General features: G+C 38.8%; 2 protein-coding genes across 2 annotated transcripts; both read left to right on the top strand.

Moving 5' to 3' along the window:
• The first annotated feature begins 50,475 nt into the window (after positions 1 to 50,475).
• On the top strand, positions 50,476 to 51,645 carry LOC149171549 (uncharacterized). Its single transcript, XM_089426018.1, has one exon. The coding sequence runs from the start codon at positions 50,476 to 50,478 to the stop codon at positions 51,643 to 51,645; it is 1,170 nt and encodes a 389-aa protein (XP_089282144.1).
• A 2,507-nt stretch (positions 51,646 to 54,152) lies between these two features.
• On the top strand, positions 54,153 to 54,596 carry LOC149171550 (uncharacterized). The gene has a single exon (XM_089426019.1). The coding sequence runs from the start codon at positions 54,153 to 54,155 to the stop codon at positions 54,594 to 54,596; it is 444 nt and encodes a 147-aa protein (XP_089282145.1).
• Positions 54,597 to 72,089: the final 17,493 nt, after the last annotated feature.

Here is a 72,089-nt window from a genome sequence, read left to right on the forward strand (position 1 = left end):
TGGATGACCTATAACTATTCATGAATATTATTTTCTCCTGAATCATTAAATAGGGTTGTAAATGTGAAATAGAAACCTACTCCAATTCACTATGGGTACTTTTAGCCAAAAAAATACCATCTCTGATCTCCCATATAGAATTTTTTTATCCTCCTTTAGTTTTCTATCCTATGGAAAATTTTGGCGTTACTGTTCCCCAAGGAGACCCATTTTGCTCTGCTTTTGAGCCTCCATGATTCTTCTTCTAATCTTAGAATTTGTAATTTATGAAATTCTAATGAGCATAGGAATTTTTTAAAATCATTTAAGAAGTTTGAGTGGAGAAAAGACACTAAAACAAATGGTACTCCTGCTCAATGGTATACAACTCAACATTTAAGGATATTTTCTTTGATATTTCCCATTTGAAAAATTTCTTCTTTAGATCCTTCAACTCCAAAACCAAGGAATCCATTTATGAAGACATGGTTAGACTTGAGAACTCCTAAAGCTTCCTCTTGTTAATTAGTTAAGAGAAAAATCCCCAAGCCAAGTGTGATTGAAATTGAATGGATACATATTATTATGATCCCTAATATCCAACTTGAGGAAGATCAACATGTCATCTGATATGCCCTCTACACTCACCCAAAATATGTATCTCCCCACCATAGCGGCTGAGATATCAACTATTAGAAATTGGTCAAGTCTTATTTCCACACCCTCTAACCACACCCTCCCATTCCTCTAGGAAGGGACCAAAGGCATTGGAGCTATATCAAGAAGGTTTTCTTCTTGAACCAATTGATTAAAGTTAATAGACAGAGAATTGGTTTGGGCTCAACTACCCCAAATCTCCCTGCTCAATGTTGTAAAGTTTAGATTTCCCAACAAATATAAGGGACTGGTCTCTGAGCAAGCCATTACCTTTGATATTACCTCAAAACTCCTATCAATCTTCATAGGGAGCTTAACAATTAACTATCTTGATAGGATACACCCACCCCTCGAGGAAACCTTCAAGAATAATAATGGCTTTGGACTCAAAGGCCTAAAAAATTGCTACCCTAGGATCCCAATAAGTAAAGAGACCTCGAGAGAGACCCACACCATTATTGACAACAATATTCCACCCATTAATTATTTTGAGAAAATATCCCCTAGTCTTTATTCCTGAAACCATTGTTTCCTGAAGTAAGATGATTGAAGGAGTGGATTTTTGAATGAGTCTTCTGAGGGATTTAATATTGGAACCCCTCCCCCCAACTCCTCTTATATTTAGGATATAATAACCATGGGATTCCATAATTCATGGATATTTGTGCTCTAAGTGCCCCATTATTGGTGTTCTCCTTTGTTTCTCCTTTATGTACACCTTCCTTGGCCAAATCCTTCTTACTTTGCTTCTTCTTACACGTAGTCACATTTGAAAGGGGATTAACAAGAGTAAATTATTATGAAGCGTAACAACCCAATATTAAGTGAATATCTAGGGGAGTGACACAAAACATATCCTTGTATGAGGGGACTAGCATTTTAGTCAGTGATTGGGAGGGGTCAATTACAACTTACTATTCAAGAGAACTTTGGGGCTAAGAGATCTAATATTAAGTTTTTTAAATGGAGCAAAGGATTTAGTATTTAGTTCAACATTCATATATTCAACAAACAACATCAAATTTTATTTTTTATATGGTTTTCCAAAAATGGGATGGGATAACTTAGTCACTACATTTCCAAAGAATGAAGAGTGTGGTCTTCTATTATCTTTTAGGAAAGGGTTTATGCAACTGACTAAACCTAAAAATTCATTTAGAAAACTAGTCTTGTGGGTAATCTTCAAAAATTCCCAATGCCCTTGGGGCTAGAAGAAACTCCCATTCCAAAACCCACCAAACTTGAATTATTATGAAATTAAAATGACTATTATAAATCATCTAAAATTTGAGCCTCTTCATGAGTAATATAGGAAGTGAGGGCATAAAAAAAAAACTTGAACTTACTTACAAATCTATCTAGATCTTAGGCCATTTCTTTGCCAGTGAAAGTTCCTCTCCACTCCCTATGATGCACCTAGTTGTGTCATTTACTATTACAACAACTTCCATAGATAGATGTGTGGTTGTTTTGTCAAAAGGAGTTATCATGCCTCTCATCCCTACAGAGAGGAGAAAACCCTCAAGTCCTTCCTTTGAAACTGAACTTCCCCCGGCCAAATGGTGTTGGCCTCCTTATCACTCCTCAAACAACCACAACTCCAACTCAAATGATTTAGTGGGATGTGTTTCCAGAGTGAAGCGCAAGCATAACTTAGCTTAGAAGCACCATGCCAGGTCAGGATATCTATAAGTTTTCTAGTGAGCTCTCTTTCACCCAGTTGAGAGGTGGGGACCTTTATTTCACAAATCAAAGGTTCTAAAGACTAAGATTGTGTCAGCACATGAAAAACCTTCCGATAATCGCTCAAGTCATTGATAATATATGTATCCAAAATAGTATGCCATTTCATCATAACATATCTAATAAAATTATACTTAAAATCCACTACACAATTTGTCACAAACATATCTAATAATATTATGCTTAAAATCCAAAATCTATACTATGAGGGTTATTTCCTATAGATTTTTGGATTTATTAAGTTATTATTTTCATGCATCCAAAATATAAAATGCGGAAATAGAGAACAAAATAAAACACAATCATTCACAACCAAAATAATTCAAGATATAACTTAGGAAACCCTTTCAAGAGAAAACCTAGCTATAAAGTTAGTTTGCTCTCCTCTCTCTTTATCTAAATGGAAATGGATGCAAGTATAAATGACCTATACTTGTGGCCTATGGGATACTATGATGCACAAACCCTATTTTTCTCTCTCTCTCTCTCTCTCTCTCTATCCACTCTCATCTACTCTTCTCATCTAGGGGAAAAAATGCACTTGAATAGAATGGATCTTTTTTCTTTCTAGTGGCTTGGTTATAACACAACTTGATAGTTGACTAGGGGTTAAATTTGATCCATTCAACCCTAAGTGTGAGCTACATATTAAACCTTATATTCTTATTCATAGTGCCCACGTGGCTAGCCCCTTTTCCATGAGTAATGCGGTTTGACATGACATCCTTTCAAATTATGGTGGTCAATTTCAATAAGTCAACTTTCGAAAGGCATAACTTTCTCATACAAGCTCCGATTAAGGTGATTATTATGCCATTAGAAAGGTATTAGCGTTATATTATGGAATCAAGGTTCATGGTAAGGTCGAGACTACAAAAAGTGGTCATTTAAGGATTCAAAATGTCTCTTGAATTTTTTCACCCAAAATTTTCGAAATTGGGATTGCCAATAAAAATGACCTTGTAAGTTGATTCCTCCAATTTTTCCACACTAAAAACATTGAGATGGATGAAAAATAATATACTGATTTAGAGCTTTACTTAAACGCTCATTTTCATTTACAAATCAAACCCTATTGTTCTAATACATTTAAAGAAACTTACATTTAAGAATGAAATAATAACAATCTTTTATGGGTTGAACAACCATGATATCTCTAACCTAGTAGATTACTTTTATACACTCTAATTTAATTGTTGCATTGCTTTAGTTTACCTTTCCAAATTGTAGGTTATCAAAACAATATTTTTATGTCAATGAGGAAAAAACAAAATTAGGTACATCTTGGTAAAACCAATAAGATATTGCATAAGATTGAAATGTTGCATGGCCCTATATGATCATGGGAAGGAACTCCCTAAGAAAATACCATTTCTTTCTCCATGGTTATAAATGGGGTGCTAAAGGACATAGTGGGTGTATCCAGCTTCACACACATTGTTGAGCACTTCGTTTCTCTAATGGGAAATGCCTACATAATTCTCTTGGAACATTATTATCAATCCCTTGCCTATAAACTATGAACTCACTATCTAAAACCTTGTCCATATTTAAAAGAAATTGAAACCCTCAAGATTGTCTCTAATTATTAAATGTTCAAAGAAGGTTGAAAATCCTAATAATTTTATTCTTGGTATACTCCCTCCACAATCTAAATAATTATGCCTAATGTAGAGCTTGACACCAAACTTTTCCATCATTATTTTCTTTTGCTATAATTTTTGTTTTCCTAGGGTTCACTTTTTTGAGTTCCCTTCCTTTTTAGATGATGACTCTATTTTGAATCTTCATTCCAAGAACATGGCTAATGAAAAGCCTACAATTTCTTGATTACCCTATAGGGTTACAAGCATCTAAGTGCTAGATCCTAGAAATAGATATTTTGGGCCACATAGTAACACATTTTCTCTTTAATACATGCAACTGAGCAAAGCCTAAATGACTCATTAGTATTATGATCACAACACAACATATTTAACACTTAACACATCTCTATATTATATTGACCCCACTCTAATATGCATAATGTCATTCCTTAATGTGTCACAGTAATAATGATGCCAAATGCTTGCTCAAAAAATTAATTTACGTCGAGGATCAACATATACAATAATTAGAATGAACTTTATCACCTATCATCTCTCATAATATTAACCTATTCATGATGGATCTAAGGCTACCTTTACTCTATGCTAACATTCCTCTTTTGCGTCTATTTTAAATATGTAGAAAATAAACTCCATAAACAATTTATGCATATACAAGTCATCCTAGATGTACAACCTCAAAACCTGTTGACATAAAAATGCCTCTTGCAGAGAAAAGCGATCTCCCTAGGTCTAGCACCTAGACCTAGAACAAAACAAACAGGAATAGAAAACTTTCCCAAGGTCCAAAATGATCAAATAATAGATGAGCAACAATAAGATGAGTGCTTCGTACCTTGTTAATTGATATTTGTTTTCGGTAGTTGCTTGTAATCTTTAGCTTGTAGCTTTGTATTTTTCCTTTGTGAAGAAGAGACCTGCAAATAACACAAACAAACAAGATATCAAAGCACGTATATACAAATATGATTTTAAAAAGGAATGTACATATGATCAAGGAGATGTGTAATAAAAACCATCAAAATGCAGAGAATATTTATGGGAAAGAAATGCATAACTCTATTAATAAGAAAAGAAGTGGTTACAAACTAAGCCTTGATGTTGTAGGTCACCTTATAGTTTGTTCCTTCATTCCAATGCCTTTCCTTAAAAATTCTTGTGATTCAAAGGTTTGTATTAGAGAAAAGTTTTACAAACTTTCTTGAGATTTGCTACTAGCCATCTCAATGGGAGATTGTTGTACTTGTAGGTTTGGGAAAGGATAGGAGGAGTGATAAGGGATGAAGGTTGAGATCCAACAAGGTAGGGAAGCGAATCATATCCACACCACTCGTAGGAGATGCCATCCACGAGGATTCTAGAATAGAAGCTTCTTGAACTTTTTAATTTTACTTTGTTAAAACAATGTCACACCCTATGAATAGGAAAAGTTTGACAGTTTCGTAGTCCAATAGTTATACACAATGTGAAAACCTAGTATTGTCGTAGTTAGCCACAATCCAGCCTATGACATCCTTCAAAATTAGGGTTTTTTAAGGTATTTTCACAAGCATTTCCTTAGTAGTTTTTCTTCCATCTTCTTCAGAGATTGATGGAAATTATGCTTTCGATGGTGAAGGACATGGATATAGCATCAATTTCCATGTATGTGAAAAAATAATGTGTAATAGAATGGCTCCTAAAGTATGAAGTTAGAAAAGGAGTAATGATTGAAGTACTTCATCATGCAAAGGCATCGAAACAAGAGATTAATTGGTAGGAAACCGGCCAACAACAATAAAGGAATCACAATAAAATAATATTATATGATCATCTCTGAGGTACAAATTCCTATACTGATAATACAAATTAATCAAAGAATAGGTATGGATATGTAAAGATTCATGTCAAATAAGAAAGGTCATGGCCACCAACATACATTGTGGATCCATGCCTAGATGACTCAATATGAACATAGCCACCAAACATACATTGTGGATCTATGCAACAATTATAAATAATCAAATAAATTCATTACAACCTAGGAATAACAAAAAAGTCTAGGGTCTTCATCTATATCAATTCACTGTATGAATCTAACCATGTGAATAGATGTGTTGAGGTCAAACATGGTATAAACTGCTTGATTATTGGTCAATGATGAAAACCATTAACAAATGAAAAAGGAAACACCAATAATGAAAATGACCCTTAAGGTACTCAAGTACATTCTATGGATTGTAAATAAATGATTTGAAGATGAACATTCATAGAATCAATTATTCAATGGTCAATGATGTAAACCTATCATCGAAGACGAGGAAAGTTTCCATTGAGGAAATCAAGCTCCAAGGTACTGAATGGTTTCTAAATCAACTTCCCAAATAATAATCATAAGTCGATAGGAAGTCATTCATTGTAGGAGGGCCTTGATGTATCTCCCATCAACGACATGAAACAGGTACAGAAATGTGAAGTGGAACATAGCACAAAGTAATTGAGAATTTGACTAGGGGACGAATGACGTGATAGGAGTTGTAGAAATTTTGAATAATTTAACACATATTCAACAGAGATTATCCTGATCATGTACTATTTGTGGAATCATACACAATACATAAACTCCTCTATGTTGATCATCAATATAGCAGCATCAATAACAATAAAACATCAAGAGCATTCACACATTAACACAATATGTAACCCAGGGAAAGCATCTCGCTAAAAAACCCCAACTATCTGTATATTAATGATTGAGTCCATGTAACATTACAAAGTACAATACTCCTCACAAGTATCCAACACTATCTCCACCTGTTACACACAATACAACTCAGATCTGATTTCCAAATCTCCTCCACTGCTTGCCTACCTCCACAGCTCAATACCTGCTCAAGAATGAATGAGAATGGTTTACAAAACTCGTATTTCACCTCCAAAGAATCACTCACACTGTGTAAGACGTGAGCAGAGGCTATAATACTGGGCAAATACATGAGCAAACTCATTGGCATACTCAATCCCTTGATTGTGCAAGATCTGATGCACAACTATAGTCACAACTGATAGCAATATGATCCTCTAACACCTATCCCTGTTGAACTGAACATGCACTGACATGCAACTGAGTTAACTGATGTATTCTATAGTTGTATTATGAGTTAATAATTAGTTTAACAACTGATCATTAGTCTATTTGTAGTTAGACTAACTACAACTAGTTTAACCAAGTCAAACTGAACACAACACCATCAACTCCACAATCAACTCCACCAAACTCAACTGATTGAGTTCTAACTGAAGTCATGCATGCAACAACTCAACTGACTCATAATAAAAGTGTACTTCCTTCTGACAGCTGAATGGGCCATATCTGTAGCTCAAACTGAAGTGCTCCAAGAGAATAAGATCAAGTTTATAGTCCAAATATTATTATGAGACAATAATATTTGACTTTTCTATTTTGGATAGCCAGTCTAAAAATAGACTTTGATCACCCCTGCTGTGATCACTCCTACTGTGGTCACTCCTGCTGTGGTCACTCCTACTATGATCACTCCTGCTGTGGTCACTCCTACTGTGATCATCCCTGCTGTGGTCACTCTTGCTGTGATCTGAAAATATAACTTGCACCATAATTTGCCTGCGGGCCCACTTAGTGAAGGCGACTCTTTTCACTAAGCTCCATCATCTTGTTGCAATCTCAACACTCCCTCTCGACAACATATGGATTATCAGCAACCCCTATCCTGCCTCAGTGGTACTCAAATTTGCTCTTGGTGAGAGCCTTCGTCAGAATATCATCATCCTGATCCTCCGTTGGAATCTATGAAAGAAACACGATCCTCCGCTGCACACAATCTCTGATATGATGGTACCTGATGTCGTCCGTTGAGCTCCCTGCCCAATCTGCATCCTCCTGTCTGTACCAAGATCCATATCCCGATGTGCCTCTCAAATAGCGCAATACATGCTTGCCCACCTTCCAGAAGAGCTTGGTAGGCTTAACCATAGCTTGTGAAAGCTGGTTAACTGCATAGCATATATCGGGTCATGTATTAACCAAATAAATCAGCGACCCCACCAACTGTCGATAAATAGTGGCATCCTCCTTCCTCCAACCTCCAGGAAGAGGAGTATCAACAGGCTTGCAGCCATGCATGTTGAACTTCTCCAGTATCTCCTGAGCATACTTGCCCTGAGAAACAAACAGTCCACCACTGCGCTGTCATATTTCCAATCCTATGAAATAGTGAAGGAGGCCCAAGTCCTTCATCTCAAACTCTGTAGCAAGATCCTTCTTGCATGACAGTATCAATAGCTCATCACCCGTTAGAATCAAATCATCAACATACAATACAATGATAAGCAACTTACCCTCCACCACAATCTGGTATAGGTTAGGATCTGCCTCACTCTTGGAGAATCCAAGTCCTGTGAAATAGTTGTCTATCCATGTGTACCAAGCACATGGTGCTTGCTTCAACCCATACAGTGCTCCCTTGAGCCTGCACACATGCGACTCGCTTCTGAAGACCTCAAAGCCTTCGAGCTGCTCAATGTACACCTCCTCCTCAATGACTCTATTGAGGAACACAGTCTTCACATCCATCTGATGAATGTGCCATCCCATCTGCACTGAGAGAGCAAGAATCGTCCGTATGGAAGAATACCTTCCGACAAGTGCGAAGGTCTCCTCATAATCGATCCCCCCTATCTGTGAAAAGCCTCGGGCAACAAATATTGCCTTGTACTTCTCCACACTCCCGTCAGCTGCCTGCTTAACTTTGTAGATCCATCTCGAACCCACCACTGATTTCCCTTCTGGTCTAGGAAAAATCTCCCATGCACTGTTTCTGACAATAGAATCATACTCTTCCACCATGGCGTCTACCCATGCGGGATCCTCCACAGCTTCCTCGAAAGAGGATGGCTCAGTCACAACACACTTGCTCATAAGAGCCATGTATCCAGTGTATCAATCAGGTGACTGTCTCTACCTGCGTTGGGCTGTAGGTGGTCCTACAACTTTCTCTGCATCTTGAGCCAGTCGCTCAGCTTCTGTCAAGCACTTTCGCCCTTTGATGGTTGGCGTTGCATGAGTGGTCTCTTCCACTCCATGAACCTCGTCCTGTGGCTAATCCACATCCTGAAGCTCATCCTTAGGAACTAATAGCTCCTCCGCACACCTCCGTTACTCTTTAGGAGGCATCCTCCCAAGATAAACTAACCACCTTGCAGTGTCCCACCCTGAGAATCAATCTAGAGAAAGAAGCGGTTAGGCATCCTTAGACGAAAGAGTGGTATTCCAGGATTGATAGTTCCCCACCTCCCACCTATCCCACACATTCGTAAGAGGTTGTCACTGTGAAGCTCTGCATGCAAGTGTAGCTCCTTCTCAAGTGAACACTTCATGGCTTTCTCCTCCTAAAATTTTATATCCCGTCGCACAACAGTTTTACCACTGTCTGGCAAATACACACGATAGTTGTGGGGCGTATCAGTGTACCCCACAAATATCCCAACCTCTGTGGTCGGCTCCAACTTCTTCCTGGCATCCTTCATCACATGCATGTAAACGTTAGCACCAAAAATCCTCAAATGAGAAAGATCAGGCTTCTTACCAGAATAAGCCTCCTCGGGTGTACTCATGCCAAGTATCCTATGAGGACAACGGTTCTACACATAAACTGTTGTATTGCATGCTTCCGCCCACAAGTGAAGGGGTAGGCCCTGATCATGCAACATTGCCCGTGCAGCACCCACAATCGTTCTGTTCTTCCGCTCAGCTACCCCGTTCTGCTGTGGGTTATGGGGAGCTATGAGCTCTCTTCGAATCCCTTCTGCCTTGCAGAAATCCTTGAACTCGTCCGAGATGTATTCACCACCATTATCGCTCCTAAGAGCCTTCACCTTCTTCCCCGACTCCTTCTCGACTAGTGCTTTGAATTCACAGAACTTTGAATATGTCTCGCTCTTCTTCTGCATGAAGAAGATCCAACACTTACAAGAAAAATCATCAACAAAAATCACATAATACCTGTGTTTTGCTGTCGAAGCAACTGAGAAAGGTCCACACACGTATGTGTGAATTCTCTCAAGGATTGTCGTGGTGCGACTATCCTTCTCGTGAAAGGTGGCTTTCACAAACTTCCCTAAAGTACACCCCTTACACTAATCGGACTGCACAAGAGTGCCTTTAGGAAGCCCTGTAGTGATCTGCTGCAGTATCTTCAAGGCTCCATGGTGAAGGTGACCCAATCTCCTGTGCCACAACTCGCCATCATCCCGGCTCACCAATCCTTCTGCCTTGCCTGCCATTGTTCCGCATCCGTCTACATGCAATTGATAAAGGTTCCTCACTCGAACCCCTATCTTCCGGGTCTCACCAGTTGTCTTGCTACGCAGCAAAGCCTTTCCCTCGCTGCAAACAACATCATACCCCTTGTCTTCTAACATCGCCACTGAGATAAGATTCTTCTTCAATCTTGGAACATGCATGACTTCCTTCAATACGAAGGGTTTACCAGACTCCCTCTCAAAGGAAATGGTACCGATACCAGTCTCACTGTATCTACCATCATCACCCATCTCGATGTGCACTCCAAGATCTTTGTCCTCCGGTTCAGAGAACAAATCTCTATCTCCCGTCATGTGAAAAGACGCACCACTGTCCAAGAACCACACCGATCCCATCACACTTGAAACCAAGCATGCGATCAATGAAAAATCAAGCTCAGACTGTGAGGCTAGAGCCTCTCCTGCTGAAGATCCAGCAGCCTGCTTGTTCTTCTTCTTCTACGGACAATTAGTGGCATAGTGTCCGTGCTGGTGACAATGAAAACAATTCACCTTGGACATATCCTGCTTCTTGCCTTTCGCACTAGACTGAGAAGCTTTCTTGTTCTTCCCCTTCTTTGCTTTGGCAGCCAAAGCGCAATTCTCTTCATCAGATACCTTTGATGAAGATCCATTCCACCTTTATTGTTTCTGAGTTTATCCTTGAGCGCCAGGTCGCTCTTGCTTTGGAATAACATTTGCAATCCGTTGAAAGACATTTCAACAACACTGCTGCAAATTCGATTTCCACCAGCTCCCAACTCAACCGCTTCCGATCTAAAATTCGTGAGAACATAATATTTCTCGTACAGAGATTGACTGTATGGGCATTCACCGGATATCTCACCTTCCAAAGGAAGGATGAATCTAGAGGCTACCTGGCCCGATTACAGACTCTGCCTAAAGAAATAGAATGTAAACACTTCCTGAATAGTAGATCTGATGATCAACAGCTCCGATACCATGTAGAAATTTTGAATAATTTAACACATATTCAACATAGATTATCCTGATCATGTACTATTTGCGGAATCATACACAATACATAAGCTCCTCTACGTTGATCATCAATATAGCAGCATCAATAACAATAAAACATCAAGAGCATTCACACATTAACACAGTATGTAACCCGGGGAAAGCATCTCGCTAAAAAACCCCAACTATTTGTATATTAATGATTGAGACCATGTAACATTACAAAGTACAATACTCCTCACAAGTATCCAGCACTATCTCCACCTGTTACACACAATACATCTCAGATCTGATCTCCAAATCTCCTCCGCTGCTTGCCTGCCTCCACAGCTCAATACCTGCTCAAGAATGAATGAGAATGGTTTACCAAACTCTTATTTCACCTCCAAAGAATCACTCACACTGTGTAAGATGTGAGCAGAGGCTATAATACTGGGCAAATACATGAGCAAACTCATTGTCATACTCAATCCCTTGATTGTGCAAGATCTAATGCACAACTATAATCACAACTGATAGCAATATGATCCTCTAACACCTGTCCCTTTTGAACTGAACATGCATTGACATGAAACTGAGTTAACTGATGTATTCTATAGTTGTATTATGAGTTAATAATTAGTTTAACAACTCATCATTAGTCTATTTGCAGTTAGACTAACTACAACTAGTTTAACCAAGTCAAACTGAACACAACTCCTCAACTCCACAATCAACTCCACCAAACTCAACTGATTGAGTTCTAACTGAAGTCATGCAAGCAACAAATCAACTGACTCATAAGAAAAGCATAATTCCTTCTGACAGCTGCATGGGCCACATCTGTGGCTCAAACTGAAGTGCTCCAAGAGAATAAGATCAAGTTTATAGTCCAAATATTATTATGAGACAATAATATTTGACTTTTCTATTTTGGACAGCCAGTCTAAAAATAGACTTTGATCACTCCTGCTATGATCACTCCTGCTGTGGTCACTCTTGCTGTGGTCACTCCTACTGTGATCACTCCTGCCATGGTCACTCCTGCTATGATCATTCCTGCTGTGGTCACTCTTGTTGTGATCCAAAAATATAACTTGCGCCATAATTTGCCTGCGGGCCCACTTAGTGAAGGCGACTCTTTTCACTAAGATCCATCATCTTGTTGCAATCTCAACAGGAGTATTTAAGGACTGTAAACATTGGCTAACTTAGATATGGCCGACATGATAGATGATTTAGTAATTGAAATTAGGTTGAACTTCTCTTGAACATATTGACAACATAACGATTGTCTTGGCAGCACAAAATCAAAAAGCCAATCATAGATCGAAGTTTAATACTTTTCAAATGGGTATGATCAATGAGAGATTAGTGGATTTCCCAACCTTGACATGAGGAGTGAAAGGGTGTCATGTTCAAGAGCGACCTACTACCATACAGAGTATATACACATCACCTTCCCAAATTTCCCCCACCATTTCTAGTGAGTACCTCTTTATTTTTGTGCGAGCTTGAGGAGGATAACATATGCTCGAATTATAATTTCATCCTTTAGATGTCCTTCAAAGTATTTTTAATGAAGTCCAGGAAGGAGTGGTCCAATCCCAATCTACAGATGGGTCCTTCGTTGTTTAAGTTTTACGAGTCCAATGAAGGCATACCTCGATCTCTTTTCATATTTAGAGAGTTTGAAAAGAAATAAAAGGGAAACTCCATGATGGCCTTTCTCATATAGGTTTAAAAAGCTTGAAAAGAGAATAAAATATAAATTTTTCATTTATTTCAACATAAAAATTTAACAAGCTCAAAGAAAGTAAAGCTTGACGATTTATCATATTTAGAGAATTTGAAAAATAAACTAAAAAAACTCTAGGAAATGCCTTTTTCATAAATTTAATGAGTCCTAAAAAATGATAAGCATGCTCACATCGAAAATTTTCATATTTCAATATTTACCTAAAATATACACACACCTAGAGGATCAAAATAATCATACATGCCCAAAAAATATACTAAAAATAGCTAAATGGGGTATTTTAAATAAAATATATGAAATGGTAAAATAAAATAATAAAATATTTTAAATTCCTTTTGTTAAAAATGGGAAAAGTAATTTTTATTTTACCATTTGTTTTTACCAATTATTGGAGTGAAAAAACCTCCGTTTCATATTGATATTAGTGGACGATTTTCGAGATTGTTTTTTCTAGGCAAGATAGCTTGACCTCCTCTTCATTTTTATTTTTTATTTTTATTTCAGAGTGATTTTGATCAATTTTAATTTTTAAAATAAATGGAATTATTCACTTAGGGTGTCACACCTCTCCCTTATCGAGAACTATGAAACTGTATAGTTGTCAAAGTTGCATTGTCTATAAAAAACGAGTTGCGTCTGACACAAAAGAAAATAAATATTTCATTTTTTATGTGGAAAAAAAATAGGATTTTTCTTGCTGATGGACTGATATGTTTTCCCTTGATTTGTATAATCCTTTTTATTACAAGGATGTTGGAGTGGAGGGAAATAAAGAATGAGGTGAAATATCTAATCACAACCAATGATGCAAATACCTTGTCGGCACTTCATCAATGTGAGTTGTTGAATTTTTTCTTGATCTCGGGCATGAGGGCTCAGTGACAATTATTAGAACACTTAGTGAGAATTTTCATTTATAGGTTAATACCCATACTCTCACCACTGATGTAGAGGATATATACTTTTTAATTGGACTTTCAAAAACAGGGATTCAAGTTTCATTGGATGGTTCCCGAGCTAATGGTGAAACAACTAATGATTTCATTGTCCAATATTGTTCTATGGGAACAAAGAAGAGAGGTGGAAATATCTTGATGAAGAATGTGAGGGATGTTCGTCTTAGGACTGTGTTATTTACTATTACCCACATATTAGGGAGTGTAACTCTGCATATGGCCACTAATGCATAAATGTAATATGGCTCAGAGTGTATGAAGCCCGGATTTTTTAATTGGTGTCAAGGGCTCTTAATCAAAATGAAAGATCATTTGATCAAGTGCAAGATAAATTGACTTAAATAGTTTGTCTATTGATCGATTTTGGTGTCCTTTTTTTCATGAAAGGGTACCTATGATGCATCCACAAGTAGATGTGGATGACCCAACATCATGAGATCCTCATATAATGAGATGGGTCGAGTCAATGATGTGCCATGAGGGTGGTCAAGAATTCTCATTTTGTCCCACATGGTTCAGGCGGTTGGAGGGCCAGCTAATCATGATTAAGGATTTCCCTTATGTAGACATATATTTTTGAGGTGTTCCAGATCTAGGTCTTCTTACAGGATTTTAGTGAGATGGAATAGGTAAAAAGGACTATTTTCAAATATTTCGATCTTTATATATTTTTATTTTTAAATTCTTTTTGTTGTGTTAAGAGTAATATTATCATTTTTGCATGCAGATATGGGATTGATCTGTCCAATTGGAGTGTCACCAATCCACATGTGAAGTCAACAAGGTGGATTGTGTGACCATGACTGAAAGGTAGTAGAGGAGCTTCAGGAGGTATAGAAGAACCTTGAGGGTCTAACTCAGGATATTGCCGATATGTGGCTCCAGGAGGTGCCTCATCGCTATCAACGCCATATTGTCAGAGTATCTAAGTGAATGGGCCATTTTCTTTGGCTTATGGCTCAGATAGTAGTATTCTATCATGAGCATTGTGCCAAGGGATTAGACATTTCACAACTATGTTTCTTCTTTATTGGCATGTATTTTGATAAATAGAGGAAATGGTCTTTGTGTTGTATGAACACTTTTTGTGAAAACGTTTAGCAAAAACTATTGATGGAAACATTAAGTATTTGTAATAAACATTACTTAATTATAGAATTATGAGCTAAGAATCAATTATAAGAACCAAACAATGAATACCAAGAGAAATGGAATTTGATAATAACTTAATCATTGCACTATATTCCACAATGTTATTAGTTGTATGGCCCAGACATATCTCAATAACCTTACCAACTCAACAATGGGTTTATATGTTTCCCAAGCGGCAAACATAAGGTTATGAGTACTACAGCTAGCACCAAAAACAAAGACAAAATAAGGTAAAGGGCACAATGGCATCTGCAAACCAAGCACAAAGTAATATAAGTAGTGAAGGATAGAAACCATTTGCAGAAAGAAAACATTTCAACACTCCAAAACTATCTTACAACAATATACAAAGTACCTATGTAGAAAAAATTCTAAGCATAGTACTTTTTGAGGTAAATCCCATTTCAGGGATCTTCTAAGGGAATTCCATCATAATCAACTAACTCAGAGGAACCTTTTTCCAATACTCATTTAACAATGTAAGGGTCATGCCACATGACTTGAATTTACTAGCTCCTAGTTTATCGTGGTCTTGGTCATATAGGAGGACCAAGTCACCTTCAACAAAAACACAAGGTTTTACATTTTTGTCATTATGTTATTTAATAGGCTTCTTATGAGCCTCGTTAGACAATGTAGAATCACGACGAGTTTCATCTAAGCATTATAAATACAACAATTGTTCTTCCTTGGTGGAAGTAGCAGGGAGTAATTCGATGACTAGTTTCAAAGACAAAATCTTGCATTCAATGGGTAAGATGAGTTCCAGGCCATATAAAAGTTGAAAAGACGTGAATATGGTAGTTTTTTCCTGAGGTTCGATATGTCCATATTTCCAAAAAAAAATGAGGTGCCAATTCATTTTATTAATCCCTATCATCCATTGAAGCATCATTGTGAGAACTTTATTTATTACTTCTACCTAGACCTTGGCTTGTGGATAATAATGATTTGAGTTTTTGTGGCATAAACCCAACTTGGTAGATAATTCTAACATCATATAATTCTTAAAATGTGAGACATGATCTGTAATGATGGATTGAGGCACACTAAATCTAGTGATGATGTTATTTAATACGAACAATGCTACAGTTAACCTGTTATTAGCAAATGTAGGCATCACCTTGGCCCATTTAATGAAATATTGCATGACAACAATAATGTACCCATGCCCCCCCCCCACCAAGTGAGAGTTACATGTCATGAATTCAATTCCCATTTAGCAAAGGGACCAATGGTAACTATAGGGTAAAGTGGAACAGGGGGTGCGCACATCTTATGATTGTAAATTTGACACAAGTGACATTTTTAGATGGACATAATGCAATTTTTGAGAAATAGGGCCAAAAATATCCTACATGCAAATTTTTTTGGGAAGTGGCATACCTAAACATATTACCGCCACATGCTCCAACATGGATATCACTAATATCTCTTTCAACTTCCTCATGAGTTAAACATCATTGAAATACAATATTGACACCATGATGATAAAGTGTATTGCTGACAATAATGTATTGGCAGGGTCAGTATCAAATTCGATGATGTTCAACATGTGATAGATCAAGTCGAAAGTTTTGGGTTTGGAGATATTCAATGATATCTTCAATTTCTGTGTTAGTATAGGGAAGGTAACAAATTAATTAGGTAAAAACTAAATATTTCTTAGATTTATCTCTTTCGAATTCCAAATCAAACTCTTGGAGGATGAAAATCCACTTTGAGTATTTTCCCCCTAGCACTTTCCTATTAAGAATATGTTGCATAGGGTTGCAATTAGAAATAATAGTGGTTTTGTGTAATAAACTGTAGTGACAGAATCATTGAACTTCCACAACATCTAATCCCAATTTCTCCACATGTATACTTCATTTTGGTAATGGTGAGGTTCCTATTGAGATAATAACTAACATGTTCATTGTACGAATTTTCCTCTTGGATAAGTACAATAGCAATGGTATTGTCTGAAGCAACTAGGTATAACACGTAGTCTCAATGATAAATGAGGGCATGTAACAATGGTGTATGAGTCAACACATTCTTCAAACCATTGAATTATATTTTAGCGATGTCATCCCAAAGGAAGGGAACCCATTTTTTCAATAGATGAGTAAAATATTTCATAAGTTCAGCATAATTGGCGACAAAACCACATAAAAAGTTTTCCTTCCCCTGTAAACTTTGGAGTTGGTGTAAGGTGGAAGGAGGAGGTAAATTCAAAATAGCATCAACCTCCAAGGTATCAACCTAGATCCCTTACTTAGACATAATGATACCTAGGAGACATCCAATTCCACACATAAAACAAATTTATGTTGGTTCAAACAAATATTGTAGTGCCAACAATGAAGAAATATTGCTTGTAGATGTGTTAGATGATCTTGACGTAGCATGGAATATGTAGGTAAATGATCAATATATGGTTGTAAAATATGTTTTATGTCATGGAATGCATAATACATTTCTCTTTGAAAATTTTCTCCAACATTCTTAAGCCCGAAGGGAATATTTCTATAGGAAAAGGTCCCCTAAGGAAAAATAAAAGTAATTTTATGTTGATCTGATGCCAATATATTAATTTGATTATAGTCGAAAATCCCATCCATGAAGGAGAAGGGTTCACTTCTAGCATAGTCATCATTAATTTGGTCAATGAAAGGGGTCGAATAATTATCCATATGGAAATCCTTGTTGATGTCCATATAATTAAGACACACTTGAATTGTACCTTATTTCTTTGTAACTGGAAAAATGTTGGGAACCCAATCAGTTAACAATAAAAGATAAATAAAAATTTCTTTTAGAATTTTTTCAACTTGATATTTACTCACAACAAATTTTTATGGATGCACTAGATGAAGCTTTTTTCAAACAGCCTTAGTGTAAGGGTATACCTTAATCTCATGAATAACAATCTATGGGTCAATACTAGACATTTCCTTGTAAGACCAAGCAAAAACATCACAAAATTATTTGAATAGGGTCATATAAGTTTGAATTTCTTGAAAAGAACAAGATGAACATATATGAATGTTTTCCATGATTTAGGGTTTTATCAACATGTCAATAAGCATGATTTCCAATATTTTTCCCAAATTCCCTTCGGATAAAACATCATGGACTAGAAAGGGAGTTTGAGGGTCATTGAATATCTTAGGTAAAACTAAGGTTTCAAAATTATTATCAATAGTCTCTAGCTTAGGGAGAAAGGAGGAACGATGATGACTATCATCCCATGGTGTTTCTCCTAAATACATAATCTCCATGATACTTTCATCAGTAGGGAAAGTATCATCAAAAGGATTGGGACATGAGGTGGAAATAAGCCATGAAGATTGAGAATATTGATCTAAGACCATGTTCATTTGGTCATTTCACTAAATAATAGTGTCAAAGGAAAAATGTATTGCTTCATAAGCAGATTCAAATGGAATGAGTGGTATTTGGTTACCATAACTTTTGTATGGTAATGGACTAGGAACTACCCAAGGGCCATATGATTCAAGGGGTCCACTAATACCAATCAAAACCATATTAATCGCAATGAAAAGAGGAGAAACTTTAGATGCTAGGAGTGGAAAATTTCCCATTAATGATGAATTTTTTAAAATACCCAAAACAAAATTCTCGTAAAATGAAGTTTTACATATGAAACACACATTTCTAGTCGAACATGGATCAGAGGAATAATAGGAAAACTGGTTTACCATGACTATCTTCCCTTGATGAGGGAAAGAAAGCACGTGAAAATGACTAGATACTATTGCAAACATAGCATAAGTCCAACTACAACAAATTAAAAGGATATAGTTTAGAGTTCCTTCAATTACTTCTACCTCAATGGTTACCATTTTTCCTTCTAATTCAATGAGCAATGCATTTAATAATCCATAGGGTTTAAAACATCAATTGCCAACATATTTTAGTGTAGTAGGTGACTGGTTGATCGAAGGAGAACTAATAGCTTTCCAATAAGATATGGAAATTATACATGTTGAGGTTCCTTTGTCTCTGACAGCACGAAAAAAATTATTTTCACGCACAACAACTTCGATTTAGAAAGTTGTAACACCCTTCTCCCACGTCTACCCAAGAAACCATGGAAATCGGGGTAAACATGAGACGAGATGATACTATGATTAGATTCGACCTCCTAGGTCACCTTAAGGAAGTGAAATCGATGAAACATCGCACACAATCATCCAACATCATCCACAAAACCTCCAGGAGACAAGTCAGCCACTCAGACAACCTATCCATGGGTCCTACTATTGTTTGAGAAACTTAGGGCAGGGTAACTCTCCCCAGACATTTCCCAGGTGAGTTAGTCTCTAGACTAATGCTCCCAAAACACTAGCAAGGCATGTTATAACGCTCCCCGGACACTGCCCAAGTGAGTTAGTCTCTAAACTAATAGCCTGTTTTGCTAGCTTTTTGAGATTTGAGCCACCTTTTTTGGCCTAGCGCCCGGGACACCGCCCATAATGGAATCACTTGAAATTTTTGAGAATATAAGGAAACAAGGATGCAAAAGAAATAAGTTGAACAAGACCATAATGAGACCCCTATTAGCCATGAAAGGTGTTTCGTCAAACATATCATCGACATGTAATCTATAGGTGTAAATAATAGAATTAAGTGTAGGGATCTCCTACTTATCTGAGAATCGCCATGAACCATTGTTTCCTCATGTAATTTTCTTCCTTATCACTTATTAGATCATAGATATATTATCCATTCAAATACAAGTAAAAACATGTTGAGAGCTATACATAGTTTCTGTCACAAAATATACATATAACCTGCATAATAGGAACAAAAATACAATGGACATATCAACCATCAAAATCCATATATACATCAGTACATTTGCACATGAAAATCAAGGGAATAAATTTCGCATTAATAAATTCAATGGACCAACCGGTGATGGGACTACCACGTTCCACCCGACCATAGATTGGTTGAGCCAAGTCTCTCTTCAACCAATCAATGTGGATTCCACTGGAGTTCTTCACCTACACGATGAGGAATTTGAGTGCCTCCTAGTCTCTCAGGATTTACCGTGTATCCATAGTCTGATTCAGGGATCACTAGGCCCTACACCGAGACATACTCTCTAGGATTTACCATGCATTACATCCTAGAATCACTAGGCCCAACGGAGAGAAAATCCACATCTTGGCCTTACTTTATATCCCGCCATTCAATGGAAAGGATTCCTAGGCCCACCGAGGCACACAATCTAGCTTTACCGCAACCCACAGTCTGGTTCAGGGGTTACTAGGCTAGTGGCTTTGTGCATCCTCAGTCTGTTCCAGTGACCACTACCACCATTTGTTTGTCAATTCGGATATCCATGTTGAAATATGGCAACAAGAATATTGCAATTTAATTTGTCCTCGAATTAAAATCGAATTTAGTCTTAACAACTACTTGGAAATAATTAATTAATTAATTTTGAATTAATTAGTTGGAGAAATTCAAGTTAGAATTATTTCTGAAGTCATGCAAGAGTTATCCCTTAAATTAAGGAGATAAGATTGAGTTATATTTGATTTGTAATTAGGTAACTTAGTTTACTGAGTTAATTCCAGTTAAATTAGTTCCAAACTATTTGAGGAACTAATAGTGAGTTAACAGTCAGTTGATGCATTAATGCACTCAACTAGTGCTACTCCAATTAACTGAAGATTTCCTCATCAAAAACCCATGCATGTATATTCTGAGAAACACCTAGTTGAGATTAATGTTCAAGGACAGTGTACTATCATATGCATGTGTTTTATCATGGAGAAAACTTATGCATGTAGTCAAGGATTCATCCTTGAGGATTGCGCAGTTTTGAAGGATTGATATTCCACTTGGTAAAGTAAATCATCCACAAGGAACAACGCAAGGAAATAGGAGCTTGGAGGGTAGAAAGGAAGGCTGGAGAGAAGCCAAGATTGTCTGTGAGAATTTGTGAGGATTGTACTAAGAGCTGGCTAGTTGTGAGAGCTAAGGCTTTGTATAATTCCTATGTATTACCACCATGTATGATAATACAATAGTGTGGGGTTTTTAGCTGAGGCTTTCCCCAAAGTATTTTCATTTGTATTGTGCCATTGATTCTTCTTCTTCTAGTTATATTGTTCAGCTCGATCTTTAAGCTTCCACAAATTGATAGTAGAAGTAGGTTATAATATTCTTCTTTGATTTATATTACATTATCGGGTTAACCTACATCATATTTTCTACATGGTATTAGAGCTGTGAGCAATATACTGAGAAGAGAATTTGAATTTTGAAGTTCAGGTTTGCAAGTGCAAATTGAATTCATATCATACCTCAAGGTTGGCCAATGGCATTCTCTGGTTTGAGACTCGAGTATGCCTTGGAAGGTAGCTCGAATTACATAGCATGGAAAGATAGAATGGAGATTGTATTAGAAGACAATGGCTTGAAGGAACTATTTGATCAAGAAATCCCAAAGCTAGCTTCAACTAATGCACAAGAGTTGGTTGAGTGGAAGAAGTGTGTGGCGAAGGCGAAACTGATCATCCTTGAGGGAGTTCGAGACCATATTGTCTTGAGTCTCCATGGGAAGGATACTCCATTTTCAATGTGGAAGACATTGAAGGACCTCTACCAGAACAGTAGCAACCAAAGGAAATTGTCGCTCAAGGATAAGCTTCGAAGAATCAAGATGGAGAAGGGTGATACTATTTCCACATATTTAAAAAAGCTCACCACCTATAGAGATGAGCTTGGCAGTGTGGGAATAACTACTGTCGATGATGATATGATGATCCTTGCTCTCCTTGGCCTTCCAAAGAGTTGGAATATCTACCAGGACTCTGTGGATGGAAGGTAGAAACTGCTAGATTGGGAACGACTATGGTTAGATCTTATGCAGGAGAATATCAGGAGGAGCACATGAGATGGTTCTTCATTCAAGAATGATAATGAAGAAAATCTGGCCTTAGCAAGTAAGGCAAGGAAAGGGAAGGGGAAAGCTTCCCATTTCAAATCGAATTCTTCTCATGGAGGGAATAAGGGTGACATGTCTAAAGTAATATGCTTTAATTGTCACAATATGGGACATTATGCGACTAATTTCCCATCGAAGAAGTCCAAGAATGGATCCTCAGAAGGATCGGAAGGTGAGGCATTAACCTCTCAGTTTGAAATGGACTTTACCCTCATCACATGCATGGTGTCATCGATGATGGGTTGTGTTTGGTATCTTGACAGTGGAGCCTCATTCCACATGACCGGTGATAAAAATTTATTCAGTGCCTTGGAGGAGAAACACCTCAAGATGCGCATAGAGATGGGTGATGATGGAAGGTATAGTGTTTTAGGAGTGGGCACGATTGCTTTTCAAAGGGAGCATGGAGCTCCTCTCACCTTGACATATGTGATGTATGTGCCTAGACTGAAGAAGAACTTGGTATCGGTCACGATGTTGGAGGACAAAGGCTATGATGTTGTCTTCAGTAAAGGAAAGGTGTTCTTAAGACACATAGACATAGGTCAGACCAAGAGGATAGGGGTTCCAGTGAAGAATATCTATAAACTAGAGGTAGATGATTGTGCAGCATTGAGCACGAAAGCATAATTGGTGCAAAGCCAAGACATTGGCAAGTTGTGGCACATGCATTTGGGCCATTTGCATCATGGGGCTTTGAAGAAAATGCAATAGATATCTACAAGACTTCCCAAAGGTAAACTTGAGCAAGTTGACACATGCAAAGGTTGTACCTTGGGAAAGTACACCAAGTCTTCCTTTCATGATCGAGACAGTCGAGCAAAGGCTATCTTAGAGTGAGTTCATACTGATTTGTGTGGATCATTCTCAATGGTATCCACAACAAAGCAAAGGTATTATGTGATTTCATTGATGACTATTCTTGTAAATATTGGATTTATTTCATGCAGAAGAAGGACCAAACCATCACAAAGTTTTGTGAGTTCAAAGCTTTGGTCGAGAAAGAGTCAGGGAAGAAGATCAAGGACTTGAGAAGTGACAACAGTGGGGAATATGTCTCTCAAGATTTTAAGGATTTCTATGCAGTGGAAGGAATTAAATGAGATTTTACGACACCTCATAACCCACAACAGAATGGGGTGGCCGAGAGGAAGAACTGAACTATTGTAGGGGCAGCATGAGCAACGCTGCATGACCAAGGCATACCACTTCACTTGTGGGCTGAGGCATGTAACACAACGGTCTATTTATAGAATAGAAGCTCGCATCGTATACTTGGGATGAAGACACCAGAGGAAGCTTTCTTCAATAAAAGACCAAATTTGGGTCACTTCAGGATCTTTGGCTCATTGGTATATTTCCATGTGACAAAGGATGCACGGAAGAAGCTTGAGCCGATAGTAGAGTTGGGGATATTTGTGGGGTACACTAATACACCTCACAACTAACAGGTGTACTTTCCTACCAATCAGAGGACAGTGGTTCGCAGAGATCTCAAATTTGATGAGCAGAAGGCCATGCGAGTTTCCCTTGAGAGGGAGCTCCAACTAGAGGTTGTCAAGGAACTATTCATTCCTAAGGAGGAGGAGCCTCAGAGTGATGCGAAGTAGCCGCATGTAGAGGTTCCAGGAGTGGAGACATCCACTCAAGCAGAGTCTTCCAGAGATGGATGGAAGTGCATAAAAGAAGCTGACAAATTGTTGGAGGATGCGAGAGAGAATGTGGGAGCACCATCTTCTCATCACAGAGAGAGGAGGTCACCTGAGAGTTACACTGGATACATGTCCCTTGTTGGGGAATGTGATGATACTGAGCCATCTTCCTTTGAGGAAGCAGTGTAGTAGCTGATTTGGGTTGATGCTATGGTGGAGGAGTATGACTCCATAGTTCGTAACAGTGTTTGGTACGTGGTTCTGAGATTGGAGAACAAGTCAGTTGTGAGTTATCATTGGTTTTACAAGGTAACGCAAGCTGCTAATGGTAGGGTGGAGAAGCATAAGGAAAGATTTGTTGCCCGTGGCTTTTCACAAGTTGAGGGGATTGACTATTATGAGACTTTTTCTCCTGTTTCAAGGTACTCATCTATCAAATCTATGTGTGCACTATCAACACAGATGGGTTGGAAAATCCATCAAATGGATGTGAAGATTGCATTCCTCAATGGCCACATTGAGGAAGAGGTGTACATAGAGCAGCCGGAAGGTTTTGATACCTTCGATCATGAGTCACATGTGTGCCGATTCAAGAGAGCATTGTACGGGCTGAAGCAAGCACCTCATGCTTGGTACACTAGGATAGAAAATTGCTTCACCAGGTTGGGTTTCACAAAGAGTGAAGCAGATGCGAACCTGTACCACATCATGGTGAAAGGTAAGTTGTTGATAGTCATACTTTATGTTGATGATATCATATTGACTGGTGATGATCAGTTGATCATGTCTTGCGAGGAGGACCTTGCAAGAGAATTTGAGATGAAAGAAATGGGTCTCATGCATTACTTCCTTGGCATGGAAGTGTGGCAGAAAGATGGGGATTTTTTTGTGTCTCAGGGAAAGTATGCCAATGAGATACTCAAGAGATTACACATGGAGAAGTGTAAGCCCATGTAGACTCCTCTAGCAGGTAACTGGAGGAATGAGGTTGCTACTTCAAGAAAAGTGGTAGAGGCTACTATGTACAAGAATCTTGTGGGGTCATTGATGTACTTAGTGAACAAACAACTAGATTTGTGCTATGCGGTGAACCGGCTGAGTCAAGCGATCGTTCAACCGACCAAGATGTTTTGGAAGGTAGCAAAGCATGTATTGAGATACCTCAGAGGCACATCTCAGTATGGATTATGGTACATATGGACAAAGGGAGTGAAGCTACAGGGCTTCACTGATGTAGATTCGACAGGGAGTCCATCAGATCAAGAGCACATCAGGAGGGATTTTCAACCTTGGGTCAGTGGTAGTTTCTTAGTACAACAGGAAACAGACTTCGGTTGCACTCATCTCGGCAGAGGCAAAATACATGGTTGCAAGTCAGGTAGCATGTGAGGCCATTTGGATGCGAAAAATCCTAGTTGGTTTGTTTGATCAGAGGATGGATCCAACTGTGATCTATTGTGATAATCAGAGTTGTATCAAACTCTATGAGAATCCAATATTTCATGATATGTCCAAGCACATCGACATCTGGTATCATCATCTCAGAGACTATGTAGCGAGGAGGATCATGTTGCTGCAGTATATTTCGACAGAGGAGCAAGATGCTAACATTTTGACAAAGGCATTGTCAAAGTGTAAATTAGAGTTCCATAGAGATAGGATCGAGGTGGCAGATAATCCCTTTCTTGTCGAGAGGGAGTGTTGAAATATGGAAACAAGAATATTCTAGTTTAATTTTTCCTTGAGTTAAATTGTGAATTAAAATCGAATTTAGTCTTAACAGCTACTTGGAAATAATTTATTAATTTATTTTAAATTAATTAGTTGGATAAATTCAAGTTAGAAGTCTTTCTGAAGTCATGCAAGAATTATCCCTTAAATTAAGGAGATAAGATTGAGTTATATTTTAGTTGTAATTAGTTAGCTCAATTTACTAATTTAAGTCCAGTTAAATTAGTTCCAAACTGTTTGAGGAACTAATAGTGAGTTAACAATCAGTTGATGCATTAATGCACTCAACTAGTGCTACTCCAATTAACTGAAGATTCCCTCATCAGAAAATCATACATGTCTATTCTGAGAAAGACCCAGTTGAGATTAATGTTCAAGGATAGTGTACTATCAGTTGCATGTGTTTTCTCATGGAGAAAACTTATGCATGCAGTCAAGGATTCATCCTTGAGGATTGCGCAGTTTTGAAGGATTGATATTCCACTTGGTAAGGGAAATCATCCACAAGGAACAGCACAAGGAAATAGGAGCTTGGAGGGTAGAGAGGAAGGCTAGAGAGAAGCCAAGATTACCTGTGAGCATCTGTGAGGATTGTAGTGAGAGTTGGCTAGCTGTGACAGCTAAGGGTTTGTATGATTCCTATGTATTTCCACCATGTATGATAATACAATAGTGTGGGGTTTTAGCTGAGGCTTTCCCAAAAGTATTTTCATGTGTATTGTGCCATTGATTCTTCTTCTTTTGGTTATATTGTTCAGCTCTATCTTTAAGCTTCCGCAAATTGATAGTAGAAGTAGGTTATAGTATTCTTCTTTGATTTATATTACACTATCAGGTTAACCTACATCAAATTTTCTATAATCCATCCCACTCAACTTCGAATCCAATTCGGCCATCCCACACAAACCGCATGAGAGAACCCATATCATCAAAGCTATCAGGAAATGGCAAGTCTGGGCTAAAAATATTTTCACACTTGGAAAAACCCATGCCATGGTAGAAAAGAAACACATGAAATTCCATGCATGTCAAATCTAGAAAGGAAAATACACATGCAAGTTGATACCTGTAATGAAGCCTATTGTAGCTGCTTGATCTTGCTTTTCCCTACTTGATCTTTTCTTCCTCTTGCCTTCTCTGCCTTTCTTGCTCCAATGCCAAAGTGCTCCAAGAAAACTCTAAGCATCTAAGAGTATGAGAAAGAGAGAGAATAATGAGATAGATCCAAAGCTAAACTGAAAAAAGGTTACCAACTGATCCTCAGAAGCCTTTTTATGAATGAGGCCTCTATTTTCTTCATTTTCCATTATTTTCCTTCATTTTCCTCCTCAGATGCAACTTGTGACCTTTCACCTCCTTTTTCTCCTAATTTCCATTATTTTGATAAATAATTGTGCCAAAATGCCTTTTAATGCCTTAGCCATTTCCTTTGTCAATTTCCTTAGCCATAAACAACCAAATGAACACACACTAGGGTGTCCTACCCAACATTCAGCTTGGAATAAGTGTCCCAGTCATCCGTGGTTATTGTTTTTAACATTTATTACATGGAATTTTCACTAGGGTTGTTATAGAACCCTCCCCCTTGGGGGACATTCTCCTCAGTGTTCAATCACACATATACCTCAGCAAAATATTGAAAGAAGACATACTACTTATGGAGCTTTATAAGATTGCTCGATATAATATTTACAATGAAATACCTGCTCAAGACATAACATCATGACACTGGGACAACATACCGCATAGTGGATCTTTATAAACATCTCATTATCGTATTTACAATGAAATTCATCCTCAAGAAAACCTCTTATGAAATTCTAACATGTGGACTAAAAGATTACATATGAATAATGTTAGCACTTAGAATGAACCTCAAGGCTGAGAAGAGGCAATTCCGAGGTAACCACAGACCAAGCTTTTGATCTAGCATCTAGCCCTGCCATACCAGAGAGGGCTCTCTCTTTGCCAACAAGATTTGGCTGCAATAAATGAATTTTAGGCTAGCTATGGAGTGCAGGGATTTGTTAGAAAGGTTTTTGGGTCAAAAACAGCAAGAGAAAGGACCATTGGGCCATGGGGTTGATGCCATTTTTTGCCGGCAAACTTGGGTCAAAGTAAGTGCAATATTTAGCCAGATAAAAGATTGTAAATGAAAGAAGGAAAGAGGAGAAATCCCGCTTCCCTGCAGGCATCAAACAGGGGGTGGATCTAAAATGGAACCTTTAGAAGAAAAAGAATCACAGGGTTACTCAACAGAGCATCTAACAGAGGATGCATTCTGAAAAGATAACCACTACATCAAACAACATAATCATTGTGAAAGGAGCATCATGCATGGATGGATTCCTAACACTTCCCTTAGAGAATTTTGTAACCAAATTAGCAGAAAAAACAAAGCATGGAAATGAATTTACAAGAAAAACATGCTGCACATTAAACACCGTGATGAATCCCAAATTTAAAGAGTAGAAAAAGCTTCATTAAAATAATATTCAAGGAAAACTTTACACAGTCCAATGGAAGCCTCACTCTGCTACAAAAATCCAACCATTACACTCTAAAATTCATCAAATATATACAATTAGCTCATCCCTATACTAAGGGAGTTGAGCTCAACCATCTCTCTCAAGATAGAATCAGTTACATTAAATTTGGACCGAATTTCTGAAAATAGGGCTCAAAGATGAACTCGTATCTCTTGAACCATAACACCTGTTACAAAACTGAAAGAGGTTTTTGTAGATAAGATCATGTTTGATAAAAAATTCTCTGAAATTTGGGAAATTCGCTTCTAGTTGCTCGAAATCTGTGCCACAAAATAATCTCTAAACAAGAAATCACTAAATATTTAAATCTGTAAAAATAGGCTGTAAAGATCTAGTCAAATATTCCAATTCACAACACCTGTGAATAAAATGAAAGAGGTTTTTGTTATTTAGTATGTTATTGACAAAAACCTCTTTCAATTTTATAAAATTCATGTCCGTTACATCAGAAAATTATTTTGTATTAAACTTGTCCCTGTGTGCAGCAAATGACCTCAAAACATGCTTAACCAAGAATCAATCATTCATTTCGATCATATCTTTTTATTCAGGAGCCGGTTTTGGGAGTGTGATATACTGTTGGAAATATTTTTCTGAGATGCTTCTGATGAACATGCTTAGGATATGATTTTCATTGAAACCCATGTGCAAAACATCTCTGAAAACAGACATAGTAAGAGTCCATTTTGATCCCTGGTGACAAGCTACGAAGATTGGAACTAACATTGGCCTTATTTGGGATGGAAGCTCCTTGAAGGTGTCAATAACACCATATACCAAATGCCTCATCCATTGGGATATATGGTCACAAACAACTACAAACTTGAACAACTTATTCCAACAAGAAAAACAGACATACTGCAACTTGTACATTAGGAAACTAAAACAAATGCCGAAAACTAAAATTTTTCCTTGGGAAACTTATTTATGTACAACCGTACCCTACTTTGCTAAAAATTACTATATCAAGTGATGATGTAATGCCAAATTAACCAATCAAGCAACTGTAGCAATGATGATGTTTGGCAGTGCTTGAAACAGAACATAAATGTAAATGCTGACAACCATACATGCACAAAATGAGTGTGGTTGTGTAAAAGGAAATCTGGCTTGTTATTCAAACTAAATTTTTTTCCATATATGCCACAATAGGATCAAAGAAACCAGACTCTGTTTGTTGCCCAACTCCTCAATACATGCTTCCAGCTGCAAATTATTAATGCAAACATCCAAGGGCAGCCTTACCTTTCCTTCCTTCTACTGGAAAAGGTCCCCAAAGAATGGGACTTGACAGTCCAGATCCTGGGACTGTATTTGGGTCTCCAATTCAGTTAGATCTTCTTCAATTTTGATGGCAAACTCTTGCAAAAAATTGAGCTTAACTTCATGGCTACATCGACAAGACTTCAAATAAGAAGAAAGAGATGAAGCAAAGTTCTCATCTACCTCATCATCCGTGCACATATCTTCCCATTCTCTAAAGCCTTGAATAGAGGCCACCTCTATTTCAAATTCTTCCTCTTTCTCCATCCATGTTTCAAGAAAGATATGCCAAAAATTTGCAAATGACTTAATAGATCTGATAGGAAAACTTTTGATCCACTGTCTACATTTCCCTTTAAACAAATCATAGAACAATATGATAAAAATATCCTCTTTTTTTACTCTAAGAAATTCTATAAATGTTTTGAAATTTACTACATGTTCAAGAGTCAAAGTCAGATCATCCCCATTGAATTTAGGGCCATTGCTCAAAAAATATGCATCTTTCGGTAATTGATTAGGAAAACCAGGAAGATTAGAAAAATCGATACATGAATACCTTGAACAAATAGAAACAACATCTAAGTCCTTCATTTAGCCAGTGGAGCCACCATCAATACTTTGAAACTCGGGATTTCGAACAATGGAGTCGTCAGGTAGATGATTTCAGCCTTCATATGTGTTTAACTGTTGTCCACCATCAGCAATCAAATCTACAACTTGAACAATCTTTCCCGGAGAAGATCTGTCACCTCATCCCCAGCAATGGCACCAATATGTTAGCACTCAGAATGAACCTCAAGGCTGAGAAGAGGCAATTCTGAGGTAACCACAGACCAAGCTTTTGATCTGGCATCTAGCCCTGCTAGACCAGAGAGGGCTCTCTCTTTGCCAACAAGATGTGGCTGCAATAAATGAATTTAGGCTAGCTATGGAGCGCAGGGATTTGTTTGAAAGGTTTTGGGTCGAAAATAGCAAGAGAAAGGACCATTGGGCTATGGGGTTGATGCCCGTTTTTGTCAGCAAAATTGGGGCAAAGTATATGCAATGTTTAGCCAGATAAAAGATTACAAATGAAAGAAGGAAAGAGGAGAAATCCCACTACCCTGCAGGCATCAAACAGGGGATGGATCTACAATGGCAACTTTAGAAGAAAAAGAAGCACAAGGTTACTCAACAGAGCATCTAATAGAGGATGCATTCTGAAAAGATAACCACTACAGCAAACAACATAATCATTGTGAAAGGAGCATCGTGCATAGATGGATTCTTAACACTTCCCTTAGAGAATGTTGTAACCAAATTAGTAGGAAAAACAAAGCATGGAAATGGATTTACAAGAAAAACATGCTGCACATTAAACGCCGTGATGAATCCCAAATTTAAAGAGCAAAAAAAGCTTCATTAAAATATTATTCAAGGAAAACTTTACACAGTTCAATGGCAGCCTCACTTTACTACAAAAATCCAACCATTACACTCTAAAATTCATCAAATATATACAATTAGTTCATCCCTGTACTAAGGGAGTTGATCTCAACCATCTCTCTCAAGATAGAATCACTTACATTAAATTTGGACCGAATTTCTGAAAATAGGGCTCACAGATGAACTCGTATCTCTTCAACCATAACACCTGTTACAAAAATGAAAGAGGTTTTTGTATATAAAGTTACTTTTTATAACAACCTCTCTCAAATTTTGGAAATTCGTTTCCATATTCTCAAAATCCGTGCCACAAAATAATATCTAAACAGGAAATCACTAAATATTTAAATCTGTAAAAATAGGCTGTAAAGATCTAGTCAAATATTCCAATTTATGACACTTTTGAATAAACTAAAAGAGGTTTTTGTTACATGGATCATGGTTGACAAAAACCGCCTTGGGTTTTTCAAAATTACTTTCCATATGTTGTGAAATGGCTCCGAACTACAATGACTAAAACAGTAAAACAAATGCAAAATTTGTTTTATTTTAATGTAGGCTTCAAATATCACCACATATCTCCCACATAGTAACACCTGTGCATAAAATGAAGGAGATTTTTGTTATTTGATATGTTATTGACAAAAACCTCTTTCACTTTTATAAAATTCATGTCCATTACTTCAGAAACGTATTTTGTAGTAAACTTGTCCCTGTGTGCAACAAATGACCTCAAAACATGCATAACCAAGAATTAGTCATTCATTTCGATCATTTCTGATTTGGGAGCCGGTTTTGGGAGTGTGATATACCGTTGGAAATATTTTTCCGAGCTACTTCTGATGAACATGCTTAGGATATGATTTTCACTGAAACTCATGTGAAAAATATCTCTGAAAACCAGACATAGTAAGAGCCCATTTTGATCCCTAGTGACAAGCTGCGAAGACTGGAACTAACAAATAACATGCTTTGGAGTAGGTTTGATAATTATATCAAAACTTGGACTCTCAATCTATAGAGGAAAAGAACTAGGCGGAGTAGATGAGGAAGGCTTATTACATGCACTTCCAGTAGGAGGACTATAACATTTGGCTCATGTAGCCACCAAAATAATCTCTTGACACATCATCACTGAGGAAGAGTATTTTCATTTTGTGCAACCATTTGGGTTTCCTAAGGAGTAAAAATGTTCATTAAAATAATAAGTGTGTTTGAATTACCTTTGAGAAAATTATTTACATTGGCACAACACAAATTCTTTTTTGTAATGATCCTCATCACAAATAAGACAAGGAAATTTAGGTTTACACTTTTCCTCAGGAGGTTTAGTTTTGGGTTTTTCTTTTTGAGGGATATTTTGTTTAGACTTTATGTTGGCTTGAGGGGGACTGACCCAGGTTTAGCATTAGTTAGCCAAATAAATCCATACACTACTGGCCCTTTCGGCATCAGCCCGCAGAGCGCGAACTGAAGTCTCACCCAAACCAGTATGGGGGGATGTTGGAACCAAGTTTCTGCACCCTTGAGATGGTTGTGATGTCAGTTTATTCCAACTATACCTACCTTCGTGTAGGTGGATTTTATCTCTTCTCTCTCCTTCAGTACCTTCGCGAAGTGTTATAATCGGATTGCGTGCAGCCCTAGCTAGGGGTTGCAGTCCTTTCGCGTTGCTAGAGCAGCAATCTGTGTTGTCTCTCAAACTAGGTTAAGTATCTTACTTATCTTATTCGCAGATCTTAGTTAGCTTCGTGTAAACAAATCTTCTTACTTGCGTTCACTTAACTAATTAATTTATACACATTCACGCATCATATAAGCATTAGAAGTGAAATTCATACCCAATATAACAGATGCATAAACAGGAACTAAATACGCAGAATGATAGAAAACTTCTCTTTATTAATGATTCTCGACAGTTACAGACTCGACTCGCCCTGTGCACTCAGCTGCAAGGGTTCGCGCACCCAGCTGTGGACTACTAGGCCTCTGTGCACTCAGCTGCAGAGCCTCTACCTATGTTACGACCCAAAACTTAAACTTACACTTCAGAGCTATCTCGCATACATCTTCATTGCTTAGAAATTGTGTCTCTAACTACTTAGAGCTTAGCTCTATTTATACAATCCTATGGTCTGCGAACCATGGGTAGATCTTCTATAGCCGAAATTACAATATCAAAATAAGGGCGGACAACCCTATGACTCTTTAACAACTACATGCTCCATGCCCACAAAATGGGGAGTCTTTACATTGGAATTACAAAATTGGACCAAAATCTGGGCTTTAAGCCCCAAAACTGCCCTTGGGGGATCCTGCACCCAACAGGCCCCAAACAGAAACATTGTGACTCACCCTTGAGTCACTCTGTAGGTGCGGAGATCTTAGCGTGAAGACCTCCCAGATCTGTTTGAATCGCTGCAACTTCGGCAGCGCACTGAGCAGCTGCCACCTAGACTTCCTCCACGCGCTGTTCAATGACCGCTGCTGTTGAATTGTTGCCCTAAATCCTCTCCTAAGTTGCTTGCAGTTGTACGAGCTTTGCTTCAATGGAGGTTGTAATTGTATACACCTCATCAATCCATGGTTGTAGGCACGCTTTTAAGACCACTTCTTTGTGCCGAGCGACATCCACCTGTTCCTTGAGCGCCTTTGCCTACTGCATCCGTGCAAGCCTTTGTGTAAGGAAACCATCTGCATGGTCCCTTTTACCTCATCGTATTTATGTTGCAGCTCACGCGCCTCTGTCTCTAGGCACTCCACATTCAGGTCCTCCTGCAGGGTGGTTAGGACCTCGAATGACTATTCGAACAACTTCATGCAGTCTGTCACTACACTATCAATCGTCGCAATCGTTGTCATAACCACGGTGGTATGTTGTTACTTAACCTCCGGCGGGGTTGAAGGCTGAGCCTTCAACTATAGTTCTGTGATCTGCAGGTTCAGCTCCAGCTGAACCTTGGCCATTTTTGATCTTGCGTCGTGCACCCTTGTGGCTAACTTACTAACGCACGCCTCCACCGGTTCCTCTGCTTGAATGGCCAACTCCAAGACCATCCGATAGGCTTCCTCTACTACTTGCATTATCTGTTTGTTCTTGTCCACTACCTCATTGCGCTGCAGGCCCAACTGCTCAATGTTGATGCACTTCTCGCTCATGACTTGTAGAGCGCAACTCTCCTTGGCCCGAAGTTTTGCGGTGACTCCATCTTGTAAGAGGTAGAGTGTCTTTCGAGGGAGCACTGCTATGTTCAACCCAACCCCTTTCAAACTACTCACCATGGGTTTGTCGGCTTCCTTCTCTATAGTAAGGGCCCCATCTAGTAGCACGATTGTATTGGTCACCCTTGTGCACAAAATTTCCTTGATAGCTAAAGTGACGACTGCGAGGCTGGTGGACACTGCGCCAATGTGTGGAGCGCGAACCTACAACTCCTACAACTCTGTCCGAAGAGCCCCCAATACCAGTTGTTGTTGTTCTTCAAATTGTTGGAGGACCTCCTAGTGACATCCCTCACCATTTCTCTGATGTCATGCAAATCCCCCTCAATCAGGGTGATTGGGTCGAATGATGTCTTCGATGCCTTTGTTTTCTTTCATGGCATTGTCTGCTCTTGCGGTCATGGATGCTTGAGCTAGGTGGACATCATCTTCGGGTCTGAACCACCTTGTTCCGTGTCTGTCTCTAGTTCAAGTGAAGGTGACTTCTGTCCTTCGTGCTCTTCTCATCCTGTTCTCTGCTACTGTTATGCCAAATTCACAGCATCACGTGCTACCTGGGCCTTAGCTACTGCTTCTTCTTTCCTGCGCTTTTCTGTCAGCTACACCATTCGAAGCTTTGTCTCTTCCTTCTTCCACTGCATGGTGGACTTATCCATTTCCACCGCAGATTCAGCTGGAGTGCGCCACTCAGGTGGCCAAGACTTAAGGACTTCGAATATTACATCATCGGTCACCAGGTATGGTAAATCATGCCATGTCTTCGTAGGGTCCTTCCGCGCCCTGATGAAGATGTGGTGGAAATATGCTTTGAACTCTGCAAAGCTCTCCAAACTATTATAGACTGTGGGTGATAACCGCGGCTTGCGATTAATCCCCATCTGGATGTTCATCTCCATTAGCACCCAGAAGATCTTTCTTTCTATGATCCGTTGCACATCCTTGGTTGCCCACATCGAAGTGTACTTCACTACCTCTGGAAGGTTTCGTGCGATCAAAGGGAACTAGCTATCTTTAGGCAGCTCCCATGCCACCAATACGATCAACAACAGGAGCCATGCGTAATGAAATGTTTTTCCCTGCTCCTGTGCCTCGTGGGAGTTCGCAAGGAACTTGCCACATAGATAGTTCACCTAGTTGAACTAGACCCCTTTTGCGCATTGCGCCACTAGTGCAACCACTAGCACGGGAACCTCATTCGCACGACAATTCCACATCACCTTCCTTGCGAGTATTTGTGTCGCGACCTTAACTACAAGGTTGTTAATGCTGGAGATGCCATACCCTCACTTCTTCTTCTCCAACTTAAACTTCTTTTTCATTACCTCCGGGAGGGCCAACTCGCTACCTTTTCCCTCTGAAATGTTTTCTTGGTCCTCTCCTGAACAAGGTAGCTATGTAATACAGTGAATTAGATGGTTTGTGATGGGGATGGGCTCCTCCAGCCACAAGCACCCATCATGCACCAAGCAGAGGAGCTGCTTGATAATGAAGATGATCATTCGGGCGCAGTGGTAATGAGGCACCCAGAGTAGGTTTAGCAATCATGCTTTCTCTACACCTTTGAGCCATGTGCACACCTCTAATTGAATTATTCCAAAAGTCTCGTCAATCCTCTAGCGCATTAGCTTCGCAGTCGCTAAATGCAGGAACTTCTCGTGGTCTGGGAGGTCCCAATCTTCAAGTTTAAACACAGGAACCCGCCCCAAGTGCAGTCCCTCAAAGATAATATCATTTGGGAGTAGGGGAGTTTGTAGAGAGCTCTTGCTCTCATCTATATCCTTCGACACCTTGGATTTTCCCTTTCATGGAGGAACATATTTAGGTAACCGGGTAATAGGGTCTGCACCCTAGGTTTCAACTTCCATCTCTTCATACTCCTCCTCCACCAAGATTTCTTCAGATTCCTCCTCATCGGCCTCCAAATTAATGGCCTTCCCCTTTTCCTGCAATGTGAGCTTGGTTCTTAGTGGATTTCTAGGCGAGACACACACCAGGATCATGGCCTGCTTATCCTTCTTAGGTCTCGGTGTTCATGGTGATTTAGGGACCTCAACGATTATTCCGACACTCTCTCGAGCTTCCACTTCCACAATTTCCTACGTGGCTTCCTCGGCTATCACTACTCCTATGTCCATGGCTTCTTCGGGTGCTAACATAGTGCTACTCCATAGTTCCTTTAGTGTCTTGGGTAGTTGCTCAAACAACGAATTCACTTTCAGAGTCTCGAATAAGTCTCGGTTCATGAATACTTGAGCGCGCAACAACCCAGTTCTCAAATTTCCAAGTGTTGTTTGCTGGACAGACACTTGTAATTTATAGCACCTTTCGAATTTGAATTCGACCATTGCCCCCACATTCGGTCCATTAATGCTAGACTGGCAGCAGATTTCCAAGAGTCTAACCCATAAAGTTCACCTTAAATGCTTGCCGCCCACTCCATTTGGCCTCAAGCCAACTATCAAATCATGAATAGTGACTTTAACGATCACTTTCCGGCAGACCTACGTGCCAGCGAAGCTGTCTTCGCGCTGTCGCAGAACCTGTGACACTTTGTTACTGCGTGCAGTCCTACCATTGCGCAATTCCCGGGCAGAGTAGTTTATAGTCTCGTGCCTATTTTCAGCTGCTTGGAGTGCTAAGACTATGCCACTTTCATATAGTCACATCGCCGGATCACCAGTGTATGGCTTCAAGCGACTGCCATTCACCTTTCCTGGGAAGGGTTCTCCATTTAACTTGACCAGTTGTATCGCGCCTCCATCAGTAATCTCCTTAATAATATACAGCCCTAACCAATGCATCCTAAACTTTCCGAAGAATTTATCAAACTTACTATCATACAACAAAACTATATCGTTTACCTTGAATGTGTGTAGCTTGATGTGTCGATCGTGCCATGCCTTTTCACGCTGCTTTTGGACCTGCTGGTGAAATCCAACCAAAAGTCATTCTTCTTCAAGCTCATCCAACTGCATGAGCCTCTCCTCCAGGGCTTCGCGATCCGTCATACCTGTGAGTGCTACTATGTATAGACTAGGCACGATATTCCATAGGCATCATGGCTTCCACTCCATAGACAAGCCTAAAAGGTGTCTATCCCATGAATTTCTTACATGTCGTCTGATAAGCCCATAACACTCTAGGTATGCGTAGGTCCCAATCACTTTGCTGTGCATTGCATACCTTAGTCAGCATGTTTTCAAGAAATTTGTTTAACACCTCCACTGTCTTGTTAACCTGTGGGTGATAAGGTGTGCTCTTTTGATGATACACCTGAAATTCCTCCATTAATGCATTGATCGTCTTGTTCAGGATGAGTGTACTGTGATCACTCATCAAGATATTTGGACATCCAAATCGCATCAGTACGTGTTCAAATAGAAACTTCGTGGCAGTCATGCCCATGCAATCCTTCACCGGCTGCACTTCTGCCCAACAAGTCAAATATTCTGTCGTAGTGATAATATACCTCGCGCTTGTCTTTCCTTGAGGTTTAATAGGTCCTACAAAATCTATTGCCCACTTTTCGAAAGGTTGCAACGTCATTTTTGGATTCAAAGTCATTTCATCCCTCCGTGATGGCCTTCCTGTCCACTGACATACATCACATTCCTTGCAATATGCTTTTAAATCCTAATGAAGGGTTGGCCACCACAACCCGACGCATAGAATCTTTTGTGTGGTTGCTCTTCCTGCATAATTTCCTCCCGTGGCACCCCCATGAGCATCCGCGAGGATGCTTCTTTGTTCAAACTCAAGTACATACCTTCACAATATTTCATCGTTCCCGATATTATATGGATGCCTAGCAATGGCAGAGAAATCTGTTGTAGGTACCACTAATTCCTTCTTCTATTAGACATAGTATCCTTCTGGCGCAATTCCAGTTGTTAGAAAGTGTATTATATCTTCAAAATGTCCATCCTCTATGCACACAACAAAGAGCCGCGCTTCAAGTAATCTGTCCTCCAAACTAGTAGGTTCCTCCCCTGTCTCGATGCGTGATAGGTGGTCTGGTCCCGCGGTCAATTGTCTAGGCTTCACAACAACTTCACAGTCATACTCTTGGAACAATAAAATCCATATGCAAATTCACCCCCCCAAGTAATCCGTCCTCCAAACTAGTAGGTTCCTCCCCTGTCTCGATGCGTGATAGGTGGTCTGGTCCCGCGGTCAATTGTCTAGGCTTCACAACAACTTCACAGTCATACTCTTGGAACAATAAAATCCATATGCAAATTCACCCCCCCAACGCAAGCTTATTGACTAGGTACTTTAGCACGAAGTGAACTATATACATCTTAAAGTGGCCCCCTAGCAAGTAGTGTCAGTACTTCTCGAGCACATACACCATATCTAGCCCCTCACGCTCAGTGGTGGAATAATTATTCTTTTCCTTGGATAATGTATGGCTTGTGAACACGATAGGGTGATCCAAGCCTTCTCCGCCATCCTGCGTTAGTACTGCCCCCAGTGCTATACATAATGCATCGACATGTACATGGAACTCTTTCTTCCAGTTCGGGAAGACTAGAATCGGTGCAATAACCATCTTTTCTTTCAATAGATCCAAGCTTTTCTTGCGGTCATCATTCTAGTAGAATGTGACATCTTTCTTCAACAATTTTTCCATCGGCGCGGTGATTTGGCCATAGCCTTTGATAAACTTTCTGTAATATCCCATATGTCCCAGAGTAGCACATAGCTATTTCACACTTCTCGGCGCTTCAAAGTTCGGAATCACTGTGATCTTCACAGGGTCTACCATCAGCCATTGTTTGCAAAGCAGATGCCCCAATAGGTTCCCAAAAGGAATGAGAAACAAACACTTCTTGAGGTTGAGCGTGATTTGGTATCTTCGACAGGTATCTAGTATCAAGCACAAGCTCGCTACATGGTGCTTAACCAGCCCAAATACATTCTAGTCCCCAAAATAGACCTCCAAGAACTTATGAATATATTCCCTGAATTTCGCAACAACCACGCGCGAAAAGATAGCCGATGCATTCTTCAATCCAAATAGCATGACAATATATTGAAAGAAACCCCACTCAATCGCGAAGGTTGTCTTGTTCCTATCGTTCGGTGCGATTTTGATCTGGTGGTACCCCGAGAACCCATCAGTGAAAGAATAAGCTTCCTGAATGCCTAAATTTTCCAACACCTCATTCGTGAATGAAGTTGAGAAAGGATCATGCACACATGTGTCATTCAGTTTTCTGAGATCCACACATGTCCTTATCTCTTCCTTCTGTGTCTTCTCTTGCACCACCATCGGACTTACCCAATCATATTCCTCCACAGGCTCAATGATACCTGCTGCGAGCATTTTTTCTAGTCCTATGCGGACCTTCTCCTTGTATTTTGGATTTAAGCGGTAATGCCTCTACTTAACTAGATTCGCGTCGGGCATTAATGTGATCTTCATCACTCCTAGATCTCCGATTATTCCTTTCAAATTCATAAACTTGGTCAGGAATAAGTCCTGATATTTACCGGGTAATTCAACGACCTTATCCACCGTCGTGTCGTCCCAGTAGTCTCCGACATTCGAAAATTTGGGTTCTGCCTCTGTACCAATGTTCACCTGCTTAGTTTTCACTGGCGCGGTTATATCAAGGTTCTCAATTTGTGGTCCTTGAACCTCATGGTGGCCTTCTGTTTCTGGAATGTTAATATTCTGTGGATCCTCATTCTCCTCTTTAGTAGTTACATTATAACATCCCAACGCACGACTCAGTTGACTAGCCCATTCAGGTTGAATCAAGTCTAATGGCTCCTGTGGTATCCTAAAGATGCCTGCTTTCACCTCTTGTAGCGCTTCATCAATACTGTCCCACCCATCCTCAAAACTGAAGGTCATCATGAATCCTTCACACAGGATATCCCATTCACCTATCCCATGCTGGAGCTCTGTTTCTATATACCAGTTCATTGGTATAACATCTAGGGTATGACAGAACAGGTGCACCCACTCAAGTTGTGGATTTTCTCCATAGGCCTGCGTCCACTAGGCCAAATGCGCACGTGGATCATCCTTCCCATCATACTTGTCTGTCAGTCACACCTTAGCTTCCCAAATTGTGTTCACATCATTCTCCTACATTCGCACCAATCATCAAAGCTTCCTTTGTGCATACCCCGCCATCTTGCGGGCGTAGCGCGCAGTACCTAGTCCAGGCCTGGAAGCGTTTCTTTTTTGGGCCTCCTTTTTGAATGCATCTAAGAAGGTATCTACCTCATTTAGACCATCATAAGTAGGCATATTTCTTACTTCCATTGACACACAGTGCAATGACCGAGTCATCATGTTGCAATTCAGCGTAGTTACTTCATGTAACCGATTCTGCCATCATTCTACTTATTCATGAGAATCCAAAGTTCAGGAACTCTCGTGGTCCCATGTAATCCATCCATCCATGGTGGGATTCACTTAGTCTTGGTCTCATGCTGTTATCTTGTAGATGCAGTCTAGATCATCATCACTCTCATAGTTGCGGACCAGTTTTGTATAGCAGGATCCAAGGGTATTATTACGTGCAATGACTTGCTCTCAAAGATCATCTTCTACTTCTTTAGATTAATTACCCTGTTCATATCAGTAGCCCAATCAATTCCCAAGAGCACGGGGTATGAATTGCTATCATCAAAAATCTCTACTACTTCAAAATCTTCCAACGCACTTGCTCCCTCAATATCCACAGTTACTCTCTACAATCGCCCCATGGGTATGATTTTCTACTGGTTCGCCATTCTCAGTTAAATCGGAGACCATTGTAGTGCGGGTCTCCACATTCACTCCCATGTCTGCTTTGATAGAGCATTCACATCTGATCCCAAATCCAGAATGACTTGATCCATCATGTAATCTCTAATCTGCGCGGTGAGTCTCATTTCACGCCCTGTCCTTGTTTTATGTTTTCTGATCTTCCAAACTACACGTGGTTCTCCTAGCATTGTCCCAAAACATTTGTTGATGAGTTCCTATAACTCTTTCACATCGTTACTATCGCACAGTAACTTTATACAGGTTTCTAAGAAATTTGTGAGCATGGAGGGATCCATTTCCAGCTCAGACTGATCTTTTCTTCCTGATGTGGAGGCCTCAACGAAGCTCTTCTTAGCTTCCATGAAGGTTTCCCGAGTGTGCTCCAAATCAAACTCATCTTCTTTCGCTGGGGCTTTGCAAATCGAAGTACTGTCTTCTAGTTGTTTCCCCTTGTCATCTCCCATCGTGATTCCACTTCAGAGCACTATATTTACGTTCAAATCTTCCTCATGCAACTCAGACCTCATCATCTGCAGGTTCTGAGTTGAGGGAGGTGGTAGCGTTCCTTTGTCACGGATCCTAGCTATTAGCATAGGACAATGTTCTGTCTTATGATCAAACAATGTGCAATACTTGCACGACGGGCGCATTGGATTAGTGCAATTGTGGGCATAGTGTCCTGTCCCTCCATAATTGTAGTAAATCAACTGTCAGCGACCTCTACCGGGTCCTCCTCTGCCTCGGCCTCTTTCGTGCCCCTGAAATCCTGTCCACGCCATTCCTGCATTCTGGTCAAGGGGCCGCGTTTCGAACAGAACCCTGTAGGTGGGAGTTCTATCCATCATCAATTCATAGCTCCTACAAGTATGCTCATCATGTCCCACCGACCTACAAAAGTTACAGAACAACTGTTGTGGAGTTTGCATATACTTCTGTAACAAGTGGTAGTTATTCATGGCATGCTTTCTGGCTACTTGATAGATAGCGCACCACAAAGTAGGCATCGTACTAGGTCCTGCTAGGTAATTTGGTCCTGGTAGCATCGTCATTTCTTTGAATCCAACAATTGACTACGCTTTAGATTTAGGCCTGCTAAATTCCCTATTCAGTGTTTCTTCGATGTCTGCTACTCTCGCATTCGGGTTATCGTTGGAGTACTTATTATACGAGGTCAGCACACGATCCTGCAGGACGCTAACCTATGTTGCTTTCTTTATATGGTCATCTATAACACCTTGAGCTTCCCATACAGCCTTCACTATGAACCAGAATTGGTCTGAATCCTCATTTCCCAAGCCTTTGAACAAAGGAAACTTCACTATGCTCACCATACTGAATTGTGGTGGTGGTGGAGGTGGTATGGGTGAAGTTGGAGGTGATGGAGGTGAAGCTGGTGGTGGTGTGGGTGGAGGTGGTATTTGCGGAAATCCTTGCCTTATCAGATGAATAGCACTTCGTGGAGAGACCTTCGTGATCCCTTCCTCGTCCCCTCGTAGAGGTGAAATCAAGGGGCTATGCTCTAGACCCTTATTTCCTTTGCTTATGTAAATTATTCTGCTTGGCGTAGACTCGAACATCAAGGTAACTACATAACCCATTTTTTTCACAACAACATTTTAATCCAAGTATTCAGAGATTTTATGTACTTACCTCACAATCCTTTGAGAAAGCGTCACTCTGCCTCACTATAGCTGACTGAGGTGTCAACCGTGAACTCAGTAACAAATCCTCCTATAATGCGATCAAACCAATGATCAATGGCATGTGTAATCTTATCCTCTGATGCTTCCAATCTTCGCACTAGCTTTGGGGTTCACGCAATAGCTTAGTAGGGAAGGACATGAAAAAGATTTCATGGATCTCTTTATATAGGTAGCTATCTAACCAATGTTCTTTTGACAGTTGTGAATTGTTTTCCTGTGCCGCGAACTGGTGAATTCTTCTATCCAACCAGCCTTCGATTTATTTTTTAGTTGGATTCCAATGATACAACATCACACATCTCTTATGTAGATTTTGGTTCTGGCAAAAAAACCATTTGTTGGCTTGAGGGGGCCTGACCCAAGTTCCGTGTTAGTTAGCCAAACAAATCCCTACACTACTGGCCCTTTCAGCATCAGCTCGTGCAGCGCGGACTGAAGTCTCACCCAAACCAATATGGGGGAATGCTAGAACCAAGTTTCTGCACCCTTGATATGGTTGTGATGTTGGTTTATTCCAACTATTCCTGCCTTCGCGCAGGTGGCTTCGCTCTCTTCTCTATCCTTCAGTACCTTCGCAAAGAATTACAATCGGCTTTTGTGCAACCCTAACCAAGGGCTGCAGTCCTTTCGCGCTGCTAGAGCAGCGATCTGTGCTGCCTCTCAAACTAGGTTAAGTATCTTACTTATCTTATTAGAAAATATTAGTTATCTTCGCGTAAATAGATGTTCTTACTTGTGTTCACTTAACCAATATATTTATACACATTCGCACATCATATAGGCATTAGAAGTGAAATTCATACCCAATATAACATATGCATAAACAGTAAATAAATACGCAGAATGATAGAAAACTTCTATTTATTAATGATTCCCAATGGTTACATACTCGACTCGCCTTGCGCACTCAGCTGCAAGGGTCCATGCACTCAGCTGCAAAATACTAGGCCTTTGCTCATTCAGCTACAGAGCCTCTACCTACGCTACGACCCAAAACTTAAACTTAGACTTCCAAGCTATCTCCCATACATCTTCATTGCTTAGACATTGTGTCTCTAACTACTTAGAGCTTAGCTCTATTTATACAATCCCATGGTCTGTGGACCATGGGTAGATCTTCTACAATCGACATTACATTATCAAAATAAGGACGGACAACCCTATTACTCTTTAACAACTACGTGCTCCGTGCCCACAAATGCAAAGTCTTTACATTGGAATTACAAAATTGGACCAAAATCTGGGCTCTAAGCCCCAAAACTGCTCTTGGGGGATCCCGCACCCAACGTTTTCCTTTCCCCTTTTATTACTTCTAGGTTGTGGAGATCTATTAATTGATGTGGATTTAAATGCATTAATCTCAGAAGTAGTGACAAGAGTAGTAGTAGAAGGGGAATCGTTTTTAGTTGCAATAGTGGGAGTAGTCTTTGAATTAGAATGATTAAATGGTTTATTTTTTATTATTGATTAATATAACCAATCACATCATTAACAACATGAGATCCTCTAGAAGGAAATCAGGTAGGATCATTCGATGGGTGACGATCATGAGAAATCAAATCATATAGGGTGCCAAACTACAAATATACAATATCCAAATTTTGGGCATGGGCAATAACTTGCTCTTGAGTGTAACAACCCTTAGTTGATTTTCCATCGAAATAAAATAAGACCAAGTTCATGGGACACACATTCCAAGATGAATGGCAGGAAAACATTATAGTAGGCATCATTGGTGATTTATTAATGGCTATGGAAAGGGGCAAAGGTAAAGAGGTAATAATTGGCATTTAATTATGAGAAATAAAGGAAAATAGGAGAAAAGGAAGTTGAAGAGACACAAATATGCATGCAATGGAAATTAGAGAGAAAATGAAGAAAAATGATACATCAATGATAAAAAGGCATTAGAGAAACAATTCACAATTTTTGGTCAGTTTTGGCTTGGATCAGTTACAAAGAGAGAGAGAGAGAAAGAGTGCAAGAAAGCAAGCAAAGGAAAGAAAAGGACTAGCAAAGGAAGGAAAAGGACAAGCAAAGGAAAGCAAGGGAGAGGAAGGAGAAAGTTGGATCAATAGCTACAACATAAATATCTTGCAAGTAACAAGTTGCATGTTTGATTTCCTTATTGGGGTGTGAATGCATGGTACATGAATTTGATTATTTGGTTCACTTTTTATCATTGGAATGGGTTTTGTCTAGATTGACTGTGGTCTCAAACTTTCCTTTCCATTTCCGAATAGCCATGGTGTGATGGAATTCATTCTTGGTTGAGCTTTGGATTGCCATAAGGTTTTGTATCCAATTGAGATGGTCTCAGGAAAATCCCAAGGGTTAGGGGTGGACATGGTATTTGTAACAACCACTATCTGATTTCCTATGTAAAAATAAAAATAAGACTAAAGTCATGGGAAACATATTCCAAGTTGAATTTTGGGTAAAACATAGTGTTGTGGATCAATTTTGATTAATTTATGGCTATGGAAATTGGCAAAAGCAACGAGGCATTAATTGGAATTTATTTATGAAAATAAAGGAAAATAGGAGAAAATGGATATGAAAGGTTACAAATTTGCATGAGGAGAAAAAGAAAAATGAAGTAAAATAAAGAAAATAGAGGTCTCAATGAAAAAAAGGCTTTTGAGGATCAGTTCACAACTTTTGTCAGTTTTAGCTTGGAGCTCTCTTATATTCTCCTACTCTCTCATACTCTTGCACACTTAGAGAAATCTTGGAGAATTATTGGATCATGCTTGGAGCACTATAGTTTTTATATCGATTAGAGAAAGAAGGCAAGGGAAACCAAGAAGGCACAAGGGAACATGTGGATCAACAACTATAGTGGAAATGCTTTGGAGGTAACAAGTTTCATGTGTTATTTCTTTGCTTATTTATGGATGCTTGGTATATGCATGTGATTAGATAGTTAAGTTGTGTCATTGGTATGGAGGATTGCCTAGATTGACAATGGTTTTAGCCTTGCCTTTAAATTTCCTAGGTATCCATGGTGTTGTGGGTTTTTCCACTTGATTGTTTCCTGGTTGGTTCTCATAATTCCTTATGGATGTGTGTTGGAACAAATTCTCTTGAAACCCTAGAACAAGTTGGGTTGAGTTACTAGTCCTAAAGTCTAGGTTGGAAAAATGCTTTGGAGCCCTTGGTGGGTTGACTTACTAGTCTTGGAGCCGAGTTGGACAAACACTCTAGAGCCCTAGAAGGTTTTGGGTTGAGTTACTATTTCCTGGACCCTTGGACTTGGGTAGAGACTGATTTGGTTGGTGTGAGTGATGTACGACCGTGAGGTGGAATCACTAGTTGAGGGTTGAGGTGGTTTGGCCTCTGGAAGACCTGGTTCGGTTTTTCTTGGTTTATTCCATGATATCCATCATTCACACTTGGAATAGGTGGGGGGGTGATTGGAAAAAAGAGATAATTGGTTTAGCCCAATTTATGGTCGGGTGGTACATGGAAGTCCCTTACTTGGTTGGTAATTTCATATGTTAATAAGAGTTATTATCCTATTGTGATTCATGTATATTTGTTGGTAATTTGTTGGTGATATTGTGGTTGGGATGACATGGTCTATATGTTGGTTATTTTTTGGTTATATGTTGTTCATATGATGTGTCTCCTCTATGATTATTGCTAGTAATTGTTTAGCTACTAATCAGTTGGTGAATGTGTAGAATAATAAGTGTTGTTGCAGCTATGTGGAGAGGGCATAGGGATTTCTCAATTATTCTTAGCTGGATCTCAGACTTTTATGATTAGATATGCATTCATGCATGTGTTTGAGAAAATGTTTGTTATGTTCTAGGAAATCTATGTCAAGTTATTCCTTCAAGTTTGTATGTTTAGCATTGTTGTCATGTCATTATTGATTTTGAGAAGTTTCAGGAAGTTCTAGGAAGTGGTCTAGAGGCTAACCTAGAATTTAGGCTCAGATCTCAGGACTACACCTTTTGAACTAGACAAATTGGGTCACAAATACTCCCAAGTAGGTTTGTGCATGCAATTGGGGATTATAACCACATGGAGGCCCTGTCAAGCATGCAGTTGGGGGTTAAATTTTGTGAAAAGGAGCCCCAACTCAAGGTTTGGTCACCTGGGTTGGTTCTTTGGCCCTTTAGTATCCTATATCCTTGAGAGATGAGGTTATTTGTATGTTTGTGGTTAGTTTGTCTACCCCACTTTCATAACTGATGCTTGGAGGTCGGGTCATGTCATAGTAACTCCTCGTCTCATGTTTACCCTAGCAGAACAGTGAAACTAGGTAAATGTGGGAAGGGTGGTTATAGATTGGTATCAGAGATCTCAAGTTCAAGCACTTGGACTAGATGGGTCGAATGTGTTTGTCATGCATGCATGTTAATGTTTATGTGGAATTTATGCATGCATTGTCATGGTTATGGTTGTCGTGGATGAGGTCATTATTGTAGTTATGTCGTCGTGTTGAGGTTGATGATGTCGTTATGTTATGACAATTGATATGTTTATTTCATTATATATATATATATATATATATATATATATATATATATATATATATATATATATATATATATATATATATATATATATATTGTGCTAATTCAGATTGATTTTGTAGACAAGGTAGCCTCCCCTAAACTTACGTGAGGTATGTTGATTATGTTTATATTTGGTTTATCTGACATGGGATGCTTGTAGGAAGTACAAATGATGACATGCAAAATGGTGGACTATATTTCACATTACTCTCCCTATAGATCATATGAACAACATCGTGATGAGTACTCCCCTGATGTAGAAGATACATTGAGAAGATTGAAAGTAGAGATTAAAAGTTGTAAGGAAAATAATGACAGAATCATTCAATCACATGAAAGACTTGCTAGGGGATAAGATAATCAAGTAGAGGTTAATGCAGTGATTCTTTAGAGTCTATCATATTATTAGAGATGAAGACTTCTTAGGATCAATCATGGATAAGAGGAAAGGACCAATGGGGCATATGGAAATAGCTCTCAATTAGGATACAAGTTTGAAAAGGATGACACAATCATCAATGGTAGGTTCTTCGATACACCTGACAGTTGTGGGTTCTATTCTAGTTCTAGTTTAGAGAGACAACATCGTCATCACTATCACCATCCATATAGGAGGAGTGATAATTAGTACTTTCCAAACGAGTTAAAGAAAGAAAAGCCTCCTACATTTGATGGAGAAATGAAGAAGTCAAAACATGAAAAATCTTGGTTGCTTGGGATCAATAAATTTTTCAGATTGCATTATTATTCATAAAATATGAAACCAGGGATAGTTACTTTTAGTCTTAAAGGAAAAGTACATTGGGTGGGAATATTTGAAGAATATTAGAGGAATTTGAGAAGAGGAGCTGACTTGGAGTGAGTTCGACAGAATTTTTAGGAAGAAGTATATATATGAAAGATACTATGGTGATAGGGAAAATGGTTTCTATGAGTTGAAGATGCGATCTATGCCTGATGAGGAGGATACTAGAAAATTACTGGAGTTATTGAGATATGTACCTTATCTTAAGGAGGAGAAAGAAAATATTCATAGATTCATTGGTGTGTTCTCGGTATCATTCAAAGAAAGGATTGAGTTTGTTAAGCCTAGATCGTTGGACAAAGCCATCAGAAAGTTGAAGCACTATTATGAGCAAATGAAGCGCACAACTGGTTCTAAGCATGATTGGAAATATAATGAGAAGAATAAATGAAAGTGGGCTAAGAAGAGAGGAAAACCTCAGGATACATATGAAAAATAGAATGTAGCACCATACAAGAAGTTCAATGCAATTGATAGAGGATATGGATTTTAGTCTAAGGAGTAGAACAAGGGTGATTGCAGGAAGCCTTTGCCGTGTTGGACTTGTGGCAAGGATCATCACAGGAGAGATTATCCACAACATCAAGGTGGAAGACGTAAACTTACAATGATCAGGAGGCACAAATAGTTGGGGATCTTGGACAGAGTATTCCCCAGATTTATGCAACATTTGATAATAGGTAGGTTGATCATGAATCGTCCACAACTACAACAACAATAGAAGATTTTTTCATTTTTTGATGTAAAATGAGGTTTCCCTGGGTGCCCATGGACGAACAGGGGTTTTTTGAACTGGTTTCCCATGCGGTGGATCTTGGCGGCCATGGATGAGGTTCGGGAGCTGGTTGCTGTGGGTCAGAAGCCTCTGGGGTCTGTAGTTTATTGCTATCATTACGTCGTGAATGGATTCCGGATTATGTGAAGCGCGGGAGTGGCCTCACGAAAGTGAGTCAGTGGGTTTAGAAACTGCATTTGAAGATCTCCTTTCCTGTTGGGGACATGATGTGTCCGAGGAAAACCTGCTATATTATTTTCCGAAGAAGGCAGTGAAGTCAGGTATCTTGGATAAGGCAGTGGAAGCAGGAGTAGTGAATCAAGACGCCCTTGAACAGATATCTGAAAAAAATTTGATGCTGAAAGGAATGTTCCCAGCTTAACAAGGTCCATGTCCAAAGAAGAGGCTGGAGGGGAGTCGAACGGATCCGGAGAAGAGGGACAAAAGCAAAGCCAGGTCTCAGCTTCGGCTGTTGGGGTAACTAGGATGGCCGTGGAGTTAAATGAAGGTAACATTTTTCTGTCTGAAAGGCATTCTGAGCTGTTTGAGGCAGCAGAGGGAGAAGCCAAGACGGAGGTAGTGGGTGGAAAGAGGAAGAAGTCCAAACTCTTCAGAAAAAAGGAGGAGAGGCCTAGCTGTGTTTTTGGAGTGGATATCCATATAGACCAGGCGCTGGAAGCCTCAGAAACCTTCTTAGTTGGTAGAGTACGTGGAAGAAAGTTCTCGGCTGCCTTCATCAAGGAATGGGCTCAGGCTGAATGGAAAGATGCTCCAGGTTAGCTAGAAGAGATCAAGATTCTTGATAGAGGTTGGTTCTGTATTCCGTTTGGACAAAAGGAGCATGTCAAATGAGTGTTGGAAAAGCATTGGAGTCTAGGGAAGAGGCCTATCTTATTCAGGAAATGGTCGCCCCTTTTCGATGCCCAGAAAGAAAAAACAGAGGAGTTTCTAGTTTGGGTCAAATTACCGGGTCTTCCTATTCAATTCTGGACTGACTCAACCTTCTCTTCAATCGGAAACACTCTGGGTAAGTTTCTCGACACAGACAAAACTTATTTACACACTCATGATTGGAGTGTTGCTCGCCTTCTGGTAAGTTTAAATCCCAGAGAAGGTTTGGTGGATGTTATGCTCCTGAAGTATCGTGGTCTAGAGTTTATTTAGACTCCAGACTATGAAAACCTCCCTTTTAGATGTCATCGTTGTCATTTTTATGGACATCTAGCCCGAGAGTGCCCATTTGGACATCGCCGTCGTCAAAGGTAGAGGAAAAATGGGAATAAACTGGAGGAAATGGAAAATAAGAAGGTAATCACTCAGAAGGAAGAGGCTCAGATCAAGGAGTTCAAAGCCCTGGCAAGCGTTCAGGAGTTGGGTCTGGAGCATGTGGGGGAAATTAGAAATGAACAGCCTGGGGTGGCAATTAGTGAATCTATATCATTTCCGCCTTCTTCTTTTGGTATCTCAGCCGTCCCTATAATCGATGGGTCGATTCAGGCTTGTTCACTTCTTCCCCAATCCTCTTCCTTTCTCTCTTCTAATGCCCTTCCTAGTTCTTGCTGTGATGAGGTGGGTCCTGTAGAAAACTCTCAAATGATATGCCAAATCTGAAGATGGGTCTAGCCCCATTAGATAGTGTTAAAATGACAATCCCATCTCCTCCTATTCAGTCCTCTGTTGCCATGGTTCACGCCTCTTCTCTTCCTCCTGGAGTTGGAGGCCATGATCCCCACTACAACCTAAGACCTTTAGACATCAGGAAAGGGAAAGGCCCAGTTGTAGGAGGTCTGGAGTTAGATGAGGGGTCAATAGGTTCGAGAAAGCTAAGAGGAAGGAAATCAAATTTGTCGAAGGCACAGTTGAAGGCTGTCATTGATATTGCTGGAGGGAAACAGATGTCTCTGCTAGGGGTGCTTAGAGCAAAGCATTCACCACCTGAGAGTTACAGATGATCATTTTATCCTACAACTACAGGGGTCTAGCTAGTCTACCCAAAAAACTAGCTCTGAAGGAATTGGTCAGGTCCAACAAACCTGACATTATTCTTCTCCAAGAAACTCTTGGGAAGGGGGAAGAAATTTCAGGTTGTCTTTATAAGCTTCTGCCGGGTTGGAGTTTTCATGCAATTGATGCGAATGGACACTCGAGAGGTGTGGTTTTGGGTTTTAACGTGAAGGTGTTGCGTGAGATCTCCTCCTGGGGATCAGAAAACGTTTTGGCTGTGGAACTTTTCTCAAACGAACTATGCATTCCCTTACTTTTCCTCAATATCTATGGTCCTATCATGGAGCGAGAGAAGTTCTGGAACTCCTTCTTTGAAAAGTCTTTTCTGGCGCATCCAAATCTTATTATTGGCGGAGACCTCAATTTTTCTTTGGGGTTGCCTAAATCTTGGGGAGTCAATGCCAGAGTAGATCCCCTTTCTAAGTTCTTCCAACAAAAATTGGCCTCTTCTCCCCTGGTGGATGTTTCCCCTTTAAAGTTGTGGCCCACATGGAGGAATCAAAGAATAGGAGATGATTGGATCAGGAAGAAACTAGATCATTTCTTGATAAGTGATTCGCTGGCAGAAAGTTTACAGGCGTTCAAACATTGGGTTGGTGATGGTGGTCTCTCGGATCATTTACTTGTCTTCCTGGAAGTGAAGGGAGATATCACTAAGCCGGGTACTCCCTTTAAATTTAATTCTTCTTGGCTTTTGGATGCCTCCTACACTAGTCTATTGCATAACACTTGGAAGAAAGATGTTTCCAATGAAGGTGAGAATCGAAGTCAGGTTTTTATGGACAATTTAGCAAGGATGAAGGCCACCTCAAAACATTGGGCTCTCCAAAAGAAGTTGAAGGAAGAAGAATCCATGAATCTTTTTAACTCTGAACTTGCCCTCCTTGAAGATCCAAAAGGAAAGGGCTATGGTACAGTAGAGTCTCGAACTAGAATTCAAGAGTTGGAGATGGAAAGAAGGAGAATTCTTCAGCTCAGGGAGCAAAGCTGGCGTTTAAAAAGCAGAGTGATCTGGTTGCAGGCAGGGGACGAAAATTCCAAGTTTTTTCAGAATTATGCCAAAGGGAGAAAAAACTCCAATACAATCTGGGAAATGAAGAAAGACAACGGTTAAATGGCATGTTCTTTCGAAGATTTGGCCTCAGTAGGGGTCAATTATTTCAAGAGTCTTTTTAAAGCTCCATATGACATTTCTATTGCAGAAGTTATTAGGGTTGCCCAGATTTTTCCAAGATTCATAGAGGAGGATGAAAATGATTCCCTCATGGAACCTATTTCCAAAGAGGAGGTTGAAAGCATCCTTAAATCGATGCAAAGGGACAAAAGCCCGAGCCCGGATGGCTGGACTATCGAATTCTTCCAGCATTTCTTTGAATTCATTGGAGATGAGTTAGTGGATGTCGTGGAAGATTCCAGGCGTTCAGGTTCTATCTATCAACCTTTCAATACCACTTTTCTAGAACTCATACCCAAATCAGATCTTCCAGTTTCTTTTAGCGATTTCAAGCCTATTTCTTTGTGTACTTGTGTTTATAAAATTATCGATAAAATTATTGTTGTCAAGCTAAAACCCTTCCTTTCTAGAAACATTTCCCCTGAGCAATTTGGCTTTCTAGACAACAGAAAAATTCATGAAGCTATTGGAGTAGCTCAAGAAACACTTCACAGTCTTAAAGTTGGGGAAAAAAAGGAGTCGTTGTGAAAATCGATTTATCTAAGGTTTATGACAAAATCAACTGGCTGCACCTTAGACTTTTGTTAACTCATCTGGGATTCAGATATGATTTTGTAAGATGGATTATGAGCTATGTTTCGTCTTCATCCATAGCTGTCCTGATTAACAGTGCAGCCTCCAGTTTTTTTAGCCCTGAACGTGGCCTGCACCAAGGCTAACCGCTCTATCCCCTTTTGTTTTTGCTGGAAGCAGATGGTATCAGTCTCTTGATCCATGAAGAAAAAAGACAAGGGACTCTCAAAGGAATCAAAGTTGCTCAAAATTTCTGGGTCACTCACCTCCTCTTCGTGGATGATATAATCATCTTCAACAATGGTAGCCTCGAGTATTGTAGGACGCTCAAGAGGATCTTGGACCTCTTTCTAAAGTCTACTGGTCTTTGCTTAAATGAGAGAAAATCTACACTTACTTGCTCAGGTCTGTCTAAAGAGCTGGTGCGCATGGTGGAATCGGTCCTGAACTTTGAAGTCAAATCACTGGAGGATTCCTTTAAATATTTGGGGTTCTTTCTGAAGCCCGACAATTATAGGATAAAAGATTGGCATTGGATCCTTGCAAAACTGGAATCCAAACTGAAACATTGGAGTTACAAGTGGCTTTCCAGGGCTGGTAGGCTCGTTTTAATTAAATTTGTTCTGATGGCAATCCCAGTCTACTGGGCTAGTCTGACATGGGTTCCCAAAGGAATTTTAAACTCAATTGAGAAATTATGCAGCAGATTTCTGTGGGTGGGGTCCAAGTCTGAGAGAGTTATCCCGTGGATCACGTGGGACAAAATAGCTTGTCCTAAAGAGTGGGGAGGCTGGGGTATTAAAAACCTCGCTTGTTTCTCCCAATCTCTTGCAGCAAAGTTAGCTTGGAGACTCATTTCCACTGAGAATCTGTGGACCTCTGTGTCTAAAAGGAAATACATTGATCCTCTATCAATGCTAGATTGGATCAGACTGTCACAAAAGTCCTCCAAAAATTCCTCAGTGGTCTGGAAAGCAGTGGTTACATTTGTTAATATCATAGAGAAGGGATTGGCCTGGAGTGTGGGAGACAGAACTCAGATCAGGTTGGGTAGATATCCCTGGATGGGCTATTTAGAGAGATTTTCTCTATCTCAGGGTTTGGTTTCAGCTTTAAAAGATAGGGGTCTATACACTTTAAATCAGGTGGTTGATCCTCAAGCTTCCACCATCTGGAGTCAAGGGTGGTTTCAGGGAAGAGCTTTAAATTTGAACGATGATTAGTTGGAGGAATGGGACTGGTATACAAGGGACCTCCTCAATTCCTCAGTCAGGCTTTCTGATTCACCAGATGAGCTTAAATGGGTTTTTTCTCAGAATGGTTTTTATTCTCCAAAGTCAGGATACAAATGGATGATGTCTCAAAATGGATGGGAGAATCCATATTGGTGGGCTAAATCGCTATGGAAGTTAAAAGGGCCAGCTAAATCAAAATTGTTCTTTTGGTGTGTCCTACTCCAGAAAGTTCCTACCTGGAATTTTCTTCAAAGAAGAGGTAGGATTGGTCCTGGCAGGTGCCCCCTGTGTAAAGACAGCGTCGAATCAGTTTAGCATATGTTCCTCTTTTTCCCATTTAATTCCAGCCTATGGACTGAAATGTTAAGATTGATAAATGTTCCTTTTAGGTGGGAAGGGTAGGGGCTCTTAGATGCTTGGCAGAGGTGGTGGAACGAATCTTCAAATGACAGAGAAAGAACCATTCCATTACTCATCACCTGGGGGACATGGCTTGCTAGGAATCAAGTTATCTTTAAGGATTCTGTCTTCCCTATTAGAAGACTCACCGTAGAAGGAGCTGTCTTTTATGAAAGTATTCATGTTCCTCAAGCTCTATCTACTTCCAGAGCTATTTGTCAAGAATCCATCAGATATACTATGTCGTGGGCTTACTTTGACGGGGCCTCGGATATCAATGGCCGTTGCGGGCCAGGCTTTATCATCCACTTTTCAAAGGAGAAGGTTGTTAAAGCATCAATAGGTCTGGGACAGGGCTCCAATAATTTTGCAGAATTGAAAACCTTACATCTCCTTCTATGTTGGCTTATTCTTAGAAATGTGAGAGAAGCTCACATTTTCGAGGACTCAATGAATGTTGTGAAGTGGCTTAATGGGGCTCAGCGCTGCAACAATCTTACTCTAATTCCCCTGTTTAAAGAATTTTCTCGCCTCAGGAGTCGTTTCATGGAAATCTCCCTCAGTCATATCTTTCGGGAAAGGAATTTCAACACTGATCGCCTTTCCAAAGTAGGTGTTGAGCTTGATATGGGGTCGTGGTCTATCTTAGAGGATGAAAATGGGGTGGTTCGATCTGTCGAATGACCCATCTTTGTTTAAAAAAATTTCATCAGTTCTTCGATCTTTGTATATAATTTGTCTGGATCTGTTTTGTTTTTTGCTACCATACCTTTCTGTAGAATTTCTTCTAGTTTCTTGGGCTGTTTTCCTTAATCATGGAGGCCCAGGAAGCTATTCTCTCTTCTTTACTTTTCTGGCGTGCGAGAATCCTTCAAGCATTCACTGTGGATTCTCGATGTTAATGTATTTAAACTAATCTCTCTACATTTTTTTCCTGCGTGATTATGTTCCCGGGAAGCGTGTTTTTTCTGGAGGAGTCGTCCTTCATGTATTGGCTTGCTGAGAGTTTTACACAACGAGCTAGATTTGGCAGCCGAATGAGACTTTCTCCCCTTCTCTGGTGGTTTTAAGTCTCTTCGAATTTCTTGCATTTTATATGTAACCCTTTTTTTAATAGAAGGTTGGATTTTTCTGTGGAAAAAATGTAGGTTGATCATCATGCATCTATTAATGAGATGGTAGGTAAGATTTAGGATCAAGATTTTGATTGACCTTGGATCTAACTATAGTTATTTCAGTCCTGAACTAGTGGATAAGTGTTTCTTGAATAAATAAGTGCATGCACAGTCTTGGTTGGTGCAGTTGGTTATAGGTAGCAAGAAAAGAGTTCATCATTGGGTGAGATCTTATGCATTTGGGTTGAATGGTATGTTTACATCAACGCATCAAAAATATGTTCTTTCGTTGGGATCATACAATATGTTGTTGGGTGTGGATTGGTTTTACCTTCATAAGACTAAGGTGGATTGTTATGAGAAGGTTATTGAGTACTTGGATGATGATGTAGAAAAAAGAATATTACAGGGTAAGAAGAAGCCTACATCAGTGAGAATGGTTAAAACTATGAAAACAAAGTGAAATAGCAGGAAAGGATGTGTATGATTTGTAGTTCATATTTATAGTGATAAAAGGAAGGATGTTGAGCATGTAGAAATCTTGAAGAGGTATCCGATTTTGCAGCCATTTTAGGATGTGTTTGCAGTAGAGATCTCAGAGTTACTGCTTCATAAGGAAGTGGAATTCTCTATTGAGTTGATTTTTAGAGAGGCACTAGCATCAAAGGTAGTGTATAGGATGAGCACTCCAAAATCAGTGGAATTGAAGTTGTAGTTGAAGGAAATGCTTGACAAGGGGTACATTAGGCCAAGTGTGTCGCCTTGGGTGCACCAGTATTGTTTGTAAAGAAGAAGGATGGCACTCTTAGGTTGTGCATTTATTAAATGCAGTTGAACAAGGTGACGATGAAGAAAAGGTACTCTTTACCATGGATTGATGACTTGTTTGATCAATTGAAGGGACTAGTAGTGTTCTCGAAGATTGATTTGAGATAAGGATATCATCATGTAAGCATCAAAGAAGAGGACATCTATAAGACTGCTTTCCAGACCAGGTATAGCGATTATGAGTTTGTTGTGATTCCTTTTAGGTTGACCAATTCTCCAGCTACTTTCATGTGTTTGATGAATAATGTGTTGTGTCCTTATCTGGACAAGTTTTTAATAGTATTCATATTGATATATTCTAAGAATGAGAAAGAGCATGAAAAGCACTTGGCAGTAGTGTTGAGATTTCTAAGACAACATTAGTTGTATGGAAAAATTAGTAAATGCAATTTGTTTTAGACAAAGGTTCATTACTTGGGGCATGTGGTTTCCAAGAAATGTATAGTAGTGGCTCCGGAAAATAACAGAGCTATCATCGAGTGGGAAAATCCTAGGAATGTGGATGAGGTCAGATCATTTACAGGGTTAGCAAGCTATTATATGTAGTTCATTAGGAACTTCTCACGAATTTCCTATCCTATTACATCTTTGTAGTGAAAAGGAAATAAATTTGAATGGATATAGGAATGTGTACCTAGTTTTGAGAAATTGAAGGAGTTCCTTACAAATGCTCCAGTATTAAAGATTTTAGATCTAGATAAATATTTTGTGGTATGTACAAATACTTGCAAGCAAGGACTTGGTGGAGTCCTGATGCAGGAAGGATAGTTAGTATGTTATGAGTCAAGGAAACAAAATGAGCACAAGCAGAACTAATGATGCATGATATTGAGTTGGAAATGAACGTTCTTGCATTAAATATGTGGAGACATAATCTTCTTGGCAGGAGGTTCATTTTCATGAGTGATCATAGTGGGTTGAGGTACTTGTTTGACCAACCTAACACTATTAGAAATGAGAAATTAGTGACTGGGTGACTAAAAAAGTTAGTCACCACAGCTTTTCCAAGTGAAATACTGCCAAAAATGAGCAATCTTAAGTGACCGAACTAAAAACGGCTAACATAAATCACTAATTTAGTCACGGGTTAAAATATGTGACTAGTTAATACAACTAAAAATAACTAACATGGAGGACCAATTTAGTCTAAGAACAAAAATACAACTACCTAAAAAGTACTACAATAATATGAATCAGTTTTTTTATGTTAGTCATCTTAATTGCGTTAAGCAATCTAAACTTATAAGTGATAGGGGATTGAAAGGTTGTTAAAGATTGGTTGAAAGGTTATCCTTCCCTAAACACTTCTTCATCCTCACATGGTGTATAGGTGAGCCAAATTTTCACTATGTATCTCTAATAATTTGTAATTTTAAAATATATTTTTTAATAAAAAAAATTATTTTATGTATTTTTTAAAAATCTATTCATTGAATCTAATTGGATCTAGATCTAATTTGAAATTAATTTAAAGAGAAATGTTATTTTTTAAGACTATAATATCAAATAAAAACTACTTTAATTTCATATTAACCGACCTACATCCATCTTAACCCCAGATCTATCAAGCATTGAGGGGGGTCCAATCTGTCGAGGTGAAAAAAAAATTTCTAGTGAAAAACTTTAGGAAATGTTTTCACCTCGAGAGATTGGATCCCTCTCAGCACTTGATAGTTATAAGGTTAATATGGATCTAGGTTGGTTATATAATATTATATAATATCTATATTTGTATTTGTGTCTCTTTGTTATTCCTTCTCTCTATCTCACCCCCGAAGCATACACACACTCTCTTTCCCTCTCTTACCCTTCTCTGTCTATCTCTCTCTTCCCCTTCTCTCCCTCTCTATCTATATCCTTCTCTCTATTCCCTCCCACTCTCCTCTCTCCCTCACTCTCTCTCCATGACTCCCTTGTCACCCCCTCTCTCTCTCCACCTTTCTCCCTCTATGTTTTTCTTGTTCCCTCCCTCTCCTACCCCTCCAATTCCATCTCTCTCTCCTCATCTCTATCTTCCTTCCTCTCTATCCCTTATCTCCCACCTCCCTCTATCTCTCCCCCCCAAATCACTCTCCCTCTCTCTCTCTCTTCCGTCCAACTCTATCACTATCTCCCCCCCTCCTTGTCCTTCTCCATCTCTATGTCTCCATCTCTCTCCCTTCCCCTTCTCTCTCTATATCTATCCTCTCCTCTTCTTTCTATTCCCTCCTCTCCTCTCTCCCTTACTCTCTCTCCACCTCTATCTCTCTATGTCTTTGTTCTTTACTCCCTCTCTCTCCCACTCCAATGCCATCTCTCTCTCTCTCTCTCTCTCTCTCTCTCTCTCTTACCCCCCCCATCACTCTCTCTTTCTCTCTCTCTATCCTCCAACTTTTTCACCATCTTGCTCCCTCTCTCCACCCCCTCCCCAACTCTCTCTTAAATTTGATCACATTGTATTGTGTTTAAGAAATTATCTAAATTAGAAAAACTTATTTGGTTGTAAAGTATTAAACCTATATTTTGGATCAATCATGTCAAAGAAAATAAAAAATGAAAAACTTTAAAAAATCATGCACTATATTTAATCTATTATAATTAGTCAATTTGCTTCCTCTCATCCCTTGGATCCATATATATATATATATATATATAGATATATATATATATATATATATATATATATATATATATATATATATATATATATATATATATATATATATATATATATATATATATATATATATATATATCTTAAGAATGGCATAGATCCATCTTAGATTATATTTATTAAAACCTTAATTTAATTTCTATGGGAATATTTTTAGTATTCGTGAGGATAGAGGGTTTAGATATATCTCAAATTGTAACATTTTCCCTTTTAGATTCAATTAAAAAAATGTTGTAAAATTAAATTAAAATAAAATATTTTACTATGAAATAAGTTATGTTTTTTTACATGTAGTATTGATAAGCCAGGGTATTGGCCCATGGTATTGTAACAAAGCAGATTTACAAGTTAATATCCATGGTAAAGTGAGGGTGAATATGCATGGTTAACAATCATATTGTTATAAAATATTTGATTGTGAAATAATTTATGTTTTTTGGGCATGTGGTATTGTTATAAAATATTTTGATTGTGAAATATTTTATGCTTTTGGGCATGTGGTATTGATAATCCATGGTATTGACCCATGGTATTGTAACAAAGGCTATTTTTTACAAGTTAATAATAATGTGGGGGTGAATATCCACGATTAAAGATCTTGTCATAAGCACTATATTTAATCTATTATAATTAGTCAATTTGCTTGCTCTCGTCCCTTGGATCCTTAGATAAGATGGATCTATGTCGGTTCTTTATATATATATATATATATATATATATATATATATATATAGATATATATATATATATATATATATATATATATATATATATATATAGATATATATATATATATATATATAAAGAACCGAATAGATCCATCTATGGTAATATTTTTAGAAGGTTTAGATATATCTCATATTGTAACATTTTCCCTTTTAGGTTCAATTTAAAAAATGTTGTGAAATTAAATTAAATTAAAATATGTTTACTATGAAATAAGTTATGGTCTTTTGACATGTGGGCCAAGGTATTGGCCCATGGTATTGTAACAAAGCGGATTTACAAGTTAATATCCATGGTAAAGTGAGGGTGAATATCCATGATTAACAATCTTCTCATATTGTTATAAAATATTTGATTGTGAAATAATTTATGTTTTTTGGGCATGTGGTATTGATAATCCATGGTATTGACCCATGGTATTGTAACAAAGCCTATTCACAAGTTAATAACAAAATCAAAATATAACAAATTAAATTTTATTATTTTTATTAATTTAACTTTTTATTATTAATTGAGGTCATATTTAAATGTTTACACTCATCCCAATATCATTTTTAACTTCTTCTTCTTATTTTTAATTTAGCACCTTAGGAAAAAATAACAAATTCTTATTAAAAATAAATCATTTAACCCAATTGCAATTTATATATTTTATTTTATATTATAAATATTTCTTTTATTTTTTCTATTATAAATATTTCTTTTCTTTTTCATTTCCAGTTTAGCTTTGGGTCAAATAAAATATTCACATATTACAACATCACATTGTAGCACTATATTTTTCGAGAAGAAGGAAGACCATCAACGTGATCTATGGATTTCATGGGATTCGAACCCCAGATGGAGTTTGCATGGGAAACACTTTAGGAGAGTATCAACGATTAGATGGAGGAAGGCCGAGGTCACTGGGCATGGATATTTTGGTAATTTGTACATGGGTATGAATTTGGTCTTTGTTCTTCCTTTTTACTAAAGAGGATTTTTGTTTGTATGGGTAAATAATTTTGAGGGTTTATATGATAAGGGCAAGGTCATTGGGCGTGGATATTTTCGTCATTTTTACATGGGTATGAATTTGGACCCTATTCTTCCTTTTTACTAAAGAGCATTTTTGTTCTTATGGGTAAATAATTTCGATGGTTTATATGATCAAATCATAAATTTTATCTAGAGTTGAGGGTTTAATGATTATGATATTTTGGTAATTTGTACATGGGTATGAATTTGGACTCTGTTCTTCCTTTTCACTAAGAGGATTTTTTTTCTTATGGGTAAATAATTTTGAGGGTTTATATGATCAAATCATAAATTTTATCTATAGTTGAGAGTTTAATGATTATGATAATGCAGATCTTGATTGTGGCCAACAATTCATCAAAAGACAATGTACAAGTAAGAATTTTTCATTTCCTTATTGTACAAAGGGTTTAATGATTATGATAATGCAAATCTTGATTGTGGCCAACAATTCATAAAAAGATAATGGACAAGTAAGTATTTTGTATTGTACAGATCACTTCGCTCCTCCCTAACTTTTCTAGGGTCAGAATGCATGAATTTTTTTTCTTTCTTTTCACATTTTTCTTAGTGGTTGATTGTTTGTGTAATGGACTCTACCATGCCCAAATTAAAAGGGCTCAAGTGATGCAAGAAAATTTTCTGGTAGGATGCAAATGTTATACCTTCCTCAAACTTTGTTACATGAAATTAAAATTTCTTGTAATCATGAACATAAAATATTTTCTGTTTCATCTTTAGATTATGATCTCAATGGCTATATATTTAAACCATGTTACTATATTCTAAGTAGAATATACTTAGATTCATTAAACCTGACAACTCTCCAAAGCTTAGGTTAATTTCACCTAAAAAGAAGGAACCTGAACGACTTTTGCAATTTAGATTCAATTCTTACAGACAATGATTAAAAATGGAAGAACTTAATGGTCTGATAACTTTTACTCACCCATCAATTTCGAAGACATTTGGTATTATTCTAAACCTAAACAGAGAGAGTAGAATAAGAAGAGGAGCCTGGATGTGGTGGACACTGACCTGCTTGATACTTTTCAAAAGTTGGGCATGCCCTTGATTAGAAGAGGAGATTGACCAACGTTGTTATAGATATTGTTTTCGACAATATTTTCATTGCTACCATGCATAGGTAGACTCTGTTAGAGTCCTATAGTGAAAGGATTCATAATTTTTGAATTGGCTGAGATTAATTCTTGTAATATTGTACATACCTTTACTTTTTTCAAATGTTTTCCATATTAAAATTAAAAAATGTAAAGAGGGTATGTCCTAAAAGAAATATCAAAGTACAAGAAAAATAAGAAAAGATCAAAAAAGAAAAAATATGAACCCCAAAAGAAAAAAAAATCATGAAAGTGTGCAAGTCCAAGTGCCACTACTTTTTACTTTACTATCTTAAATAATGGTTGTGTGCAACTTGTAATACATGCCACAACCCATGATAGTCAAACTATTTAATCTTGACTACTTCATGCTTTGAATTTCATGTTTATAGTTAGAGAATAAAAATCTGACCAAACAGTTTAATCTTGGTAGATTAGTAGATAGGTAGTGAAATAAAAGGAACTCATCAGCTTAATCTGAGCCCTTGGAAGATATAGGGTCAGAAGTAGATAGTTTGTTTCATAAAAGAAAAAGGAAGGAAATGGGTTTTCTAGCTTAAATGAACCCACCAAAATGGAGAAAGAATGTTAGGATAGGAAAATGGGTAGGTGGAACAAAAGTTGCAGAGATATAAGTCATTTGAAGCATAAGCACTACTATCATGCTTAACCATGTGTTTCAGTGTGCAAGAGTAATTATCAAAGTGAAAATCATGTTCACAAGCTGATTTTCCTAACTTCCCCTTCATTACACTTCACCACCCACTATATACTTACTAATTTCCCTTTTACCCCTTCATGGCTTGTGAAGACACCATTTCCATTCATTTTGACTCCTACCCCTTAGTTTCACACATTCCCTAGCCTTCTACATTCACCCCCCTTCACAGAAGTCCCTTCCCCTAATGTGAAACCTTTTTCCCCTTGGAAAAATCACTTTCCCTTTGTTGAACTCCATAAAAACCCCGAAAAACCCACTAAACCTCTTAGCCTAACTTTTAGTCCCCCTGTTATGAAACCAGCTCAAGAAAAGATAGAAAAGATAGATCAACGCCTTAGAATTCAGCCTCTTCGAGGGGGAAACCTCCTTTACATTACATAAATGAACAATTCTTGGATGATACAAATGACAAAACCTCCTTTCTATATATAGGAGTCTAAGGAGTCACAATATAATCCAGCCGACCTACCAATAATAATATAAAGCCACAAAAATAACAATAGAGGGATTCTATGGGGCACAGAAATAACAATATGGGGGTAATAGGGGCACAACAATATAAATAAGGGGTATAACTACAATAGTAATGGGGTAATCACTAGTATTATAGGGACCCAACATGCCCCTCTCCTTCAAAAAAGTGTTGTCCTCAACGCTTGAGTAGTTCTGGATACTTCTGCATAAAATTCTCATCCTCCCATGTGGAATCTTCAGCGGATAAGTTCTTCCACTTGATAAGATACTCTGAAATTGATCGATTTCGTAGCTGTCGAGTTCTTGTTTCTGTGACTGCTTCCGGTTCCAATATAATTTTTCCTTCCTCGTCAAGTTCTGGCAATATTGTTTGAATTGGGAGCTTGTCACCTATAAACTTCTTTAAACATGAAACATGGAAAACTGGGTGCAATCGAGAAGCTGCAGGAAGCTCCAATTTGTATGCCATAGTACCAATCTTTTGCAACACCTTGTACGGACCATAATACTTTGGTGATAATTTATTATCCTTCTTAGCTTGCTTTAGGGACATTTGCTTATATGGTTGTAGCCGTAGGAATACCCAATCACCTACATCAAAACTTCTTTCACTGCGATGTTGATCTGCCTGTTGTTTCATTCTATTTTGTGCCAACACGAGGTTATCCTTTAAGAGTTGGAGGACTTGTTGTTGATGTTCGATGTGATGTTCCACTGCCTGAACCTTAGAATTTTCTCTTAAATATGATGTGATGGATGGTGGTTGATACCCATAAAGTGCCATAAATGGGGTCATTTTTGTTGCTGTATGGAAGGAAGTGTTATACCACCATTCAGCCAGAGGCAACCATTTGACCCATTGTGTCTGTTTATCAGATACAAAGCAACGAAGATATCCTTCCAAACATTTGTTTACTATCTCAGTTTGCCCATCAGATTGAGGATGATAAGATGAGCTATGAGCTAACTGAGTACCAAGACAAGAAAATAATTTGTCCAAAAATTTCCAGTGAAAATGGGATCTCTGTCACTTACAATAATCTTTGGGTTTCCATGTAGCTTTTGAACTGTTTCCATAAATGCAGTAGAAACTGTACTGGCTTTAAATGGATGTGATAATGCACAAAAGTGTGCATACTTGGTAAGTCTGTCAACTACCACCATGATGACACTCTTTCCCTCAGACTTGGGTAAACCTGTGATAAAATCCATTGAAACCTCCTCCCAACGTTGGCTTGGAATGGATAAAGGTTGTAATAGACCCGGTGTCTTAATTGTTTCAACTTTATTTTGCTGGCAAACCAAACATTCCGCCACAAACTTTTGAATATCTGATTTAAGGCCATCCCAAAAAAATTCCTTCTTAACCCTGTGGTAAGTTTTTAAAAATCCTGAGTGCCCTCCTAAGGGAGAAGTGTGCAATTCCATAAGAATCTTTTGTTTTAGCTGGGAATTCTTACAGAGGTATAAGCGATCTTTGTACCATAACGAATCATTTTGCCAGCTAAATGTATCAGAAGTACTGGAATCTTGTTGTAGCTTTCGAATAAGTGCCCACACTTCTTCGTCATTCTTCCATTCCTCCCTTGCTTCGTTTATCCAATCTGGTTGGATAATAGAAATGGCACACAACAATGCTTCCACATCCTCATCCTTTCTTGAGAGTGCATCTGCCACCACATTTTGCTTCCCTTTTTTGTAGATGATTTCAAAGTCATAACCCAACATCTTTGTGACCCACTTTTGTTGCTCTTCAGAGGATAATCTTTGTTCTAAAAAGTATTTAAGGCTATCATGATCCGTTTTTACCTTGAAGTGTCTTCCCATTAGGTAGGGTCGCCATTTCTTAAGTGCATGGAGTATTGCCAACATTTCCTTCTCATAAATAGCTTTGCTTAAAAACTTTCCCTTGATTGGACGACTTTCAAAAGCAATGGGTCTTTCATCTTGCATTAGAACAACACCAATTCCATTTCCTGAAGCATCACATTCCACAATAAAGGTTTTTGTGAAGTCCGGTGTAGCTAAGACCGGTGCTTGGCACATTGCCTCTTTAAGATGTTCAAAGGCCTTTGTTGCTTCCGGAGTCCATGAAAATGAATCTTTCTTCAATAATGTTGTTAGAGGTGCTGCTATTCTCCCATAATTCTTAACAAACTTGCGATAATACCCTGTCAACCCAAGAAATCCTCGCAGATGCTTTATGGATGTGGGGATTTTCCATTCCTTAATGGCTTTAATTTTGCTAGGGTCTACCTTAACTCCTTCATGAGATACAATATGACCCAAATATTCCACCTCCTGGACTCCAAAGAAACATTTGGATCTTTTTGCATATAATTGTTTCTCCTCCAATAGTTGTAGCACCCTGTCAACATGTTCAACATGATCCTTCCAAGACTTGCTGTAGATTAGTATATCATCAAAAAATACTAACACAAATTTTCTAAGGAATGGTTTGAAAATTGAATTCATCAAACCTTGAAATGTTGAAGGTGCATTGGTAAGGCCAAAAGGCATGACCAAAAATTCATAATGACCCTCATGAGTTCTAAATGCCGTTTTTGGAATGTCTTCAATCTTCATTCTGATTTGATGATATCCCGAACGAAGATCCAACTTGGTGAAGTAAATTGATCCATGCAATTCATCCAGTAATTCATCAATAACAGGAATGGGGAACTTATCTTTAATAGTGAGCTTGTTGAGCTCCCTATAATCCGGACACATGCGCCATGATCCATCCTTCTTGTGCACCAATACTACTGGAGCTGAGAAAGAACTTTGACTCGGTTGAATTATACCAGCCTCTAGCATTTCTGCAACCATACGTTCAATTTCACTTTTTTGGACATAGGGATATCTGTACGGCCTGATGTTTGGAGGAACACTTCCTGGAATCAGATGAATAGCATGATCATGATCACGCATAGGTGGGAGACCTTTGGAGTCTCAAATACCTTGGAATGATTGTCCAGGACTTTTTGGAGATCTGGAGAAATAGATGATTCCAATGTGGAAACATCTAGCGAACATAATTGTGCAATTACACCTCTTTGCTCCTTTTTTAGAAGCTTTGTCATGCCATTAGAGCTGATTATCTTTCCTGGTTTCCCTGCAATACCCCTTAATTCAACTTCCTTTCCTTCCATAGAAAATTTGATGAAAAGTTCTTGAAAATTAAAAGCTATTGTACCCAAGGATTGTAGCCATTGGACTCCTAGTACAACATCAGCACCTCCCATTGGAATGGAAAGCATTGGGCTAGTCAATACATATTCTCCCATGGATAGCTTGATATTATGGCACTTTCCAGAGCAATTTATTGTTCCTCCATTTGCAATCATCACTTGACACTCTGGTGCTGGATATAGGAAGCAATTCAATTCTTTTGCTACCCTACAATGAATAAAATTGTGGGTGCTTCCTGAATCAATCAACACTATTACCTTTTTCTTCTTGATTTGTCCTTCTATCTTGATGGTTTGAGGAGTGGTAATTCCCGCCAATGCATTACAAGATATGGTCGGATTTATTTGTTCTTCATCTAGGCTTTGTTCCTGGAGTATATCTTCTTCTTTTGACCTTTCTTGCTCCTTTTCTTCTTCCTCTTCACAATCTATGTAGAATAATTTCTTCTCAGCACACTTATGACCTTTAGTGTATTTGCTATCACAACTGTAACAAAGCCCTTTTGCTCTTTTTTCTTCCAATTGTTGTGGTGTCAACCTTATAGGTTGTGGAAGACTAGGGGCAACAACACTTCCGTCTTTATAGTTGTGAGTGGTATGCTTCCTGGTTGCCATAATTTTGCTTTCCATTTTTCTTGCTAACCTGAATGCCTTCTCTAATGAATCAGGTTCCCAAAGGCGAACATCATGTTGGATATTATCCTTTAAAGACCCTATGAACACATCAATCCTATGCTCCTCTGGAATATCTTTTACCCTTATGTTCAATTTTTGGAACTCCTCAATGTGCTCCATTATTGAACCCTTTTGTTTGAGACTTATCAATTGGCTAAAAAAAGTGTTGCTTTTTGTATCTTCATAATGTGCTATCAATTCTTCCGTAAAAATTGCCCAAGTGATAAATTGTTTACGAGAGCAAAGCCATTGATACCATACAAACTGATTTGGTTCCAAATATACAGTTGCCATACGTACCTTTTGTGCGTTTTGCACATTATTGAGATCGAAGAATTGCTCCATCTGTAATATCCATGTGGCGGGATCCTTGCCATCAAACTTCCTCATATCGATTTTTGGAATATGGTGATTCTTCGATCCAACATTAGCATCTATGGAATCATGATTAACATTTCTTTTGTTCTCATCATGAGTTTCCTTTACTACCTTTTCACCATTAGTGACCCTTTCTTGTAGCAACTTCTTCAATTCTTCCATGTCTGTCTTCAAATCTTCCATCGAATCCTCCATCTAAGCTTCCATGCCCTTTATCTTAGATTCCACTCCATTTATCTTAGATTCCACGCCACTTATCTTAGCTTCTGTTAGCTTTTGTGAGCGTGACATTTGTTGCACTTGTTCTTGTAATTTTGATATATCATGTAGCATTTCTTCCTCTTCTTCATGAGTCATGCTAGAGCTTTCAGGTTCCTTACTAGGTGTTTGAATTTTCTTTCCTCAGGGCATCAGTTACCGATAATAATGCTTTACTATGCCCTTTGAATTCTGTTAAACCAAGCTTACACAAAAATTTAAAAAAATACTACACACCTTTTTTCACTTTATAGAAGCCTGATATTGAATCTGATGTATCTCTGTAATTTCGGATCATCTAGTTCTGAAATTACTACCTGTAGTAGCCTTCTATTTCCTCTTTCCAATGCCACAAGTCTGAGCCAAATTGGATTCTCCAAGGAAGAGTTATGTGAAATCTCCCACAGTGACTTGCTTTTAGACTGGTTCAGTAGAGCTAACTTGTACGACGTGACACGAGTCACTGTTTCAACCTTTGAATATGAAACACACACAAAAAAAACTACAGTCTGTCCTGTTTCTGTACCTCCTTACGAAATTTCAATCCGATCCCCAGAGAGAAAGTTATGACGATTTTCCCCAGGTCACCTGTTTTGAATGTAATTCAGGAGTCTGCAAAAAGACCAACTTCCTCAGATCATATCTATGCAAATATCACGCGAAAAGCTCTGAAATTTGGACCCAAGGTTCAGCGCGATTTCTTCTCAAATGGGTTTTTTTTGCGAGTTCTAAAACGTCACAGAAAAAAGTTATAGCGAAAATTCCACGATGACTTGTTTGGAGCAGCGAAACCCTAGAATCCAAAGCTCTGATACCAAATGTTATGAAACCAGCTCAAGAAAAGATAGAAAAGATAGATCAACGCCTTAGAATTCAGCCTCTTCGAGGGGGCAACCTCCTTTACATTACATAAATGAACAATTCTTGGATGATACAAATGACAAAACCTCATTTCTATATATAGGAGTCTAAGGAGTCACAATATAATCCAGCCGACCTAACAATAATAATATAAAGCCACAAAAATAACAATAGAGGGATTCTATGGGGAACAGAAATAACAATATGGGGGTAATAGGGGCACAACAATATAAATAATGGGTATAACTACAATAGTAATGGGGTAATAACTAGTATTATAGGGACCCAACACCCCCCCCCCCTCCATTACTTTATTAATCCCAAAAATTTGTTTTCACCTGCATTATTCCATAAACCCGCATTATTTCATAAACCCACATTAAATCATGGGTTAATTAAGCTTAACCGTAACTAATCCCATGGGCACCACTAACTTCCTCCCCATCACCCAGCCGAGCAACTTTTCCACGTGATGACCGTTGGATCATCCACCCCTATATCCAGTGGCCCTTACCCATATCGTGCCCGCTCAATGCCTGACCTTTACCGGCCTGAGAGCACACGATATGGGCGGTTTTGCTCGGGCCCATTTTGCTACGTGTCAACCTCTCACAAACATTGCATTCCCTTGGAAAAATACCGCCCAACCCTCATAAGCATTGCAATGCCCTCCAATACGACATCCCCACTAGCCATAAAGAAAAATCATCATTATTCATATAATTTCCCCGCCAATTCTAACTGCTCCCTGTTAAAATCTTGCATGCCCCCTTTTCTGGCCTTTTTTCACCCATTTGCACTGCTAAAGCCTCAAAAGCACACCAGTGCCCTCAGAGCTTCTGTGACCAGCTGCCAACTTCCAGAAATTTCAAAAACATCATTACTGCACACCTCAAAGCCACAGAAGCCTCTGCAGACCTCAATTTTAAACCAGTTTTCAGCCCCAACCATAAATTCCAAGTATTTAAGCAGAAAACTAGAAATCCCCTCTCATTTAAAAACGTACACTAAATTCATGAAATAATTGAATGAATTTAATTGAATTCCTGTTAAATTGAGACTATTCCCCCTCCTAAAATACCAAAACCCCTACCTGCGAACTGCTGATACCCTAATCCTATTACAGAATTGTCAAAACTTCACTTCCAATAGCCATATAGCCCAAATTTCCACAATTTATTACAAAAATGGCTGCCCAGACCTCTCTAGATGTCAGACCAGTGACAACCCCTCATTTAGACATCGACCACCTAGCCCTAGCAGACAGAGACTTCCAAATCAAAGATATAGCCACCCCACGCCACCTTCTGAAAATCCACTGCTGGGCCAAAGATAGGTTCCTAAATCATGTTAATGATATAAACCATTGGGAATCTAATCTCCCCAAGTATATATTCCCAGAAGTCCACCCATTCCCAGACATAATACATTTATGCCAAACTTGTTATGTTCCAAGCCATAGGGCTATTGAGGAACCAAACCATGAGATGCTATTTACTATTACTGCTGAATCCATCAACCAGATGCTGCAAATCTAGCCTACTCCTAATTTGACTCCATTGTCCATTGGACACCTGTTGGACCTGTACATCACACTGGGCCCATACAAGATCAAACAAATATTTCATAATTTCATAATTGAGGAGTGCCATACTCCTAAAGGCATTCCACCCTATGTAGCCACTATTTTTTTAGAGACTGGCAAGAGAATAATTACAATGATTTCATGCATCCTAGGATGTACATCAAACGAGTTTGTAGATGAGGTCATCATGGCCTTCTTGTCCATTTTCACTCCAGGAAAGCCTCCTTCCATTTTGTATGATTATGCCCAGTTCATTACAAATAGAAGCATCAACAACTCACTAGAATGCCCACTAAAAGAGTTTTCAAATACTCTTCAATGTTGTTTCATATGTTCCTCTATTACCAAATAGATAAATTCCCTTTAAAGATCTAGAAGTTGGACACCAAGGGAAAGGAAATATTAGTTATCTTCTGGACACCGGTGGTCCACAAGTTTTCCACCTCATACAAAGACCTCATAGACTCTTTTGCATACCCAGTGAAGAACATGTTAACTTCCAAGTTTCAGCTTAGGATCAGCCTAGAAATTAAAAGAGTACTGCAACTGGCCAAGAATAGTAAGGTGGGAGATTGGTACCTCTACCAGAATCACTCTAAAATCAAGATCTATGGTTGTGAGTTAGCCCCTTATAAATTTCCTAAATACCTCCCCATGAGGATATTTTCCCTTGAATACTTCAACAAAATGATAGCTACATATGAGGTCAACTTCCTAGCTGCTAGGAAAAAGACACATTTTTTAAGGTGAAAAACCAAATGGGCCCTTTCATCTGCGACACCAGAGAGGTCGGACCTGAAGCTGATAAGATACTCCAGGAATTGAAATTCAAGAATAGCTAGAAATATGACCCTCATAGGGTCATAAACAAGCTCAGACAAAAGGTCAAGATGGGACCTTACATCCACTACCCAATACCTGACATAGAACAGTATGCCAATCAGTCAGAATGGGTAGAGAATTCATTGATTGACATGGACAGCACAGTGGTGGATGTGGAGAACACCATGATTGATTGAGAGAAACAATTTGACCATAGCTCTTTCGTACAGGTTCCAGAGTTGGGATATCCAATGAACATCACTCTTGTCATTCACATGCCTCTCAATGAGTAGAAGAATCTCAAAAGAAACATGGAGGAAGCATCAAGTTCTTCTATGGACACCACTGATGAGAAGTTCAAGCTTAACAAAAGGCCCAAATTAAATCCTGTGTTTGAACAGAAGGAAAACATTGCGTCAAAAGACATTGAAACTAAGGCAATAGGGTAAAGAAGTAAACATACAACAGAGACAGCTACATCAGCAGAGACATAGTAGCCATCTACTTCCAACACACAGATCATACAGAGACAAAAGGGTGTGGAGGTGTCTTCCTTTGCCAGGCCATCTAACAAGGAAATAGACATCAAAGAAAGATTTAAGGAAATTAAAATGAGGAATGAAAATCTAAAGGGAGACACATATGCCAAGTACCTGAAGATGACACCACCAAACCAGAGCAGATTGATGTCAGACTTTGACATCAATGAAGGAAAAATGTAGGTGTCATTCTTATAGCCCATTGTATAGCAACCCAAAACTTCAGTAGATTACAAGAAGACCAACTTTGAGGTCTTGGCCAGGGATGTTCATCCCATAGATCAAATATAATTCTATAAGTAGGCTGGAGAAATGATCTACTCCACCCTCACAACAAAGGCTATGGCAGCATTCAAAGTGAAAGATTCATTAGAAAATCTAGCAGCCCAGTACAAACTAGAAAAGGCTTCCTCCAACACCAAAGACACTAAAATCCTTAGAAGACCTGGTTATTGCAATGGGCCACGACCCAAAGGACATAAAGGTTGTTGAATAGTTAATCACAAAGAATAATGAGGATATTGAAGCCCTCAAGAAACAACTCAAGTTGCCTCAGTTACGGCACCCAAAAACAAAGGAAGTTCTGGAAAGCCAGACAAATCATAAAGAGATGATGGACTTCGTGTTGCAACTCAATGACCAGTTGAAGGATATGGAAAAGGAACTAGAAAGCTTGATTCAGCTCAAACAAGCTAACATTGATAGTGCTCCTCCAACTGTCATTCCAACAGTGACTACAGCTATACCTTCCACTCTAGCAGTATGATTAGATCCCACTGGTCGAATGGTCACTGCATTTCCAACATCAACTTCGACTACATCAGCCACAACATCAACAACAACAGGTACCACAAGTGAATAAGCGAACAGGTTGGTCAAAGCAATGGAAGAAATGTACATTCATACCAATGAAATGAACAAACTCAAGGAGAAAGTCAGCAGCCTTGAGACAGATTACAAACTTGCCCAGATTATGCATAAGGAAGAACATCAAAAGGCTGCAAGAATGAATGAAAGGATTAAAGGCCTGGAGAAAGAACTAGCCTTGACTGAGCCAATAGGAAAGGCTAAAGAGAAAATGTGGGCCAATATCATTGACTCTATCAATTATATTTGGCCATCTATCGAGGTCATTTTTTAGCAGATTGATTTGATTAAGCAACCAACAGAAGCCACTAAAAGGGTGAAGACAGAGCTTGGAGATATGCCAGAG

This window comes from Pinus tabuliformis, chromosome 4_2, assembly GCF_031772625.1.
Source record: "Pinus tabuliformis cultivar Carrire ecotype Pingquan chromosome 4_2, CPIR1, whole genome shotgun sequence".
NCBI classification, from domain to species: Eukaryota; Viridiplantae; Streptophyta; class Pinopsida; order Pinales; family Pinaceae; genus Pinus; species Pinus tabuliformis.

Excerpts from the sequence above, each read along its gene's own strand:
- LOC149171549 (XM_089426018.1), top strand. The coding sequence starts at position 50,476 with ATGATCATTTTATCCTACAACTACAGGGGTCTAGCTAGTCTACCCAAA.
- LOC149171550 (XM_089426019.1), top strand. The coding sequence starts at position 54,153 with ATGTCGTGGGCTTACTTTGACGGGGCCTCGGATATCAATGGCCGTTGC.